The sequence below is a fragment of the Dasypus novemcinctus genome, chromosome 17, assembly GCF_030445035.2.
Source record: "Dasypus novemcinctus isolate mDasNov1 chromosome 17, mDasNov1.1.hap2, whole genome shotgun sequence".
Lineage (NCBI taxonomy): Eukaryota > Metazoa > Chordata > Mammalia > Cingulata > Dasypodidae > Dasypus > Dasypus novemcinctus.
Window position 1 is genome coordinate 91626421 of NC_080689.1, and position 72089 is coordinate 91698509.

The window sequence follows — 72089 nt, forward strand, 5'->3', positions numbered from 1 at the left end:
CCCACCGCACCCCTCCCCCCCCCCCCAGCAACACTCACTCCCATCATCATGACACATCCATTGCATTTGGTAAGTACATCTCTGGGTATCTCTGCACCTCATGGTCATTGGTCCACATCATGGCCCACACTCTCCCCCATTCCATCCAGTGAGCCCTGGGAGGATTAACAATGTCCGGTGAGTGCCCCTGAAGCACCATCCAGGGCAACTCCAAGTCCCAAAGGCGCCTCCACATCTCATCTCTTCCTGCCATTCCCCATACCCATCAGCCACCATGTCCACTTTTCCCACTCCAATGCCACCTTTTCTCTGAGGTCCTTGGATTGGTTGTGTCCGTTGCACCTCTATGTCAAGAGGAGGCTCAGATTCCACATGGTTACTGGATGCATTCCTCCTGCTTTCAGTTGTAGGCACTCTAGGCTCCATGGTGTGGTGGTCGTCCTTCTTCAACTCCATCTTAGCTGAGTGAGGTGAGTCCAATAAATCAGATTGTAGGTGCTGGAGTCTGTTGAGGCTCAGGACCTGGCTATCACATTGTCAGTCCAGAGATTCAGATCCCCTAAATATACCTTAAACCCCAACACCAACTACAACTCCAGCACAGTAGCATGAAAGTCTTATGAAGAGAGATCCCATCTGAGTCCAGATTCATCACGCATAAACACCAGCTCCAAAGAAGGGCCATCTGACATGGCAGTTAACCCCATCTGCCATGACCATAGCACTCATGGGCCTCTTTAGCCCTCAAAGGAACCAATACCTGGGGGTTGGATCTACTTTATCTGTCTCTTAGACTCTACTTAGGTGTGCATTAGGGCAATCCTTCTGACAGCCTCCAGACTCTTTTTTAGAGACTCGTAGCCATATAAACTCATTTCTCCTTTCCTTTTCCCCCTTACATTAGGTCAAACAGCATTTTAAAGTCATGTTATTATATGTAGACAGGGATATTCTGCTGATCTGCATCGAACCTTCAATTCAAGGTCATTTTCCAGATGCATCATCAGTTGGTAGTTGATAGTGATCCCTCGGTGCCAGGGAGGCTCATCCCCAGGTGTCATGTCCCACGCTGGGGGGAATGCATTGCATTTACATGCTGAGTTTGGCTTCGAGACTGGCCACATTTGAGTAACATGAAGGCTGTCAGGAGGAAATTCCCAGGCACAGTGCTGCTCTAGATCTTGTTCTTATTTCAGGCACATAGGCTCACAAGCATAGTCATTAGTATCAGGGGCTCAGTGTTGGACCCTCATTCCTTCCTGGTCCTTGCCGCTGCACCTGGGGGACTGCCGCTGCTCCCCTAGGGACCATGACAGAGCACCCCCAGCCAGGAACCCAGTACCCCCCCAGCTGTAGTTTTTAATAGTTGCCACTATGAGTATATCCAAACATTACCATGCACCCTGGACATATGCCCTGTCAGCCATATATCACCTGTCAGCCATATATCACCTGTATAGCTCCCTGTCAGCCGTATATCACCTGTCAATAGTATCCTATACCAGTATTCTTTCGCTGCCATTGTTGAACCACTCTGTGATCCAGAACTTCCTGAAAATTGAAGCCCAATATAATGTCAGGATCCCTTACTAGCAAAATGGCATATAGCGATGGGTTTAAAGGTTAGATATAGAATACTTGTTGACTTGGAAAAATTCTATATCCTATCTTTTTCTTTTCTTTTTATCCCTAATTATTGAACTTCTCTTCACAAGAGCCCTAGACCACAGCAATTCATGTATGCAATATACAGCACTCCCACACATCCACCACAAAACCTTTTCCCTTCCACAGCGATACTCTTACAACCTATTCACATCATATTTACTTAAAGTGATGTACAGAGTCTGAGACAATAGCTTTCAAACCAGGTGACATCTGTGCTTACATTGTGGTGCATACTTTAGGACACACAGTTTTCTAAATTTTTAGTTATCCTATGTTTTACATTATGGTTTACATTATCAGTCTGTCGTCCCCTATATGTTTATGGTGTAATATTACATGTTTTATATTCATACTTGTGTACTCTCACGAAACTCCTCTCTTACCCCATATTTACCTTGGTTCCACACATTTAACATCCATTTTCCCATCCCCTTGGTGCCCACAGTGACAGCCAACCTCTGTTTCCCGAGGAGCCCCGTCCAGAGATACTTGCAGCAGTGTTCAGGGCCTAACTTGCTCAACTGCCCCAATGCCCTGGGAGCCACCCTTTCTCTCGAGAGATACAGTTCCCTCTATTTGATGGCATTAGTCCTCCCCAGGATGTGGGTCCACCCCCACTCTCACTACTTGGGTCTCTACCCAATGGTACCACCCACTCTGGCAAAATGAGCATTCAGACATTCCCTAGGAGCCCGTCCCGCATCAGACCATCCCCTCCGAGCGTATTATGTTTTTTAACCACACAGTTCAATAAAAACATGCACACACAGGCACACAGATGGTTACTGAATAGGAACTAAGGCAATTCTGATACTGAATAAAAACAAAATAATCCATTCTATACCTTCTCTCTTTGCTGTGAATTATAAGTTAATTTTCAAAAATTTTGAGCCTTTTATGAAATATTTAAAGTAACTTAGGTTTCCTCTATTTTAATGAACATTTTGTAAAGAAATCTTGTAAAATTTTTACAAATTATATTCAAAATTAGTTGGGAAATTTTAATCCCATTATTCAAGGAAGGGGGAAAGCTTGAACTTATAGTATTTAATTTCTTGCAAATACTAAAAGCAAAGTATTCAACCAAGTTTTTATTAAAAACTTGAAGAGAGAAAAGTAAACAATGTGGACTCAATGTACGAATTTTGAAATTCCATAATTGCAAGTTGGAATATTTGGGTTGACAATTCAAGTAGATTTTCCTTCAGTTTGGTGAGTGTGAAATATTTGGCACCACAGGAGAGTTGCCAGTTTCTAGAGTCATTCACCCATGTGGGTCTGTGGAAGATCTCTTCATTTCTTGCTGCACAGGTTTTGGAACCCATGGAAATGCCAGCATAAAAGGGTGAGTGCTCACTTATCCTAGTAAAGCAGTTATGGGTGATTGTGCACATGAGGTGAGAAAGGAGAGTCAGCAGCACGACGTGACTATTCTTGGAAAGATCCAATTTAAGAAAGAATCTTAACAGAATACGTAGATCTAGAAATTCATTCCATTTAGAGAGTCTATTCTAAAGTAGGGTTTTTTGGAACAAATGATCCAATGAGGTGAGGAAAATCAAGAGTCAAAGAAACAGTTTTGCAAGTTGTGCAGCTCTTATTGCAAAATGACATGCTGACTCTCTGGAACAAGAGGTTTAATGTCACTCCTGATGGGGTCTGGATTTTGAGTAGGATTATCTCACATGACCTCACATTTTCAGACCTCACTTGTTCAATTAGAATGTTCACTCAGCTCTACTGAGGTATCACTCCATGTGTTTTATTTAATAATAATTTTATTAAATAATTTTAGATTAATGTAAAAGTTGCAAAGTTGAACTGAGAGTTCCTACACAACTTCCTCCATTTCCCCCTAATGTTAACATCCTACATAATCATGGTATATTTGTCACATAAGAGATTTACTTTAGTTCAATATTGATAAGTACACTCCAAACTGCATTCAGTTTAATTTGCTTTTCACTCCTATCATTTTCTTCCTCCGGAATCCAATCCAAGACACCACATGCATTTGGTTTCCATGATTTTCGTGCAAGAACATCGTGTGACCTCACAGAATAATGTCATGGTCATTCCTAATGCAATGCTTACATTTTAAGGGAATAGCATCAGATTTTATTTTGTACCCAATATTCTATGCATTTTGAAACAAATCTCATTATTTCAAGTTTAAAAGTTAATTTTGTCTCTATATTAAGATTTTTCTAACTCATTACATTCATTTATTCATGCCTGAAGTAATTGATCTCATTCATTGGTGCTCTGTAGCTATAATGGGTATAAGAATTCCATAGATTATGTAGAATTGTTTGACAACCCTGAAGCATGTTAGATCTGGTTGCATGGGAATCAGGCCTTATATATCTCTCAGCTTGATTTTATGTCTGTAACAGTAGCACTTGTGTTGACTGCCCCCCAGCAAGGGCATGGGGTTGTATGAGCTGTGCTGAGCCAATATACTTGCCAAATTGATTTAATCTATAATGTACTAATAGTTTTTGCTATTTAAACAATAGGAGCATACAATTAAATCAAACAGAATTATAAATTCTAAAATAAATGGAAGAATAAGGTGTTTTGCTTTTTTCATAGTTAATACAAAAATGCAAAATTGACATGTTGTACCATGTAGAAGGAATCATCTCCATTTAGGAGTCTGGAACAATCCAGGCTCTTAAGGAAATGTGCAGGCAGCAGTGAGGTTAGGGTCTAACTGGGATGTCCCCAGTTCACATCCCTCTCTTACCACAGTCCTGCCTAGACTTTCTCCAGTTGCAGAGAACATGGCCATGGAAACCAGAGGGGACAGATCCTGACCACCTTCAAAGCTAGTTCTGTTCTTTCTTGTATTTTCACAGCACAGTATTCAGGCCTGATCATGTGGCTGTGGTCACATGTCAGGAAATCATCTGTGGTTAAAGGGCCATAAAGCATGCCATGTTGCATGAGAAAAGAGCTAAATCAGATGTTAATTCTCCTACTTGGATTTATGATTTTCCTTTTAGCATGCAGTTCAATTTCATATGTGTATGTGTGTATATATATATGTGTGTGTGTGTGTGTGTGTGTTTATATTAGTTTTCTATCATTTAATAGTTAATTAGCAATTTATCAGGTTAGAGTTTTGTAGATCAGGAGTCTGGGTCCAGTGTGGAAGAGTTTTCTTCTCAGGTACTTACAAAGCTAAAATCACAGAATCAATTACGCTATCTTCTGTCCAGAGCATGGAGTTCTCTTCCAAGCTCATGGGTTTTGGCAAAATCAGTTCCTTAGATATTAGTGCTGAGATCCCATGTCCTTGCTGACTGTCAGCTCTCTCCTCCTAGAGCCTGCCCACATTCCTTGACACATGGTCCCCTCGATCTCCACAGCCAAATTCAAACATATTCTTCCATTTCAAACCCTACTTCTCTATGAATCTGAGTTCTTTTTCCCAGATCAGTACACCAAGATTTAAAAGACTCCCCTTTTTAAAGTCAACTGATTTAATGATATATGCAAAATAACCTCACAGGAGCATCTGAATTAGTGTTTTAACAATTGAGAGAAGGTGTGGTATTATCAAGGGGCAGGAGTCTTCAGAATTTTTAGAATTCTTTTTAGCACAATATGTTTTTCTAAATACTTTAGCAAAGATTGATTGAGTTTCAATCGAATCTTTGGCCTTGGAAGCATTTGAAAAATTTCACTTTTTAAAATCATTTTATGATTTCAGAGAAGAAGAAAATAGAAGAGTGATATTCCCAGCTGGCACAGAAATGAGAATGATTTTCAAACTTTCTGCATCTTCAGAGTGCTTTGCTTATAATATGACCTCGTAGCATCTGCTAAAAACAAAAGTTAATTCTAATTCTTGTTGCATGGATTCTCACAGTACTTATCCTAAACCTCTAACTTTCATCCAATTAATGTTCCCCTCTAATCGGGCCCTGTCCACTTTTGCACAGCGTTTTTATGTCTTAAATATCCAATTCTTCATCACTCAATTGCAATTCATTTTTGTTTTTTGTTTTTAACAAAGTGGAGATGCTGTTTATTTACTCCAGCAGCCGTGAGAGTAGGGGGAACACACAGCTTTTACAAGGTGAGCTACCTGTACAGGATGGATTACATGTGCATCTCAAGACCACGGGACACCATGAGCTCCACCCCTCCCCAGTGACCCCAGCATGTGAGTGGCCCCTGGGCATTGGGGAACAGGGGAATTGATGCATGGAAGGAAGAGTCACTGTCCATGAAAATTAGTACAGAATCTCCCCACACACTCAGACACATGATAGGCACAGGGTACACAACACCTAGGTGGGGTGGAAAGGATAGAAATTGAGACCCAAACAGTCTGTTCTTTGAGGGAGGGGAGTGGGAAACTCCTAGCCCCTGTTCAACTACTTGGTAGTGGGGGGGGGGCGTATCTCTCCCCAGAGGGAAAGTGGTTTGTTCCCTCAGGATCCCTGCTGGATCAAGCCCTCCTCTTACCCAGCTTGGGCAGGGGGTTCTGCCTTGAGGGTGGACCAAGGAACAATGGGGAAGTTCATGTGGACAAACAGTTCTCCAACTACTTCCCAGTTCTCCTCCTCTAATTAGAAAGAGGAAAGGAAGAGGACAGAGGGGAAAGGGTGAATTGGCATCTGAGCTGAGCCTGTCTCTCAGAGGAAAAGTGGCCACTGGCCCTCCTCCCTTCTTCTTCAAACTTCCACCAAGACCTCCTTTGGAAGCAGCTGGAGGGTGGCTGAGATCCTCCTTTCCCTCTGGCTTCCCTTAGAGAGGAAGGGTGTGGAGGGTCAAAGACAGAGGAGCCCAGGTCCAGGGTTTATTCTGAACACTACCCAAACTCTTTTGGCTTTTAAAAAAATAATCACAATACTTGGGTAAAACAATTTGTAATAAAACATTAGTCACCATCAGAACCACCTCAGGGGGACATTGGTGTCCCAGACAAGGTCTTGCAGCCCTATCTCTGTTGTTCCCTCAATCCTCTGGGGTCTATAACCAAATCAGTCCAACTAGTCCAACCAGTGCTGGGTATTTAGTATCCAAATATGGGTGGTCTCCTCATGGGAGGAGGCAGGGGCACATCCAGCAAGTGCCAGGGAACATGGCTCAGGGTCAGCTCCATCCCAATCACTCAGTTCTGCTCCCAGCCCTGGACTGCGGTGCTCCAGCTCGGCTCCTGAGAGGGTTGCCTGCGTGGAGGTTGTAGACCAGGAGGGTGGGCGCACTGGCATGACAGTACCACAGAGGGGTCATACCAAGGCATGACATCCCTTCCACTCCACTGACTCAGAACACATAGCCTACCCTCTTCACATCCCATCCTAGGAATTAGAGGGAAGCCCACTATTAGGATTTTCCTCAGAACCCCAAACCACAATTAGAGAATAAATAACATAAAAGCAGACAAGGAGGGCAAAACAGAGCAAGCTTCAGTGTCAGAGCCTTGAGAGAGGAACTAAAGCTGGTCATAATGAAAGAAAGGGTGTCAAGCAATAGCTGGGAGTTTGGGCTGCCCCAGTAGGGCAGTGAGAGAGGAAGGCAGAGGAGCAGAGAGCCACCCCAGGAGGATGAGGCTGGGCCCAGTCCTGGGGCAGGGAATGTGGGAAGAAAACATTTCAAATAAAGCAGTACCATCCCCCTCTCACCTTGGGGCCCCACCCTCACCAGCTCTGGTCAGGGAGGAGGGGTAGGCAGCAGTAATTTTGATGCACAGCTCCCTTTTCCCACCCTTCCCTTTCTCATTCCTTGAAGCTGCAGAGGCTGGTGTCCCTTTCAGGGCACCCAACAAAAGGACAGCTCCTGATGCCAAGAGGGCCCATGGGGACTGAGGAGAAGGGGCTGCCCCTGTGAGGGGCAGGGAAGGCGGTGGCAGTTCTGGATGCCCACCTCAGCACACAGTACATTGCACCTTCCTTCCCCTGGGAATGGGGGCAATTGACAAGATTCTGCACACAGACAGGGCCCTGCCCAGCCCTGTCCCTCAGCTCCAAGCACTGGACCCATTCACATGGCTGAGGGCAGCTGAGGGAGTCCCCCGCAAGACTCATCCTCCAGCCTACAGCCTCCCAGTTGGTCTCAATGCCCCTTGGCAGGGCTTAGTCCAGTGTCTGGGTTCTGGGTCAGGCACTGCCCAGCACAGTGCCCAGGACAGGCCCCTGACCTAGCAAGACATCCAGTAACTCACAGAATTAATAGGAAAACCAGCTCCCCACCACACTTATGACCAAGGCATAATATATCCTTGCCTGAGTCCTGCATACCAAGGGGTCACGCTCCATTCCAGAGGACCCTTCCACCCACCAGGGTGCATACTTGGATCTTTTGCCTGCCTGGTCCACCAGGCTTCTAAATCACAAAGCCACAGCAGCCATCCATTTGCCAGCCTATGTTGGGAGAGAGGGCTCTGCTCAGCCAAAGGCTAGACCTTGCTCCAAGTCAGTTGATGCCACCATCAATGCTGTACTTTGGGTGTGATGATGGCTTTGGCTTTTTTTTCCTTGTTGAGTCCAGGCTGGAGGAAGTCCCTACCAGGCTCAAATGGATTTCTTTTTCTTGGATTTCTGAGGCTCCAACCTTTTGGTACCTAGACCCCATTCCTGATTCTCACTAGTCCTGGAGGGGCCTGAATCAGTTGGTGAGAGCTCAGAGGAGCCGTCCCTCTGAAGCCACCTGATAGGGCCTGGCTGCCAGTCCTGTCTGAGCTGTCATTGTCCAGGGAGCTCTCACCTCTGGAAGGACAGCTGAGGGCCCAGGAAATAAATCTGCAGAGCTTGTTGCTGCCGATCTGTGTGCTGGAGGGAGTGCAGGGACCTTGTGCTCATCTTTATGGTGTGTGCAGAAATCAGCCCACATTGTGTGGTAGGCGGGCTATACAGCTCTTCCATCCCAGGGTCCCATAGCTTAGTCTAGAGGAGTTGTTATGCTTGAAAGGATCTGGATTGCTAAGCTCCCCAATTTTGTGTTTTGAAGACTTGAATCTTCAAGGGGAATTGGGGTTCTTATCAACTGGGGTTCTATTCTTGGCTTTCTTTTCAAGCCATAGGACAAGTCATTTTCATTGATGTCATCATCGTCCTCTTGGTCATTTTCAGACTTGTTCATATTGTTGCTATTGGCAACCCAGAGGCTGCAATGTGGCTGCTGTTCCACACATTCCTAGGACTTTTCCAGATGGGGAACAAAGCTGGAGGCAGCAAAACTGTGGCTGCATTTGGGCAAACACATTCCTTGGCTGGTTGAAAACCTATTCAAAGATATCCAACCCCATCCTGTCCACAACCTGAAAATCTTCCTGCGTCAGGGTCCCTGGGGTCTAGGAAGAAGGAGCCACACTGGATCTCAAATCAGAACCCAAACGAGAATCCTCAACCAGGTGCATGTGTGCCTCCAGAGCATGGCCTCCAGTTTGCTGTTATTAAGGCCAGACAAAGCCATTTCTTCCATCTTCATTTGCGGCCTTGTGGAGATGTTGCTCTCACTGCTCACAGCACAGCGGGCGGCAACAGGGCCTGCCCAAGGGTTGCCTGGGCTTGGGATCCTCTTAGGGCCATGTCCTATCTCTGGTGGCTGTGGCTGCTCTGGTGCCCCAGGTCCCTCTGTGCATGCTCATGCCTCACCAGGGCCTGGGGTCCAGCTGCCCCCCCTCTGAAGTGTGCTTCCCTGAGCTCTGAAGGCCAGGCCCCTCCTCTATTCATGAATGAGGCCAAATGTCTCCTACTCAGAGAATACATTTTCTTATCCCACATTTAGGCAGACGGTTCTGGGCCAGTTACTCTGCTGAAACATCCTGCTTTATCATGTCATCCATGATGAATGGTGTAAGCCTGGAAGGCTATTTTATTGTACTGAAGAAGGAAACCTATCAATTAAGTAGTAAAATTGAAGTCAAAGGTATACTTATATATGTATATGAAAAGTAACTTCTTGAAAGAGCAGGAAAAGAACATGGGTATAGAGAGCACACCTGAAGAAATGATTAGCATCTTCCAAACCCAAGTACCATATGGACCAAGAGTAGGATTGTTTGTTGATGAGAAGGGATGCCTTCCCTGGCGATGTGGGTCTGTGCAGAACCATTCCTGAATGCTGGAAGGGACCCTCTCCAAGGTAATGGGCGCTTGAGGAGAAACAGTATAGAAAATGAACTTACTTTAAATTAGAATTGGAGCGATACATGCCTTGGGACACTCCACTTGAAGGGAAATATCTTGGGGACATTAAGGAAATTACTTTGCAGGAAAAGTTAAACTCATTAGAGAGTAAGAATTTTTTATCTGTGAAATTGTTAAACTGTCCCAAATGTTCTCCTTCCCTCTGACTGTTCATGCAGCGTTTTGACCATGAAATCGACCTGGGTTCACATTGCCCTACATGTCCTGAATAAAAGCATTGCTACAGGGAAGGAAACCTAGAGAAGCCGTTTAGCAGTGGCTTCAGAATTTTACTTATTTATCATGTGCTCCTCCCAGTAAAATGAAGTTTTTCAAGTCAGGGGTTCTGCTTTACTTGTTCATAACTTAATGTTCTATGCAAATATCATTCATGATATTGTTATTTGCATAATTCTGTACATATCATTAATTTTGCATGGGAATAAATGAAGCACCTGCTCTATCAGACCTTGGGAGCTAAAGCCATTTTACATATAACCACTAAGTGGAGGTGTACATTTCAGGTCAGCTAATCTCTTTATTGTGATTTTAGAAATTGATCGACTTACAAGACAGTGCTAAGAGTGATTTGAAAGTATCTGGTGACTCATTTCTGAAGATAGTATTTGTGTTGAGGGGGATACAGAGGTCTGGTTGAGGGGGATGCAGAGGTCTGGTTTTGGATATAAGGGGGTGACCTTGGGATGTCCAAGAGTTTAAAATATTTATTTGAAATTAAGAATAGATGAAATAGACATACAATTAGTGTACTATATCTTCATCTATTGTATGATATGAGTATATTTCACAGGTTTTTGCTCCATATTTAATAGATTCATTTGTGTTCTGAAATTGTACACTTACAGATGCATATATTCTGCTACGAAATCAATTTATGATTTGAAGATGGTTACTGCTGAATTGAAAGAGTACAATTGGTAGTAAAATATTTTAAATTTGTCAATTTTGCTGAAATTTGTTTAAAATTGGGGTATTAAATTGATTTATGGATCTTTTGCAAGTGTACGACTGCTTTTCCTGTGGTCATGATATTTTTAACTCCTTCCGTTATTTGTCTTCACAACTCACTGCACAGGAACTTTTGCCTTTATACTCTCTAATAATTTGCATAGGCTCCTCAGAGACTTCATTGTCTGCTAAGAGCTCTATTAATGCTGTTTCCCTGGAGATGGGTCCTGAGTGCATCACACAGGAGAGCAAGATGATGTCACTGTCGCACCTCCTCATCCTCATGGTGCTCTGGGTCTCAAGTGAGAAGTTTAGAAGAGAAAAATCTTTATAAATTTGGAGAATAATTTTACTATGCAGAGTGAGCAAACCATTTCATCTATTGAACATCTAATTATATATGATAAATAAGAAAACCTACATTTAGATAAATATTTTATACATTTGTGATTCAATGTATGTTCTTGTTCTTTTCTGGTTGCAGGTGCCAGTAGGGACACTGTGATGACCCAGTCTCCAGGCTCTGTGGCTGCATCTTCAGGAAAGACCGTCACCCTCAAGTGCAAGTCCAGTCAGAGTGTTAGCAGCAACTTACACTGGTTCCAGAAGAAACCAGGACAGGCTCCTAAACTGCTCATCTACGATGCATCCAACCGGGCCTCTGGGGTCCCTGATCGATTCAGTGGCAGTGGGTCTGGCACAGATTTCACTCTCACCATCAGCAGATTCCAGGATGAAGATTCAGGAAATTATTATTGTCAGCAAAGTAACAACCTTCCTCCCACAGTGATTCAACCTCGAACACAAATCTCCTCCTAGGACTGTAGGAGAGCTAGTCCTGCAGCACCAGCTGCTTCCTCCTCACATAGACCTGAAATTACTTCCTCCATCTGGCAGAGAAAGTGTATCTTTTAGGGGTTTGTTCCATAGAAACCTTCACATTTTTCATGAGCAGATCAAATTATAAGGGCAGTAAATTTCTATTGCTTAAATTCTAATAAAGTTTCCAGTAAACTTTACAACCTATTGGATTGATTTGCCTTCAGATTGGTTACTAATGCTGAATATGTGCCATCTTGATTTCTTATTCCATCAATATCCTTCCTTGTCCTCCCTCATCCTCCAACTCTGGACCTCCCAAGATTATATCCTTGATCCCTTATATTCAAAACTTCCCCCATGAGAGGTCATTTTCCTCCCTTACTCTTTCCTTCCATGGATTCTCTTTTCCATCCTAACTTCTCTTTACAGTATCAAATAAGGTAATTTGTTTTGCTACTCTACCATTCCTTTTTCTTTAGATAACTACTTTCATTACTTATTGGCAATAAATAGTAATTATGAATGCATGTAATATACAGGCTCATTGAAGAATGCTTATGTTACAGGGGATGATGCTGATTGAATGAAATATTTTTTATAGATTATTTATTTATTCATCTCTTTATCTCCCCTCCCCCCACCCCTACCCTAGTTGTCTGGTCTCTGTGTCTTCTTTGTCCGCTTCTGTTGTTGCAGCTGCACGGGAACCTGTATTTCTTCTTGTTGCGTCATCTTGTTTTGTCAGCTCTCCGTGTGTGCAGCACCATTCCTGGGCAGGCTGCACTTTCTTTCGCGCTGGGCGACTCTCCTTATGGGGTGCACTCCTTGCATGTGGGGCTCCCCTATGCGGGGGACACCCCTGTGTGGTACAGCACTCCTTGCACACATCAGCACTGCACATGGGCCAGCTCCACATGGGTCAAGGAAGCCCGGGGTTTGAACAGCAGACTTCCCATGTTGTAGAAAGACGTCCTAACCACTGGGCCAAGTCCGCCGCCCTGAATGAAATATATTTATCTTAGTTTGGATATAAAGTCCTCCACCATGCTTCCTAATACTGTGATTTTCAAGCTGTTTCTATAAAACTCACCAAAATTAAATATTTTCCGGATGTTATGAGATCTTTGTTTGCTTCTTCGTATACTCACACATTTGAAATGACAAATTTACAAATTTAGTCTTTACAAAATTGCCAAAGATTGTATGTTCCATCTTGAAAAAAAAAATGGTACAAAAAGGAATAAATGTTTATTTGATTTTATGAGGCAATATGGACTTCGGTAAAGCATACTCTTAAAGTTAATCCATTCTGTGGGTGTAACCTATTGTAGGTGGAACTCTTGAGTTGGTTACTTCGGTTAATGCCTGGCCAACTCTTGGTCTCAATACCTCTACCGGAGTTTTTTATAAGGGAATGAGATTCAAAGAAAGCAAAAGCTATGGCAACAGGAATGTGAAAACGACAAAACCTGAAGGAGAAGGAAGTGACAAGCAGATGATGCTAAGTGCCTTGCCATGTGACAGAGGAGTCCAGGATCACTGGCAGCTATTCTTCAGGAAGAAAGCATTGCCTGTTGATGCACCGATACAGACATTTTTCTCAGTCTCAAAATCGTAAGCTTGTAAGTTAATACCTATTGTGAAAGCGGGCCCATTTCAATAGCCTTGCAAACTGTAAGAGTCTGTATTCAAATATTCAAAGCATAACTGAAAGTCTGCCTCTTTTTCTATAGCCCTTTTCATTTCTCCATCTCTTTCAGTTATTCTCATTCTTTCAAGGAAACATTTTAACTCTTCAGCTTTATTCCTCTAGAAATATGAGACAATTTTCCTCCCAAACTTTTTCATCAATTGTGAACTTTCTCTCTAATCACCATTGGGCATTGAAGGTATTCGTGTTTCTTATGTCTACTGTAACCTGAACACTTTGGGTAATTTTTAATTAACACATTAATCTTAGTGTAAAAGTGGAAATACTCCAGAAATTCCAGTATTATTTCTGAAATTGATTAAAAATACAACGGCTTTACCAAATTTCTAACCTACCCTGAGGAGAATTCTCCAAACACTCTCACAAACATAACCACTCTTTACTGGTCATGATGATGAGCATTTTAAAATCATTGAATCCATGTCATTCATTGACTCGAGCAATATTTATTGAGCTTTGAGCAATTAATCTGTCAGTTGCAAAGAGCACACCTATAGGCATAGTTAATAGAAAAAAAAAGCATGCATAGGTAAAATAAACACTGCCATTTTTAAGCAATAGGAAGAAAAATAAATCAAGACATGGGAGAAGATTATAACATACAATTGAAAGCAATTCAAAAGGAGATAATATTAATATATCAAATAGCTACTGCCATGTAATATATCTGCTCCAAACCCAATAATATAACCCTTAAGCTGTTGAGGTTTTTGTTAGCTGTGCAAAATGTTAATATGAGCATACTACACTAAAGAACCTGACCTTATTACTCTTTTACAGTTATCTGGCAGATACCCTGTCGACTGGCTGATCTAGGCTCTATGATCTTTAGTTTTCTTCTCAGGTCCGTTAGCTGGCCACGAGCCTGGCTTTGGGTTCCCTGGACCACATGTCTTTGAGCACCTGGCAGACTAATTCTAGCTTCTTCTGATGGCATACTCATGCTCCAAAAGAGGAAATGAAAGCCCATATCAGAGAATTTTATCCCCTGATGGCTCGACTATCTCTTCCCTGTGCCTCTTTATTTAAACTTTCCTATTTTAACTCCTCATTCTCTCCTTCCCTCCCTTCCCTGCTATTATCCTCAAAATATAACAAAGATATAATCCTGACCACCACATGTTTGGACTCTCCTCTGGAGGTCTTATATGTCACTCTCCCTTCTTTCCTACTGGACCCTCCGTCCAAGAAGGCCCTTCTTTTCAGGGTCTCCTGAGTGTACTTTTGTAGGCCTCGCCCAATGACTTTTCTGCTTTCTACCTTTACTTTGGAAAACAAAAGATAATTTTAAAAAGATGGAATATTATCTCTTTCTATTGTTCTCTTCCATTTAAAGTTCATTCCACTATATTCTAATACACTTAAAAATATGTGCAAAGTTCCCCATGACTTTTTCCCCTTAAGTATTAATTTAGTTACTTTTTTGTACATCTCTGCCACATTCTACCCATGTGTCCTTGAGTAAATTACTTAACCTCTCAAGGGCAAGATTTTCTCTGATATAAAATGGATATAATAATTTTAACCTATTTTGTAGGGACGGTGTAAAGCACAATGAGTCAACACACATAAAATGCTATGAGCTGAACCTGATGCATAGGAAATAACTTTCCTCCAATTCATATTATTATCATGTTTTTCAAACATGCCTCAATTATTTATCAATTAGTAGTGATTAAATTAGTTTTCCGTGGCTGCTTTAACAAATTAAATGAACCTTGATAACTGACAAGGATAGAATTCAATTCTGTCACAGTTTGGAAACCAGAAAATTGAAATTGCACCAGAAGGCTGAAATCAAGGTGTCTGTAAGACTGCACTTTTGGGGGCTCTTCAAGAGCGTGTATTCCTCACCTCTACCAGCCTGTGGATGCTGTCAGAATTCTTTGATTTGAGACTTCATTACTCCACTTTCAAATCCAGCATTTACAAATATGTCTATGCTCTACCCTCACTTTCCTTCTCCTCTGCTTGTCTGTCAAATTACGCCACCTCCCTTTTATTGGGAAACATGTGATTGCAATAATGTCCAACCTGAAAACCCAGGATATCTCCATCTCCAATTAAACAAAGTATAAAATATGTCTCCTCTAAGGAAGCCCACATGGGTATTAACGTTTAAAACCATGTAATTTAAGGTTATTATTCAGTCTATAGTGTATTCTCTTCAAACCCAATGATACTCATTTTTCACACATACAAAACACATTCTCCTAATCACAACATACATAAATGTCTAAACAAATTGCAGCTTCAATTCAATTCCCAAACCTCATCTAAATATCATTTGCTCAGAAGTCCCAATTCATCATGTAATTTAACTAAATCAGGTATATATAACATTCTAGGTAGGATCCATTCTGGGACAAAATTCATTTCCCTCTGTGGTCCAATAATTAGAAAACAAGTTTACTGATTCCAAATACTCTGGTGGGGCTAGCATACTATAAATGTTTTAGTCATCCCTATTCTAAAAGGGAGAGAAAAGAAGGAAGAATAGAACCTCTGTTCCCAAGCAATTTTGAAATCCTGAAATTCTGTTAGGTTTCATTGCCTGGAGTCATCTCTGTGGCCTATGGATTTCTCCTTTTGCTCTTTTTTTTTTTTTTATTGATTTTGTAATAATATTACATTAAAAATATATATGTGAGGTCCCATTCAACCCCATCCCCCCACCCCACCTCTCCCCCCCCCCCCCCCCAGCAACACTCGTTCCCATCATCATGACACATCCATTGGATTTGGTAAGTACATCTTTGGTCACCTCTGCACCTCATAGTCAATGGTCCACATCATGGCCCATACTCTCCTCCATTCCATCCAGTGGGCCCTGTGAGGATTTACAATGTCCGGTGATTGCCTCTGAAGCACCATCCAGGGCAGCTCCATGTCCCAGCCCTCTGGCTCTGGCCTCTGCACCCAGGTCTCTGGTCTCTGTGGTATCTCCACCTGCAGAGCTAGTCTCTGTCTTCTTCTGGGATAGATTGAATTATATGCAGATTCTTAATAATTGTCAGAATCCAGTGGGTGTGGGCACAATTTCAAAAGGAACTCTTGAATATGTTATTTTAGTTAAGATGTGGCCCACCTTAATGAAAGAGGGCCTTTATCCAGATTACTGGAGTCTGTTATAAACATGAGAAAATCATTCATGGAGATACAGGCTACTGGCAGAGGCCAGAAGATGGAAGTCAACAGACCCAGGTAAGAAAGGAGAGGACATTTCTGTGAATGCAAATCAGGAATACAAGACAAGGAACCTCAAGGATCTCTGGCAGCCAGTGTCTGAATGACATAGGCTTTGGGAAGAAATTGATAACTTACTGATGACTCAATAGTGGAAATCTCCTAACCTCAAAATTATAAGCATATAATTCCCATTGTTCAAGTCATATGATTCTGTAGTATTTCGCAAAGCAGCCTGATAAACTAAGGCATCACTCTCTCCTTTTCTTCAATGGTTTTTTGAATCTTCATACTTTTACCAGCATACCTAATTTTGGAATTCCATCAGCCTTCTTTAATTTGGTCCTTTTTGTCCCTTTCAGCTCAGTTGGCTGAGTTTCTGAAAATAAAAAAATTCTGAGAAATCTTGGGGTTTAGGAGAGTGTAAACAAAAATGGTAGGGAGGGAGTATGGATAAGGAGTCTGAAATTTCATAAATCCTGTGGATCTCTAATAGAACGTTCAACTAATTTTAAAAGTTTGGTTACAACTGGATTCTATGAGAGGAACATGGTATTGTACAAGACAAAAACACATTAGGATCAAATAAATGGAAACTTTGGAATATTTCCATTCCTCACAATATCCTCAAATATATTTCTATATATTTTCTTTTAAAAATGTGCATAACCTGAAAACAATTTCACACACTGAAATAACTCTTGACTTAATGTTGTCTGTTCATTTAACAGAAACCTTTAAATGACATCTCTCTGCTTGCCTCTGAGAGACTTTACTACAAAGCAGTATTTAAAGCCAGAATTTGAGATTTGTATGTTCCTAATAGAGCTACATGGAAACTTCTGGGAATTCTATAAGATACAACAAACTAGGATCAATTCATTCTGCACTTTGGCTAAAAAATGGGTTGAAATCTATATAGGTAGCTAAAGATATTCCTATTTATCATCAGTAAATAATGTTCATTAAACACCTATGATTTCTTTGATGCATGATATGAGTATGGCTGGTTAAATTATGTAACTACAGTGAATTATGCATCATTTTTTTGATGTTAGTAAAAAATCGATGAAGTATTATTAACAATTTAATATCTGATATCAAGGCAGAAAAAAACAGTAATCCTCTGTGCATGTCACAAAGTTTCATATCCTTAGATAAGAAAGTCCTCCACAGGTCTTTCTGGATATTCCTATCTCTGGGGCTCACTTCTGCTTTACGGTTGAAGGAATCCATGAAGCACTTTCCTAATCTCTTTACCCTTGCAAATTTGTCACACTTGATATTATGTCTAGTTCATTCATTGTTTACAGTTACTGTCTTAATTTTAGCATGTTTTGAAATCTGAAAAAGTGGAGAATTACACAATTCATAATACCAAGTTCTTTATTGCTCAACGATTTGTTTGTTTTGTTCAGTATAAATTTCCTCCTGTATTCTACATACATAGAAGGAAGAATGGGGAAAATACTTTCAACACTTTGCTTGGAAATCTCCTAGGCTATATACAAGTTCATTGATTTCAAGTTCTACTTTTCATACAAAAGAAATACTATCAAACAAAATTCAGTCAAATTTCTGCCTTTGTATACAAGGATTGTCATCCTTCCCATTTAAGGTAATGGTTCATCTTTTCCTTCTGAGCACTCAACAGAAGTAGCTTTAATGTCTATATTTATACTAATATTCTGCTTGAGAAAATCTAGACTGTATAATTGGTTGCTTCAAAATTCTACCTGTCTTTATCTATCATCCATTTCCAAAGTCAACAGCTTATATTCTCATATTTTTTTATAACATTACCCTATACTTGGTACTAAAATCAGTCAAGATTCTACCAGAGAAATAGAACTTAGAACACCTAAAAGTGACTTATTGCAAGGAATTATTATTTGATTGTTGTGACTGACTAGATTTAGTATTCAAGTCTCCTAATTCCTTTCTTCACTGGTCTTATTCCCACCTTATTTTCTACTGGTGTTCAAAAGTTCCTACTCTAAGGATATATGTGATGGTACTGAAGGTCCAGTCTGTGGAACCAGGAGATCCTACCATCTGAAAATCCTAAACTTAATAACACCTGCTAAAATTTTGCCATGTGAGGTAATAGACAAATTCCCAGGATTAGCCAACTGATTGTTTTGTAGGGTCTACTTTGGATTACAATAAACATAAAAAAAATATGTCTTCAGACATCAACTGTTCGATATTGTTTATGAATTCCAAAAATAGATATTGGATTATGTTTGTAAACTGGCCTGTCCCTCTGCTCATATTAGATTATATTGGATTCAGACATTTTACTTTTACTTGATTAAATAATGGTTAAAGCTTTGATTGGTTCATGTCAGTAGGATGCTGCATCCCCGGCCTCATGGTAGGCAGGCACTCACAGAGTAACCATACTACAGAAGGGTGGTTGGAGTTTTGAGCTGAAGCCCAGGAAGTAAGAACACAGAGCAGCAGGGCAGCTGAACCTGAAGAGAAACAGCTCCCAGGAAGAGAGGAACACAGGAAGGCTGGTCCCTCACAGACATTGCCCACCATCTTGTTCCAACACATGGCCAATGACTTTGAGTTAGAAAGAACCTTTTATGTTATGTTGAGTTGGACTCTTTAGGGCCTTGTGACTATAAGCTTGTACCCTAAATAAACACCCTTTATAAAAACCAACAGTTTTCTGGTATTAATACCCTATTTCTTCCTTTTCTATCATTTCCTCAGTGAAAGATGGCCACGATTCTTATTTTCTAAATCAAATTCACACTTATCGTTTCTTAACAAGATTACCATTATAATGATCATAGTGTTTATAATTCATGATATGCTTTACATATTTTGTTACATTTAAAAAAATAATGTGAAATAGATCTGAGGATCATTTCAAATGCTACTGCTGCTGCTTACTTGATGAAATGTTGGTTCCAAACCCAAGACTACTCAAATAGTCTACCAAAAAAAAAAAATCTGGGATCATGATAAAATATAGGTTCCAAACTTTGGGAATTCTGACCAAATTGGCTAGAATGTATTCCAAGATTCATATTTTTAGCAAGTTTCCCAGCTGATTCTATACGCATATAATCTGGCAAAGTGTGACCATCTTTGATGATTATGAGACCTTGTGTCATTCCCTTTCTGTGGTTGAATTCATTTCTGGTTACTGTTACATTAGTAACCCAAAAGTGTCCTGGTTACTATTAATCATCCATTTGTCTTCTCTAGCAAAGCATTTTTCTAAGACGTTTTATTTCCTTATAAAATATCATGGCTTTTGCCATGGTATTGGCTTTTGCTATGGTATTTGTTCATAACATATGTGTAGCAGAGTGTCGTCTAATTTTAACAAGTTAAATTTGATACATACCAGCAGTTATTTGCCTCACTTTCTTGGCCCTTGTCAATTTCTCCTTTTTTGTTTTTACCTTTCCCCTTCTTCCCCTGCCCTGCTGTTTTTGCTGTCTAAGTGCATTCACTGTGTGATCTTCTGTATCTATTTCTCTTTTTGTCTTCTCTTCTCATTTTTCTCCTCTATGAGTCACTGGGATTCAATCCTGGGGTCCTCTGATGTGGAGAGAGGTTCCCTGTCACGTGCCCCACCTCAAGTTCCTGATTTCTGCTCTGCTTCACACTGACTGTCCCTTTTGTCTCACTTTTGTTGCTTCATCATCTTGCTTTGTGACTCCCTCGTGTGGGCACTTACAATGCAGGCACTCGGTTTATTGCATGGGCAGTGCCTCACCTTGTTGGCACTCGTGCAGGCAATCGGCTCACCATGTGGGCACTCTGCTCACCATGCAGCCACTAAGCACACCATGGGGACACTCGGCTCACTACTGTACACACGGCTCGCTGCTCGGGCAATCACATGGGCACTCAGCTTGCAGCATGTGCACTGGCTCAACTCACAGCCATTTTTTATCAGGAATCCTCCCATTTTTAGAAGGCTCCTCCCATATGGCAGGCAGAAACCCCATCACTTGAGCCACAGCCACTTACTTCCATTTCACCTTTGCACAACTAAGTCTTCCTGATCTCAGGCAGTGATGTGTGAAGTATGACATGTGTCACACTGCCTCTTCCTATTTTATCCAATTGCACCTCATTCTGTGTTTTAGTTTTCTACATGTAGTAAGTGACCATGTGGCTAGTCAGAGTGTGTCATAAATTCCTAGGAGAGCTCCATCAAAGTATCACGGAGTGTCATAAGCCAATCACTTTATTATCTCACATTCCTGGAAGTTAGGGTTCTGAAATTGAGGTCTTAGATAGTGGTCCTCTCTCTTTCTTTTGGATGTGGCTATTCACTTCTTTCATCACCATTTGGTAGATTTTTCATATATGCACTTTTCTGTATTGAGAAAGCTTCCTTATATTCCTATCTTTTGGACTGCTTTTATCAAGATATGGTGCTGTATTTGTCAAATGCCTTTTTTTGCATCAATCAAACGGATTATGTGATTTTTCTTCTTGAATTTATTTATGTGGTTTTTACATTAATTGATTTTCTTGTGTTGTACCACCCTGGCATAATCAGGATAAAACCCAATTGATTGTGGCATAATATCATTTTAATATATTTTTTCAATAATTTTGCTGAGGATTTTTGCATCTACATTCATCAGAGATAATGGCCTGTAATTTTCTTTTATGTAATATTTTCATCTTGTTTTGCTATTAGAGTGATTTTTGCATCATAAAATGAGCTTGGTAGCATTCTTTTCAATTTTTTGGAAGATCTCCAACAAGATCAGTATTAGTTCATCACTGAATGATTGCTAGAATTCACCTGTGAAGCCAATTTCATCTTTTGAAGGTTTTTACTTATTGATTCAATCTCTATATTCATGATTGTTTTGTTGAGGTCTTCTATTTGTCCAAAAATCAGTTTAGGTGGTTCATGTGTTTCTAGGAATTTGTCCTTTTCATCAAAATTTTCTTGTTTTTTGGCATACAGTTGTTCATAGGCTTCTTTTAAGGTCTCTCTTATTTCTATGGTAGGTAGTAGAGTCCCACCTCTCTTTTCTGATTTTATTAAGTCTTCTCTCTGTTTTCTTTGTTAGTATACCTAAGGGTGTGTCAATTTTGTTGATCACAAAGGACCAAATTTTCCTTTTTTTGATTCTATTGTTGTTTTTTAAAATTTCATTTATTTCAGCTTTGAGCTTTACTGTTTCTTTCCTTCAGCTTGGTTGGGGTTTAATTTGCTGTTGTTGTTTTTTTTTTCATTTCTTCCAGGTGTGATGGTAGATCATCAAATTTACCTCTTTCTTCTTTTTTAAAATTAAGAATTGAGGGCTCTCTAAATGTCTTCTCTGCACTTCCTTTGAGTTTTCCCATACGTTTTTACATTGTTTTTAATTTTTAAATTTTAGTTTCTAATTGTATTTTTTAAATGGTACATACATCAAAAAAAATTATATTAAAATTTTTAAAAGGTTCCCATATACTCCACCCCCCATCCCTCTACTCCTCCCCCATCAACAACCTCTTTCATCACTGTGGCACATTCATTGCATTTGGTGAATACATTGTGGAGCACTGCTGCACCACATGGATAATGGTTTACATTGTAGTTTACACTCTCCCCCAGTCCACCCAGTGGGTTATGGCAGGATATATAATGTCCAGCATCTTACCCTGCAATATCATTTAGGACAATTCTAAGTCCCAAAAATGCCCCCACATCACACCTCTTCTTTCCTCTCCCACTCTCAGCAACTACTGTGGCCACTGTCTCCATATCAATGATACAATTTCTTACATTGCTAGAATCGCAATCATTCTATATTAGAATACCATTAAGCTCAAACTAATCCATATTTTATTCGTCCATCCTATGAACACTGGGATGCTGATGTCAATTTATTAATTGCCTTAAAGAAGTAGTTTTTTGATTTATTAAAATTTTCTAATGTTTTTTATTTATTTTTTATTCATGTTATTATTTTTGCTTTAAACATTTTTATTTTCTGCTCATTTGAGGATTAGTTTTTGCTTCTATCTCTAGTTCCTTCATGTGTTCAATAAGGTTTTTGATCTCTTTGCTTTTTCATATATATATATATATACACACACACACACACACATGCATATATGGCTATAAATTTCTCTTTCGTAACTGCTTTTGCTGCATCCCATATGATTTGATATGTTGTGTTTTCATTTTCATTTACTTCAAGGTAGTTACTGATTTCTTTTGCCATTTCCTCCTTGACCCACTGTGTATCTAAGAATGTGTTGTTTAACTTTCATTTCTTTGTGCCTGTTCAAATTCTCTGCTCCTTATTAATTTTCAGCTTTATTCTTTTGTGACCAGAGAAATTACTTTGTACATTTCAATCTTTCCAAATTTGTTGAGATTTGTTCTGTTACCAAGCATGTAGTCTACCCTGGAGAATGATCCATGTGTGCTCGAGAAGAACCTTCACCAGATTTATCATCTATTTCAAGACGTCAATTTTTCTGCGCATTTGTAAGGAGGAACTCCACATCTATTAAAGTTTTATCATGAGATTCACAAGTTCAGTCCAATCTTCAGGTGCATTAGTCAGCCAAAGTTGTGCTGATGCAAAATACCAGAAATTGGTTGTTTTTTATAAAGGGTATTTATTTGGGGTAGGAGCTTACAGATACCAGGCCATAAAGCATAAGTTACTTCTCTCACCAAAGTCTATTTTCACATGTTGGTGCAAGATAGCTGCCAATGTCTGCAAGGGCTCAGGCTTCCTGGGTTCCTCTTTTCCATGGTCTTGCTTCTCTCTGGGTTCTGGATTCCTTTCTTCCCAGGGAAAGCTTCTTCCTGTGCTCAGAGTTCCTCTCTTCTGGGACTTGCTTCTGTTTCCTCTGTGAGCTTACTTCCTGGGGCTCCAGCTTAAGGCTTCAGGATTAAACCCCAACATCAAAACTCCAAAATAAAGAATCCTCAACTCTGTCTTTTTCCATACCTTTTATCTGTGAGCCCCTACCCATCAACATTCTAAAATTATGGCCCAATTAAAGCCCTAATCATAACTTAATCATGCCCAGGTTCAGACCAGATTTCAAACATTATCCAATATCTATTTTTGGAGTTGATAACTATATCAAACTGCTACACCAGCCTCCACTTCTAAGTTTAGTTCTCTTTTTATATCCACACCTTCTGAAGTTATTTTCCATCAACATCTTCCATATGAGTTGGAATAAACTACTTTCAAAGTCCTGTTAATTTTGATAGTTTGAACTCTTTCCATGAATCCCAAATGTACTTAATGTCATCTATAATGGTGAGTCGTTTTCACAATTTTTTGATTGACTTTGCTGAGATCCATAAGAAAAGCCAATGTCTATGGAAGCTGTAACTTATAAAATGTATATTTAAATAATAAGGCCTGAATTCAAAATGACTTCTCAATCCATGAGCTGCACAATGTTTGTTGGGTTATCAGATATGGAAATGATGTGAATTTCACTGTACAACTCCATCAGAGATCTTGGGTGACCAAATGCATTGTCAGTGTGCAGAAATACTTTGAAAGGAATCTTGTTCTGATCAGTAGGTCTCAAGAGTGGGCTTCAATTATTCAGCTAACCATGTTGTAAACAGATGGACTGTCATTCAGGATTTCTTATTCAATTTATAGAGCATAGGAAGAATAAATTTTGCATATTTTTTAATGGTCCTGGGATTTTCCAAATGGTAAATAAGCATAGGCTTCAATTAAAATTCCCCGCAACATTAGCCCCTAACAAGAGAGTCCACCCTGTCCTAACAAGAAAGGACAATAGAGAAAGTAGGAAGGAAAACATCAAACAGAAAGTGACTTTTATTTTTACATTTCCTCTTCCAATTTTCCTCTTCCAATTTTCATAATCTTACCTTCAAGTCTTTGACAAGATTTTCTCCTTTCCTCTAAAATGATGTACATTATATACATCCCATTAATTTATTTGCTTGATATGAGGACTAAGATACCAACAAGTACATTAATTTATCCAAATCTGAGGAATTATTGTCAGGCAACATCAGTACTGTTTTCCCAATATAACAGAGAAAAAGTAGACATTTAGGAGCAATACTAGCAGAGAAATTTCTGGCTTCCAAATTAGCTAACCATATGTTGTTTCTCATGGGATTATGAAGCCCATATTTCCCAGACTTTTTCAATAGTGTGTTTTATCTTCTTAGTATTCCAAACAATAAAGATTTAGAAAGGAGACTTTATAATTCAGGGTCCTTTACCTGACTGCTACATGCCAACAATTCCTGTAAATTTTCTGCTTAATTCAAGACAATTCCAGTGAATTCAATCCATGTCATCAGACTTGGGGAAAATATAATTCAAAACAAAACATCCTGCTGATCATGAAGCTACTCCAAAATGGTAGAAGAGATAGGAAACAGTTTGATTAATGAATTAAAATAAGAAAGTGATGCACATCCAGACAATACTCTAAAGAGTTTGCAGAAACAGAACAAAATATTACTTTTTTAGACATCCAGGAGGAAAACAAATCATTACACACATGTTCTCAAGGTAAATGATAACTGCTTCTCCAGTAAGAAGACTTGACAGCTCCATTCATCACAAATAGTTTATCTGAATCTCATCTGGCAATGAAGGTGAGCCTCTGGCTTAGTTAATTGCCTTTTCCCAAGGAAACATAAAAAGAAATACAGCATTCTCATGTTTTTATGGCATGAGATAGATTTTCAACTTGGAGCCAGCTGTCAATTTAAGTTTTGCACCTACTCTTCCACAGAAAATTGGAGAGGAGGGCATTGTCTTCCTGATGTTTCCATTTCCAAGAGATGGTTCCCAGGTGATTGAGAAAGATATTCCTTAAATTTGTATAGAATTTTTATATTTCATAAATCTACATTAAAAAAATGAGGGAGGGAAGCAGCCATGGCTCAATCAGTTGGGCTCCCATCTACCATATGGAAGGCCCTGGGTTCACGTCCCAGGGCCTCCTTGTGAAGGCAACCTGGCCCCTGTACCATGGAAAGCTGATGGCCCTTGCGCTGTGTAGAGATGATGGCCCATGCACTGCAGAGAGCTGATGGCCTGTGCACCGCAGGGAGCAGCAAGATGACAAAACAAAGGGAGACAAGCAGATACAGGAATAAAAAAAAAATGCACAGCAAATGGGCAAAGAGAAGAGACAGTAAAGAATGGAACAAAATGCAAGGGCAGGAATAAATAAATAAATATTTTTTAAAAATGAGGGATTCCTATATACCCCATCCCTCAAACCTCCCCCCTTTAACATCCTTTTTGTTAGTGTGGTACATTTGTTGCAAATGATGATGAAATATTGAAACATTGATATTAACCATTGTCTATAACTTACATTACGGTTTACACTTTGACCACACAATTTGTCCCAAGCAATAATTGCACCAGCTATTCTTCCCTGCAATAGTTGCATCTTTTATGTATCCAAAATCTCCTAAAAACAAAACCAATTTTTTTTGGCATTGCATCTTTCATCACTGTAAACTCAATCTTTTATTTATATTGAAAATTTCTCCTGTATGTTTCCTCAGTGTCTTTTTTGTTTCATTCAAAAGAAGCTTTAAACCACAGAAGAGTCACATAGGAAATATTGGGGATTCTTATACCTCACACTGCCCTCCTCTCACATTGTAACCTATTAATAATATCTGACATGAGTATGGTCCATTTGTTACAATTGATGAACAAATATTGAAGCATTGCTAATCTTGTGGACAATGGTCTCCATTCATGGTTTGCACTTCACACTGCACTGTTTTATGGGTTTTGACATAATGTATCCATAATGCATCCATCATTGAAAAGTAATGCAGGTAGGCGCTTCACCTGCAGCCCCAGAATGTCCCAATATAGGAAATATTTATAAAGAGGCCTAGGGAGGAGGGCCGGAGAGGCCAGTGGACCCTCCACGGGGAGTTTTCTCACCGTGAAGTACCACCTCAGGCCGGGTGACTGGACAGAACTTGTTTTCTGGGGGGCGGAAGCAAGATGGTCGCTGAGTGAACTTGCCTTGCAATCTCTCCTGGGAAGAAACGGCTGCACGCAGCTGGAGGTTCTCTGAGGCGGGGCTTTTTCGGGATTTTTGCAGGGCAGGAAGTGACTGGACATAGATTTGGTGGAAAGGTAACAGAGAGGATTGGTCTATAAGATATAATTTGGGTTCTATTGCCCGGAGTTGAGACCCGCACACGGGTTCCTCCCTCTTGGGGGTGGGTGGAGCCGCGGTGCCACGCAGCGGCTCAGCTTTTTGGTGGCTCTGCGGTGCTGGGGAGTTCGTGAGTTCTGGGTGGGCTATTGGCGGGTTGATGCGACGGGTTGCCTTTGTGGATCGATTTGAGGAGATAGACGGCGTTTTGTTGTGAAGCGGGGGAAATTTTTGACGGCGGACACAAATAATAGCGCTTCCGCCTGAAGCCCCGCCCCCACAAGCCCAGCTGCTGATCTGCAACCGAATTAGGCTATAGGCAATAAAGGGACGTAATTAGGAAGTTATTTCAGAGTGCGGTGAGGGAGGGGGACACATCTGGAAGCCGATTAGGGAATATTTTGCGAAGCTTGGGAATTCCGGTTTTGGAATCTGTTTTCGGCATCATGGGCAAGGCTTCGGATCTGTGCCAGTAAAGTGGCTACAGTGTAAAGGCGCCCTCAAGTGGCAGTGTTCTGGAAGCACAGGGCGGGAGCTGTCCAAAAGCTGAAGTGACGATATACCCACATTAATGAGCCCTACTAAGTAAGTGAATTGCAGGGTTCAGACATAATATAGAGTTTGCGAATCTGACTTCCTCCATAGGGCTGGCGCCCAGCTGTGGGGATCCCTGAGGGCTGTGTTACACTATGGGGCTCCTAGGCTTCCTGTTGACCAGATAGGAGGTTGCCTGGTCTGAATCCCCTAAACTCTGGTGGCCCACACCTCAGAGAATCACACCTCTTGAGTCTTTAATATCTCAGACTTTCCACCCCTGAATCCATAACGCCCTGAGGTCCATCTGAGGTCCTTGAATGCCCTAGCCTTCAACGTTGGAGTTTTTTCTTTATCGTTTCATTTTGTTTTGTTTTTATTTTAATTTTGTCTTATTTTTTACTTTTTTTAATGTCCTGATTGCTAACACTGCATTATCCTCTAGTCTTTTCTCACAGCATATCCCCCAAAGTCTTTTTTTTATTCAGTTATTTAGGGGTTTTTTGTGGTTGTTGTTGTGTAGTTGGTGTTTTAATTGTGGTTCATGTATATCTGTTTTTTTTCTTTCCCCTACCTGTTCCCGACCTTTTGCCCACCCCCTTTTCCTTTCTTCCTTTCTTCTCTTCCCCCGCTTTCTTTAAATTTTTTTATTTTTTTAATTTTTTTTATTTGTTTTCTTTTTCTGTTTTCTCTCCCCTCGTGTCCCTCATCTTCTACTTATTTTATTTTAACTCAATTATACAATAGGTGCGGCAGGAAACATCTCACATTTGCTGGGGTTTTCTCATCCTCCACTGCCTCATTTCTATGTGAACTAATTTAGGCTACCTACACTATCCTCTTTCCCCTACATCTTGATATCTGCCATCATCTACTGTCTCTCCTATATTCCACCTCCCACCTCCCTTTCTTTGATCCATGAAGTGTCTAAGTCTTAATTTTTATACCTTTGTTTTGTTTTCCTTCTGTTATCCACTCTTGAAACTATTACCTTTCTTTTCTTTTTCCCTCTCTCACGAAAACAATAGCTTTTTAGCTCATACCATATTCCTCCCATATTCAATCATCTACCTCACAATAGGTACTCTACCTACTGCTATAAATCTACACAATTTACATGAATCTAACCTCCATCCTCCCAGACCTCATATTCTTGCTTTGTTAAACATTTATCACCAATACTACTTTAAACTTTTCCCTTGCTTACACAATTGCTTTTCCCCGGCACTAATATTTTCCTTTAAAGTGAACTTAACCAACAACAAGAAATTAGAATAAGAAGAACAAAGTGATAAAGAGAAGATATAACACTTACGCAAAAACAACAGCTAATTAATCTCCAAGAGTAGACAAAGAAGCTAAGGAACTGATTAAATCCATCAAGATTAAATAATGACCAGAAAGCAACAAAAATCTACAAACCAAACCAGTAATCAGGAAAACATGGCTGAATCCAATCAACAAACTATAAATCAGGAAGGGGAGCAGAACTTTGCACAAGCAATGAAAGATCTCAGAACATTTGTCACCGACAAATTTGATGAAGTAATGAAAGGGGTTAACAACATGAAGACATCACTTGGAGGGGAAATTGCAGACATATGCAAAAAGATCACAGATATGATGGGAATGAACACCACAGTTCAAGAAATCAAAAATACACTTGCAGCAAATATCAGCAGACTAGAAGAGGCAGAGCAGAGAATTAGTGATGTGGAAGACAGTACATCAGAAATCAAACAGAGAGTAGAAGGGGTCGATAAAAAGATAGAAAAAATCCAGCTAGGACTTAGGGACCAGAATGACAATGCAAAACGCTCAAACATAAGTATTATAGGCATTCCAGAAGGAGAAGAGAAGGGAAAGGGGTCAGAAGGAGTGTTGCAGGAAATAATGGCTGAAAACTTCCCAAATCTACTGAAAGAGACAGATGTACATATCTAAGAAGCACAGTACACTCCACTAGTCATAAACCCCAACAAACCCACCCAAGACATATACTTGTCAAATTATCCAATGCTCAAGACAAAGAGAAAATCCTAAAAGCAGCAAGAGAAAAGAAAACCATAACATACAAGGGAAGCTCCATTAGATTAAGTGCTGATTTCTCATCTGAAACCATGGAGGCAAGAAGGCAGTGGGATGATATAGTCATGGTACTAAAGGAAAAAAATTTCCAACCAAGAATACTCTATCCAGCTAAACTTGCATTCAAACATGATGGAGAGTTCAAAATATTCGCAGACAAACAGAAACTGAAAGAGTATACCAACAAGACACCTCCCTTCAAGAAATTCTAAAGGGAGTTCTGCAGGAAGAAAGGAAAAAACAGGACAGGCAAAGTTGGAGGACAGTATGAGAGCAACAACAACAACAAAAAAAGACAAAAAAAGAAGGAAAAAAATACAAACAAAATATGACAAACACAAATTCAATCAAAATATGGCTAACACAAATAACTCCTTGAAAGTAATAACACTGAATGTCAACGGATTAAACTCACCTATCAAAAGATTCAGACTGGGACATTGGATAAGGAAATATGACCCATCTATATGCTGTCTACAAGAGACACATCTTATACCCAGAGAATCAAGGAGGCTGAAAATAAATGGCTGAAAAACAATCATACAAGCAAACACTAACCAAAAAAAGGCAGAAGTAGCTATATTAATATCAGACAAAATAGACTTTAAGTGCGAAACAATTGTGAGAGACAAAGAAGGATACTACATTTTAGTGAAAGGGAAAATCTGTCAAGAAGATCGAACAATCATAAATATTTATGCTCCCAAGAAGGGCGCCTCTAAATACGTGAGGCAAACACTGGAAAAACTAAGTGAAACAATAGATGCATCTAAAATTATAGTGGGGGATTTTAATACACCACAATCAACTCTGGACAGAACATCTCAAAAGAGAATCACTAAAGAAACAAAACATTTGAACAGTGTATTAGAGGAGCTGGATCTAATAGACATATATAGATCATTACACCCAAACACTGCAGGATATACATTTTTCTCAAGCGCACATGGATCATTTTCCAAGATAGACCATATGCTAGGCCACAAAGAAAGGCTGAATGAATTCAGAAAGATTGAAATCATACAAAACAATATCTCTGACCACAGTGGAGTCAAGTTGGAAATTTGCAAGGGACAGAAGCCCAGGTTTCACACCACGATTTGGAAATTAAACAGCACACTCTTAGAAAAATAGTGGGTCAAAGAGGAAATCTCAAAAGAAATCAATGACTACCTTGAAACAAATGATAATGATAACACAACATACCAAAATTTATGGGATGCAGCAAAAGCAGTACTGAGAGGGAAATTTATAGCCATAAATTCATATATCAAAAGAGAAGAAAGAGGGAAAATTGAAGAACTAACAGCACATTTGAAGGAATTAGAAAAACAACAACAAAGTAACCCAATAGGAAGAAGAAGGAAGGAAATAACAAAGATAAGAGCAGAACTAAATGAAATAGAAAATAAGAAAGCACTTGAAAAGATAAACAAGACCAAGAGCTGGTTTTTTGAGAAGATCAACAAAATTGACAAACCTTTAGCGAGACTAACAAAAAAAAAAAAAGAGAGAATATGAAAATACATGAAATAAGAAATGAGAAAGGCAATATCACCACTGACCCCACAGAAATAAAGACTATCATAAGAGGATACTTTGAAAAACTATATTCCAACAAAAATGACAATTTAAAGGAAATGGACAAATTCCTAGAAAAACATAAGCAGCCCATATTGACAAAAGAAGAAATTGATGATCTTAACAAACCAATCACAAGCAGAGAGATAGAATCAATTATTAAAAACCTCCCAACTAAGAAGAGCCCAGGGCCAGACGGCTTCACAGGTGAATTTTACAGAACTTTCCGGAAAGAACTAACACCAATCCTGCTGAAACTATTCCAAAAAATCAAAACAGAAAGAACATTGCCCATCTCCTTCTATGATGCCAACATTACCCTAGTACCAAAGCCAAACAAAGACACCACAAGAAAGGAAAATTACAGACCAATTTCTCTAATGAACCTAGACGCAAAAATTCTTAAAAAAATACTTGCTAATAGTATTCAACAACACATTAAACAAATTATACACCACGACCAAGTGGGATTCATCCCAGGTATGCAAGGATGGTTCAACATAAGAAAATCAATCAAAGTAATACAGCATATAAACAGCTTGAAGGAAAAAAAATCACATGATTATATCTCTTGATGCAGAAAAAGCATTTGACAAAATACAGCACCCTTTCTTGATTAAAAACACTCCAAAAGATTGGAATACAGGGGAATTTTTTGAACATGATTAAGAGTATATACGAAAAACCTAAAGCCAACATTGTTTACAATGGAGAAATCCTAGAATCCTTCCCTCTAAACTCAGGAACAAAACAAGGATGCCCATTGTCTCTGCTCGTATTTAACATTGTCTTAGAATTACTTGTTCGAGCACTGAGGCAAGAACCAGATATAAAAGGCATTCAAATTGGAAAGGAAGAAGTAAAAATTTCATTATTTGCAGAAGACATGATCCTATACATAGAAAACCCTGAGAGATCTACAACAAAGCTTCTAGAACTCATAAATGAGTTTAGTAAAGTCGCAGGTTATAAGGTCAATGTGCAAAAATCAGTAGCATTTCTGTACACCAATAATGAGCAAGATCAGGAGGAAATCAAGAAACAAATACCATTCACAATAGTAAATAAAGAAATCAAATACTTAGGAATAAATTTAACTAAAGAGGTAAAAAACTTATACACCGAGAACTATACAAGACTGTTCAAGGAAATCAAAGAAGACCTAAATAAATGGAAGAATATTCTTTGTTCATGGATAGGAAGACTGAATATTATTAAGATGTCTATCCTACCAAAACTGATCTACACATTCAATGCAATCCCAATAAAAATCAACACAGCCTTCTTTAAGGAACTAGAAAAACTAACTATGAAATTTATTTGGAAAGGAAAAAGACCCCGAATAGCCAAAGACATACTGAAAAAGAAAAACGAAATTGGAGGAATCACACTACCGGACTTCAAAACATACTACAAAGCTATGGTGGTGATAACAGCATGGTATTGGCATAAGGAGAGACACACAGACCAATGGACTCAAATTGAAAGCTCTGATACAGAACCTCACATATATAGCCACATAATATTCGATAAAGCCACCAAACCCTCTCAACTGGGAGAGAGTGGCCTATTCAACAAATGGTGTCTGGAGAACTTGATAGCCATATATAGGAGAATGAAAGAGGATTACCATCTCACACCTTATACAAACATCAACTCAAGATGGATCAAAGACCTAAATATAAGAGCCAAGACCATAAAACCTTAGAAAGCAGTGTAGGGAAACATCTACAGGATCTTGTAATAGGAAATGGATTCATGAATATCACACCAAAAGCACGAGCAGCAAAAGAACTAATAGATAAATGGGACTTCCTCAAAATTAAAGCCTTCTGCACCTAAAAGGAGTTTGTGAAGAAAGTAAAAAGGGAGCCCACACAGTGGGAGAAAATATTTGGCAACCATATATCTGATAAGAAACTTATAACTTGCATATATAAAGAACTCCTATATCTTGAAAAAAGAAAGATAAACAACTCATTTAAAAAATGGGAAAAAGATTTAAACAGACACTTCTCCAAAGAAGAAATACAAATGGCTAAAAAGCACATGAAAAAATGCTCCAAATCTCTAGCTATCAGGGAAATGCAAATCAAAACTACAATGAGATACCATCTTACACCCACAAGATTGGCAGCTATGAAAAAAACAGAAGAATACAAATGCTGGAGAGGATGTGAAGAAAGGGGAACACTCATCCACTACTGGTGGGAATGAAGAAGGATCCATCCATTCTGGAGGACAGTATGGTGGTTTCTCAAAAAACTAGCCATAGATTTGCCATATGACCCAGCAATACCACTGCTGGGTATATACCCAGCAGAACTGAAAACAAGGACACAAACCGATATATGTACACCAATGTTCATAGCAGCATTGTTCACTATTGCCAAAAGTTGGAATCAACCCAAATGCCCATCAACAGACGAGTGGATCAATAAAATGTGGTATATACACACAATGGAATACTACTCGGCTGTAAGAACAAATACACTACAAACACACGTGATAACATGGATGAATCTTGAGAACCTTATGTTGAGTGAAGCAACCCAGGCATTGAAGGACAAATAGTACATGACCTCAATGATATGAAATAAGCAAGCTGCCTCAGAGAGCAAGAGACTAAACGATAGGCTTACAGGAAATCGGGGGGTGGAGGAAGGATGTGAGCTGACGTCTGCAGGTGTGGAATTTATGACGAGCTGGTGGTAAGTATGAACACAAAGAAGAGATAAAATGGGGCAAGGGGTTGCCTTTGGGAGGGTCTTTGTGGGTTTGAGGGTGGCTGGGGATGGGCGGATGGGTAATATTGCCCAAAAGTGGGGGGAGGGAGGGGTAGCATAAGAACATAGGAGAGTGTCAGGTGTTGGTGGAGAGTAAAATGCCGAGAAAATTGTATCAAAATATAATTAAGAGGGTTACCTGTTTAGAATGCTCGGAGGGGATGGTCCGATGTGGGACGGGCTCCTGGGGAATGTCTGAATGCTCATTTTACCAGAGTGGGTGGCACCATTGGGTAGAGACCCAAGTAGTGAGAGTGGGGGTGGACCCACATCCTGGGGAGGACTAATGCCATCAAATAGAGGGAACTGTATCTCTTGAGAGAAAGGGTGGCTCCCAGGGCATTGGGGCAGTTGAACAAGTTAGGCCCTGAACACTATTCCAAGTATCTCTGGACGTGGCTCCTCGGGAAACGGAGGTTGGCTGTCACTGTGGGCACCAAGGTGGATGGGAAAATGGATGTTAAATGTGTGGAACCAAGGTAAATGGGGGGTAAGAGAGGAGTTTCGCGAGAGTACACAAGGATGGATATAAAACATGTAATATTACACCATAACATATAGGAGACGACAGACTGATAATGTAAACCATAATGTAAAACATAGGATAACTAAAAAATTAGAAAACTGTGTATCCTAAAGTAAGCACCACAATGTAAGCACAGATGTCACCTTGTTTGAAAGCTATAGTCTCAGACTTTGTACATCACTTTAAGTAAATATGATGTGAATAGGGTGTAAGAGTATTGCTGTGGAAGGGAAAAGGTTTTGTGGTGGATGTGTGGGAGTGCTGTATATTATATATATGAATTGCTGTGGTCTAGGGCTCTTGTTAAGAGAAGTTCAATAATTAGGGGGAAAAAAAAAGAAAGAAAAAGATAGGATGTAGAATTTTTTCCAAGTCAACACGTATTCTATATCTAACATTTAAACCCATCGCTATATGCCATTTTGCTAGTAAGGGGCCCTGACATTATATTGGGCTTCAATTTTCAGTAAGTTCTGGATCACAGAGTGGTTCAAAATGGCAACAGAGGAATACTGGTATAGGATACTATTGAAAGGTGATATATGGCTGACAGGGAGCTATACAGGACATATGTCCAGGGTGCATGGTAATGTTTGGATATACTCATAGGGGCAACAATTAAAAATTACAGCTGTGGGGGTACTGGGTTCCTGGCCAGTGGTGCTCTGTCATGGTCCCTAGGGGAGCAGCGACAGTCTCCCAGGTGCAGCGGCAAGGACCAGGAAGGAATGAGGGTCCAACAGTGAGCCCCTGACCCTAATGACTATGCTTGTGAGCTGATATGCCTGAAATAAGAACAAGGCCTAGAGCAGCATTGTGCCTGGGAATTTCCTCCTGACAGCCTTCATGTTACTCAAATGTGGCCAGTCTCGAAGCCAAACTCAGCATGAAAATGCAATGCCTTCCCCTCAGCGTGGGACATGACACCCGGGGATGAGCCTCCCTGGCAACGAGGGACCACTATCAACTACCAACTGATGATGCAACTGGAAAATGACCTTATACGGAAGGTTCAATGCGGATCAGCAGAATATCCCTGTCTACATAAAATACCATGACTTTAAAATGCTGTTTGACCTAAAGTAAGGGGGAAAAGGAAAGGAGAAATGAGTTTATATGGCTACGAGTCTCTAAAAAAGAGTCTGGAGGCTGTCAGAAGGATTGCCCTTATGCACAACTGAGCAGAGTCTAAGAGACAGATAAAGTAGATACAACCCCCAGGTATTGGTTCCTTTGAGGGCTAAAGAGGCCCATGGGTGCTATGGTCATGGCAGATGGGGTTAACTGCCTTGTCAGATGGCCCTTCTTTGGAGCTGGTGTTTATGTGTGATGAATCTGGACTCAGATGGGATCTCTCTTCATAAGACTTTCATGCTACTGTGCTGGAGTTGTAGTTGGTGTTGGGGTTTAAGATATATTTAGGGGATCTGAATCTCTGGACTGACAATGTAATAGCCAGCCCCTGAGCCTCAACAGACTCCAGCACCTACAATCTGATTTATTGGACTCACCTCACTCAGCTAAGATGGAGTTGAAGGACGACCACCACACAATGGAGCCTAGAGAGCTTACAACTGAAAGCGAGAGGATTGCATCCGGTGTCCATGTGGATTCTGAGCCTCCTCTTGACATAGAGGTGCAATGGACACAACCAATCCAATGTCCACAGAGAAAAGGTGGCATTGGAGTGGGAAAAGTGGACATGGTGGCTAATGGGTATGGGGAATGGCAGGAAGAGATGAGATGTGGAGGCGTCTTAGGGACTTGGAGATGCCCTGGATGGTGCTTCAGGGGCAATCACCAGACATTGTAAATCCTCCCAGGGCCCACTGGATGGAATGGGGGAGAGTATGGGCCATGATGTGGACCTTTGACCATGAGGTGCTGAGGTGCCCAGAGATGTACTTACCAAATGCAATGGATGTGTCATGATGATGGGAATGAGTGTTGCTGGGGAGGGCGGAGTGGTGGGGTGGGGGTGGTGGGGTTGAAGGGGTCCTCATATATTTTTTTTAATGTAAGATTTTTATAAAATCAATTTTAAAAAATCCTTTAAAAAAAAGAAAAGTAATACAGAACAATTCCTGTGCTCTAAATATGTCCTATGTTCCACCTATTCTTCCCTCTCTGTCCCCTTGGAAACTTTGGTAGGCATTAAGTTTCAGGTTTTCAAGAATAATGTTGATAATTTCCCATTAATATTAAGAGTTTGGATGTGCTCATCTTGTCCTAGTGTGTCATCTTATTGGATGAAGACCCACAAAATAAAAAAGAATATATTAAACTCCCATCCTGATGAGTCCTGGTACATTCTCAAATGTTGTGTCAAGAATCTCATGACTACATAGATAGTACTTAATATTAGAAAACAGATCTGTATGTTAAGCACTTATTTATCTTTTAAAAAATGTACATACCTCTTAAAAGGACAAAGAATTCCTTTATAATCAAATGTTTTCTAAAGTAGGTGATCTAAGGAAAGAGAGGCGAGTAAAGTTTTCTACCTTCTTGTATTAGGGAATATTCAAATTTTCTTCCCTTTTAGATTTTTATTTACCTTTACAGGTGATCGCAACATTTATTTCATATCCTATTTAACATGTTGTATGTCATATCTGAATAGAAATATCACTTTGGAGGAAAAATACCATGTTTAAATTTATACATTTCTGTCATCTGAAATACACTGGAGTAGGGGTCTGATGTTCTGGGATGGTGTTATCATCTTACATCTCTTCTTTTTTTCTTGAAAACCTAAAATTTGAGCAATTTTCAATGGTTAAATTGTATGAATAAATGGAACTTACAGGACAAACTCACATTCAAGATGAAAAAAACATGGCCTGTATTTTTCTGCAGAAAAAACTGCAAAGGCAAATATGATCAATCACATGGAGCATGGAGGAATTAAAAAAATAAGGACATGGAACATCAGGGAAGGCTCTACCGAAAAGGAATGATTTGAGGAAAGTCTTAATGTTCTGCGGAAATGACAGAAGACTGATCCAGAGATTTGTACAATTTATGTGTAGGAAAAATATTCAAGCAAAAATACAGTCTCTAACAGTGTTAGGTAGAGAATCTTGTGTTGCTGGTAGCATTTGTGTTATACTCCATTTAATATCTTGGATCTACTGGAATAGAATGATCATGTACTATGAAAAGTTCGAGTTTGTGAAAAATCTGTCATAAGAAAATAGTAGAACAAGAGTCTGCATATTTTTCAGCTTCTCATTAATGGATATTTTTCTGGCCACAAACCTAGACAAAAGGGCATATTGGTGAGGCTAACGTCAGCAGTGCTGCTTCAGAGTGTTGGGTGTGAAATGTTCCTGCAATGAACCAGTGAAGACGAAGGTAAAATTTTTAAATCACAATGTTAGGGTTGAAGATCTTGTAAGCTGGTCTTTCCTTACTTATATTTTTAATATGCAGGAAGAGGTCACCACTTATCTTGGATTTGCTAACAACACTTGGATTTGCTAACAGCACCTCTAATGTCTCATGACTGGCATCCAGCACTGATGGTGCCATAAGGAGAGTCCATCATCCATGTGTGGTTGGACAAGGATCACATCTTTTCTGTTTATTATGTCCCAGTCTGTGTTAATGCCATCTAACTTCCAACACATTTTCAACACTCCCCCAAATTCTGATCAAATCTGTACACCAATGATATTAATTTTGTCATTTCATTTTCACTTGCTTAAACCCAGTGCATTTCTGTTGTTTGCACCTAAGAGCACTGATCCTCAAAATATTTGTCATATTTGGAAGTATTACTCTTTATAGAATTTCTTTCCCCAGAATATTTAAGGTTATCCTAATCTCTTTTCATTTTGGCTAATAAATGAAATTGCCAAAAAATTCCAAAATGGCTCAGTTTTTTGCTTTGAATTGTTATACTTGTAAATAAACTTGACAGATGTAATGCCGTTATTTATTTGTCTTTTCGTTCATATATTTATTAAACAAATGCTAATTGAAAACTCCTACCAGACTGGTACTCTTCACTGTAATAAGTTACAATAATTGCCTGTTAAAGTATTACCTGACTTTTCTATGAGAGAGGATGGGAGATAAACCCAAAAAAATACAGGGCTCTTCCACTTTTGTGAATGGTCTTCTGAGGACTCAATTACATAAGCAATAATGTGATAATACCTTGCAAAGCTGGGGCAATATTTTCCAGGAAGCTTTTTATGCTCGAAATCAACATTTACCTTATGATGCAATTTCTCTCATAGCCAGGATTCACAATACAGGAATCAAGGTATGGAAATTGGAGTGGCACCACTTACTGTTATCCTAGTGATCCATCAGGAAAGTTTTGAATTCCTGTCCCTGAAAACTTATTATGCTCTGTGTTTCTCCAAATCTTAGTTCCAAAACGAGGAGTGCTTCCACCAGGAAACACAACAACAATTGAATTGATCTGGAAGTTAAGATTGCCTCCCACCAACTTTGGTCTTTTCATGCCTCTGAATCAAAAGCGAAAGAAGGGAATTACTGTACTGGCTGCGGTGATTGTTCCTGACTATCAAGAGGAAATAGGACTGCTCATACACAATGGAGGTAAAGAAGAGTTTGCCTGGAATACAGGAGATCATCTAGGGTGTCTCCTAGTATGACCATGCCCTGTGATTAAAATCAATGGAAAACTGCAACAACTCAAAATAGGCAGGACTATCGATGGTGCAGAAGCTACAGGAATGAAGGCTTGAGTCATCTCATCAGGAAAGAACCATGGCCAGCTGTGGTGCTTGCTAAGGGTGAAGGGAGCATGGAATGGGTAGTGGAAGAAGGTGGTGATGAAAATGAACTTCATCCATTGACTAGTTACAGAAAGGAGGAATATAATGGTCATGAATATTTCTTCCTTGTAGATCTAATAAACAATTTCAGTAGAGTGTCAGGATACAAGATCAATATGCAAAAATCTGACTAAATATCATTTTTACCAAATACCTTTGATTGTACACATAGGGTGGATATATGCTTTATTGATGTGTATCCATAAACTTGATTTATTAAAAAAAGAAAACAATACATGGAAAAGGGCAGTTTTCTCTCTCTTTCATACTCCTACTAAAAACCATTCTATTTTGTGGGATTGTTGTGAGGCTCAATGAATCTATCCATGTAAATATCTGAGCAGTGATTGGCACCTAGGCCACATTTGGGCACTGCCTTCATTTTCAAGCTTCACAACAGGCTGTTTCTTCTCAGTCTATGTCCTGAGTCTTTATCATATTAAAAATATATCCTCACACCTCAGAATCCACTAGAATCTGATGTAACTTATTTTCTCATGTTCTTCTCTTTAATACTGTGGTCAATCTTGCTTTTTACCAAGATCACAATAAAATCAGAGATAGAGATATAATTTCAAAATCACATAGTTATATTGTGAATCCTTAGGTTGTCATTAATTTACTATTTAGATAATTAATAATTATCATGTTATGCTTTATTTATCTCAATGCTAGTTTCTAAATGCCCATTGAAGGGCTTGTGCAGACAGGGCATAAATTCTGGTGGCTTTGCTCAGAACAGACTCCTAAAGTCCAATTCTGGGAGTTGTGACCATTTTGTCCAGATGTGTCACAAGAATTCACATTTTCAACAAGTTTTCCACCTGATTCTGACATGCAGTTAATTTGGGATACCGAGATGAACTTTGTTGATTGTGTGACCTTGGTAAACTTTCAGAGTTTGTCTTTTTCTCATACTTGTCCACATTATTTCTTCTAATTTGTCTGAAAAAGTCTGGCTTTATATAAATTGTTGTCATGTACTTTCCATTTGAACAATTGTTCCAGATTTTTTATTTATCTCAGAAAATGTTATTCATAGCTACCATTAATGCTATCTTGATGTTTTAGTGATCTTTTGCTTATTTATTTTTTGCTTCTAGCTTCTGCTATAATCTTAGTGAATGAAATCCCTGTGTAGAGAACAAAGCTTTCTCTCTACCTTGTGGTTAAATCTGTGAGATATTTGCTATACACATTCTTGCTTTCATGGCCCTTTTTCTTTTCATCTTGGGAAAGCTAACTCTATCTAGTCTCAGAAGATTATGGGTGAAATATTTGATGCATCTGTCCCTCCATTCTCTCAGGTACACTGGACTTGGTTCTGTGCTGTGTTCAGTTTGAGGCACAAAGTTGCCAGGTTGAACTTGGTGTAAATATTGGAAAACATTGAAAATAACAAATTAGGCAAAATGTAAATTATTTGCTGGAGAAGAGATTCAGGAGTCCTGCCATGGAAGTAATAGAGGGCAATGTAAATTCTCTTGCTAAACTGACTCTCTCATTTACTGTAGGATAGGTAAATTGTGTCTATTTTATAGTTTCATATCAGTGTTTTATTTCAAAAGCAATTTTTTTGGCGGCAGTGAAAACATGAAATAAAAATGAATGCTAAAGGAAAAATTAACTACTGACTTTCTGTATGACAATTTGTAGATTGTAATAATTATGTACCCTGCACTAAAGTCTTTTTGAAATTTACTGTATGACATGAGGACTGTTCACATTGAAGCCAGAAAACACATTAGTGACAGATTACTAGCATCTGTTTCTCAGGGTAACTTTTAATTTTATAGCACTAGTCTTAACATCAATTTACCACAAGTATTTCCTTAAGGTTTATTTAGGCATATCTGAAATATGACATTTCATTTAGATCAAATGGGAGTTCTTCTAAATTAATTTTGCTTATCTTTAATTCCATGTTTGTTTGTTTTTGTGCACGTATGAAATGTAAAGTGACTTTTATTTCTCCATTAGTACAATAACGATTTTGCAAACAGTTCAATGATGTCTATTTTATATCAATAACCTCAGATGCTTTCATTAGGAAAGAGTTTAATTCAATAATGATTTCATTTTTCATCATATTTTTAGTACCTTTCTAGATGGACCTGCTCGCATTGGTCGTCCTTGAGTTTGGACCGGCCATTGGGCTGAGTTACATCATGGCCCACAGTCCATCCTGAGGCACCACCAGCAGCCCCAGGGGGCTCCCCTGCGCTCCGGGCTGCCCAGGAGGATGAAGTGCTCACCTGGAAGCTGCAGGGAGTGCGGGAGTCCGTGTCCCCTGCTGCGCCACCGCAGGACGCTCCCCTCTGTGGAACCCCAGACACTATCCAGCATCCTGCCCTTAGGACGTGCGCTCAGGTGTGATGGTGACTATGAAGCAGTGGCCTGACCCGGGGGAGCCTTCTTCAAAGGCAGGTACTTCTGCAGTTGACCCTGGCTGGCACCTGGGATCTCCGTGGCCAGCACATGTGTACAGTCTCTGGTCGGCCTGTGCCGCCCCTGGACAGCGTGGAAATCTGCATGAGCGCACCAGTGACCCACCATGTGTGGCAGGGCACCTGCCTCTCTGCCTGTCTTCATGCCGCCCTCCTCCGTGGCTCCGAGTCTCCACATCTCCTCCTTAGAAAGACACCAGCCCCTGGATCAGATCCCCAATTCCAGGATGGCCTCATCTTCATCTAACTAATTCCATCTGCAGGCACCGGATTTCACATTCTGAGGTTCTGGGTGGGTATGAATTTTGGGGGTAAGTGGGAAAGACAATAAAGAAAACTTCAGAAAAGTGTTTTTTTCTGAGGTCAAATATCTCCTATTATTAAGACTGCTATTGAAAATTAAATTAAAATTTCGGTATTGAAAACACTGATCAAAGTGAGTGGTAATGATAGAAAAAAATTCAGCAATTAAAAATGTAGAGGCAGATTGGGGCAAGATGGTGGCTGAGTGAACTTGCCTGATAGTATCTCCTGCAGGGAAGCAGCTGGGCGGTGTTGGAGCCTCTTTGGGGCCAGGCTGTTTCAGGATTTTTGCAGGTCAGGAGGTATCTGGACATCGATTTGGTGGGAAGGTAACAGCGAAAATACGTCTATAAAATATACACAGAGGTCCAGGATGGAAGCGGAAAGTTCCCTCCTTGGGTGGGTGGAGCCCCAGCAGGGGGCGCTGCTGCAGCATTTTTTTTTTTTGGAGGTTCTGCAGTACTAGGGAATTCATAAGCCCTGAGCAGCCTATTGGGGGGTTAATAGGACAGGAGGTGCTTGCAGACCGATTTGGGGAGACAAACGGGAGTTTTATGGCAAAACGGGGGGAATTTTTGATTGCAGACACAAACAATAGCGCTTCCGCCTAGAGCCACACCCGCCCCCCCCAAACCAGCTGCTGATCTCCAGTGGACCTAAAGTGATAGCAATAAAGAGACACCACCAGGGTCTGTCAGGGTGGGAGACGTTTGCAAGCTGATTAGGGGAATATTTTGCGCAGCGTGGGAATTTTGGGTTTGGACTCTGTTATTAGCATTTCGGGCTGCAGCCCCTCCCCCGGACCTGGCTATTGATCTGAGTCATTAAATTGGCTGCAGCCTAGAGGCACCCCCCAGGTGGCTGTTCCGGGGGATCACAGGGTGGGAGGGGTCCTGAAGTCAACTGGTGATATATCCACAGAATAGAATCCAGTGAGTGAGTGAATTGTGGGGTACAGAACATGGGATAGAGCTTGTGGATGTGACCTACCCATAGGACTGGCATCCAGCTGCGGGGATCCCTGAAGGCTGTGATGCACTGTGGTGCTCCCAGGCTTCCTGTTAACTGGACTTGAGGTTGCCAGGTCTGAGTTCCCTGGACTCTGGTGGCCCACACCCAGAGACTCACACCTCTTGAGTCATCAATATCTCAGACTTTCCATCCCTGAATCCATCACACCCTGAGGTCCATCTGAGGTCCTTGAATGTCCTAGCCCTCAACATTTGCGTTTTTTTCTTTTTTGTTTTGTTTTGTTTTTATTTTTATTATATTTTTATTTTTTATTTTATTTTTTAAATGCTCTGATTGCTAACATTGCATTATCCCCTAGTCTTTTCTCTCAGCGTATCCCCCAAAGTCTTTTTTTTTTTCCTCTCTCTCTCTTGCCCCCATCTTCTTCTTATTTTATTTTATTTTAACTATACAATAGGTGCTGCAGGAAACACCTCACATTTGCTGGGTTTCCTCATCCTCCACTGCCTCATTTCTGTGTGAATAGTTTTGGCTATCAACACTATCCCCTTTCCCCTACAACTTGATATCCACTATCATCTACTATCTCTCCTATATTCCACCTCGCTTTCTTTGATCCACAAAGTGTCTAACTCTTAATTTCTAATACCTTTGTTTTGTTTTCTGTCTGTTATCCACTCTTGAAATTATTACCTTTCTTTTCTCTTTCCCTCTCTCACGAAAACAATAGCTTTTTAGTTCGTACAATATTCCTCCCATATTCAGTCGTCTACCTCATTATAGGTACTCTACCTACTGCTATAACTCTACACAATTTACATGAATCTAACCTCCATCATCCCAGATCTCATATTGTTGCTTTGTTAACATATATCACCAATACTACTTTACACTTTTTCCTTGCTTACACAATTGCCTTTCCCCAGCACTAATATTTTCCTGTAAAGTGAACTTAACCAGCAATAAGAAATTAGAATAAGAAGAACAAAGTGACAAAGAGAAGATATAACACTTACACAAAAACAACAACTAATTAATCTCAAGACTAGACAAAGAAGCTAAGGAACTGAGTAAAACCGTCAAGAAAAAATGATGACCAGACAGCAATAAAAATCTACAAACCAAACCAATAATCAGGAAAACATGGCTGAATCCAATCAACAAACTATAAATCAGGAAGGGGAGCAGAACTTGGCACAAGCAATGAAAGATCTCAGAACATTTATCACCGACAAATCTGGTGAAGTAAAGGAAGAGGTTAAAAACATGAAGACAACACTTGGAGGGGAAATTGCAGACATACGAAAAAAGATAATAGATAGGATGGAAATGAACACCACAGTTCAAGAAATCAAAAATACACTTGCAGCAAATATCAGCAGACTAGAAGAGGCAGAGCAGAGAATTAGTGATGTGGAAGACAGTACATCAGAAATCAAACAGATAGTAGAAGTGATCGATAAAAAGATAGAAAAAATCCAGCTAGGACTTAGGGACCTGAATGACAATGCAAAACGCTCAAACATACGTATTATAGGCATTCCAGAAGGAGAAGAGAAGGGAAAGGGGTCAGAAGGAGTGTTGCAGGAAATAATGGCTGAAAACTTCCCAAATCTACTGAAAGAGACAGATGTACATATCCAAGAAGCACAGCACACTCCACTGGTCATAAACCCCAACAGACCGACCCCAAGACATATACCTGTCAAACTATCCAATGCTCAAGACAAAGAGAAAATTCTAAAAGCAGCAAGAGAAAAGAAAACCATCACATGCAAGGGAAGCTCCATAAGATAGTGCTGATTTCTCATATGAAACCATGGAGGCAAGAAGGCAGTGGTATGATATAGTCAAGGTACTAAAGCAAAAAAAATTTCCAACCAAGAATACTCTATCCAGCTAAACTAGCATTCAAAAATGATGGAGAGTTCAAAATATTCACAGATAAACAGAAACTGAAAGAGTATACCAAAAAGAAACCTCCCCTTCAAGAAATTCTAAAGGCAGTTCTGAGGAAGAAAGGAAAAAACAGGACAGGCAGAGTTGGAGGAGAGTGTAAGAGCAACAAAAAAGAAAAAAATAGAAGGAAAAAATACAAACAAAATATGACAAACACAAATCCAATCAAAATATGGCTAACACAAATAATTCCTTGAAAGTAATAACACTGAATGTCAACGGATTAAACTCACCTATCAAAAGATTCAGACTGGGACATTGGATAAGGAAATATGACCCATCTATATGCTGTCTACAAGAGACACATCTTATACCCAGAGAATCAAGGAGGCTGAAAATAAATGGCTGGGAAACAATCATACAAGCAAACACTAACCAAAAAAAGGCAGAAGTAGCTATATTAATATCAGACAAAATAGACTTTAAGTGCGAAACAATTGTGAGAGACAAAGAAGGATACTACATTTTAGTGAAAGGGACAATCTGTCAAGAAGATCGGACAATCATAAATATTTATGCTCCTAACAAGGGTGCCTCTAAATACGTGAGGCAAACGCTGGAAAAACTAAGTGAAACAATAGATGCATCTACAATTATAATGGAGGATTTTAATACCACCACTATCAACTCTGGACAGAACATCTCAAAAGAGAATCACTAAAGAAACAAAACATTTGAACAGTATATTAGAGGAGCTGGATCTAATAGACATATATAGATCATTACACCCAAACACAGCAGGATATACATTTTTCTCAAGTGCACATGGATTATTCTCCAAGATAGACCATATGCTAGACCACAAAGAAAGGCTTAATGAATTCAGAAAGATCAAAATCATACAAAACAATATCTCTGACCACAGTGGAGTGAAGCTGGAAATCTGCAAGGGACAGAGGCCCAGATTTCACACCACAATTTGGAAATTAAACAGCACACTCTTAGAAAAACAGTAGGTCAAAGAGGAAATCTCAAAAGAAATCAATGAATACCTTGAAACAAATGATAATGATAACACAACATACCAAAATTTATGGGATGCAGCAAAAGCAGTACTGAGAGGGAAATTGATAGCCATAAATTCATATATCAAAAAAGAAGAAAGAGCAAAAATTGAAGAACTAACTGCACATTTGAAGGAATTAGAACAACAACAACAAAGTAACCCAACAGGAAGAAGAAGGAAGGATATAACAAAGATAAGAGCAGAACTAAATGAAATAGAAAATAAGAAAGCACTTGAAAAGATAAACAAGACCAAGAGCTGTTTTTTTGAGAAGATCAACAAAATTGACAAACCTTTAGCAAGACTAACAAAGAAAAAAAGAGAGAAGATGCAAATACACAAAATAAGAAATGAGAAAGGTGATATCACCACTTACCCCACAGAAATAAAGACTATCATAAGAGGATACTTTGAAAAACTATATTCCAACAAAAACGACAATTTAGAGGAAATGGACAAATTCCTAGAAACACATAAGCAGCTCATATTGATGAAAGAAGAAATTGATGATCTTAACAAGCCAATCACAAGTAAAGAGATAGAACCAGTCATTAAAAATCTCCCAACTAAGAAGAGCCCAGGGCCAGACAGCTTCAGAGGTGAATTCTACAAAACATTCCGGAAAGAGCTAACACCAATTCTGCTGAAACTATTCCAAAAAATCGAAACAGAAGGAACATTGCTGAACTCCTTCTATGATGCCAACATTACCCTAGTACCAAAGCCAAACAAAGATACCGTAAGAAAGGAAAATTACAGACCAATTTCTCTAATGAACCTAGACGCAAAAATACTTAACAAAATACTTGCTAATCATATTCAACAACACATTAAATGAATTATACATCACGACCAAGTGGGATTTATTCCAGGTATGCAAGGATGGTTCAACATAAGAAAATCAATCAATATAATACACCATATAAACAGATTGAAGGAAAAAAATCACATGATTATATCTATAGATGCAGAAAAAGCATCTGACAAAATACAGCACCCTTTCTTGATACAAACACACCAAAAGATTGGAATACAAGGAAATTTTTTGAACATGATAAAGAGTATATATGAAAAACCTACAGCCAACATTGTTTACAATGGAGAAATCCTAAAATCCTTCCCTCTAAACTCAGGAACAAGACAAGGATGCCCATTGTCTCCGCTCCTATTTAACATTGTCTTACAATTACTTGCTCGAGCACTGAGGCAAGAACCAGATATAAAAGGCATTCAAATTGGAAAGGAAGAATTCAAAATTTCATTATTTGCAGATGACATGATCCTATACATAGAAAACCCTGAGAGGTCTACAACAAAGCTTCTAGAACTCATAAACGAGTTTAGTATAGTCGGAGGTTATAAGATCAATGCGCAAAAATCAGTAGCATTTCTGTACACCAATAATGAGCAAGATCAGGAGGAAATCAAGAAACAAATACCATTCACAATAGTAAATAAAAAAATCAAATACTTAGGAATAAATTTAACTAAAGAGGTAAAAAACTTATACACCGAGAACTATACAAGTCTGTTCATGGAAATCAAAGAAGACCTAAATAAATGGAAGAATATTCCTTGTTCATGAATAGGAAGACTGAATATTATTAAGATGTCTATCCTACCAAAACTGATCTACACATTCAATGCAATCCCAATAAAAATCAACACAGCCTTCTTTAAGGAACTAGAAAAACTAACTATGAAATTTATTTGGAAAGGAAAGAGACCCCGAATAGCCAAAGACATATTGAAAAAGAAAAACGAAATTGGAGGAATCACACTTCCTGACTTCAAAACATACTACAAAGCTACAGTAGTGAAAACAGCATGGTATTGGCATAAGGAGAGACTCATAGACCAATGGAATCGAATTGAAAGTTCTGATATAGCACCTCACATATATAGCCATATAATATTCGATAAAGTCACCAAACCCTTTCAACTGGGAGAGAATGACCTATTCAACAAATGGGGCCTGGAGAACTGGATAGCCATATGTAGGAGAATGAAAGAGGATTACCATCTCACACCTTATACAAAGATCAACTCAAGATGGATCAAAGGCCTAAATATAAGAGCCAAGACCATAAAGATCTTGGAAAGCAGTGTAGGGATACATCTACAGGACCTTGTAATAGGAAATGGCTTCATTAATACCACACCAAAAGCACGAGCAGCAAAAGAACTAATAGATAAATGGGACTTCCTCAAAATTAAAGCCTTCTGCATCTCAAAGGAGTTTGTCAAGAAAGTAAAAAGGGAACCAAAACAATGGGAGAAAATATATGGCAACCATATATCTGATAAGAGACTTATAACTTGCATATATAAAGAACTCCTATATCTTGAAAATAAAAAGATAAACAATCCATTTAAAAAATGGGAAAAAGATTTAAACAGACACTTCTCCAAAGAAGAAATACAAATGGCTAAAAAGCACATGAAAAAGTCCTCCAAATCTCTAGCTATCCGGGAAATGCAAATCAAAACTACAGTGAGATACCATCTTACTCCCATAAGATTGGCAGCTATGAAAAAAACAGAAGAATACAAATGCTGGACAGGATGTGAAGAAAGGGGAACACTCATCCACCACTGGTGGGAATGCAGAAGGATCCATCCATTCTGGAGGACACTTTGGCGGTTTCTCAAAAAACTAACCATAGATTTGCTATATGACCCAGCAATACCACTGCTGGGTATATACCCAGCAGAACTGAAAACAAGGTCACAAACCGATATTTGTACACCAATGTTCATAGCAGCATTGTTCACTATCACCAAAAGTTGGAATCAACCCAAATGCCCATCAACAGACGAGTGGATCAATAAAATGTATTATATACACACAATGGAATACTACTCGGCTGTAAGAACAAATACACTACAAACACACGTGATAACATGGATGAATCTTGAGAACCTTATGTTGAGGGAAGCAACCCAGGCATTGAAGGACAAATACTGCATGACCTCAATGATATGAAATAAGCAAGCTGCCTCAGAGAGCTAGAGACTAGAAAATAGGCTTCCAGGAAATCGGGGGGTGAGGAAGGATGTGAGCTGACGTCTGCAGGGGTGGAATCTATGATGAGCTGGTGGTAAATATGAGCACAATGAAGAGATAAAATGGGGGCAAGGGGTTGCCTTTGGGTGGGGCTTTGTGGGTTTGAGGGGGGCTGGGGATGGTTGGATGGGTAATATTGCCCACAAAATTGGGGGGAGGGAGGGGCAACATACGAACATAGGAGAGTGTCAAGTGTTGGTTGAGAGTAAAATGCTGAGAAAATCGTATCAAAATATAATTAGGAGGGTTACCTGTTTAGAATGCTCGGAGGGGATGGTCTGATGCAGGACAGACTCCTGGGGAATGTCTGAAGGCTCATTTTCCCAGGGTGGTTTGTACCATTGGGTAGAGACCCAAGAAGTGAGAGTTGGGGTGGACTCACATCCTGGGGAGGACTAATGCCATCAAATAGAGAGAACTGTATCTCTCGAGAGAAAGGGTGGCTCCCAGGGCATTAGGGCAGTTGAGAAAGTCAGGCCTGAACACTGTTGCAAGTATCTCTGGACATGGCTCCTCGGGAAATGGAGATTGGCTGTCTCTGTGGGCCCCAAGGGGAGGGAAAACTGGATGTTGAATGGATGGAACCAAGGTAAATGTGGGGGCAAGAGAGGAGTTTCGTGAGAGTACACAAGGATGAATATAAAACATGTAATATTACATCAAAAACATATAGGAGATGATAGACTAATAATGTAAACCATAATGTAAAACATAGGATAACTAAAAAATTTAGAGAACTCTATATCCTAAAGTATGGACCACAATGTAAGCACAGATATCACCTTGTTTGAAAGCTATTGTCTCAGAGTCTGTACATCAGTTTCAGTAAATATGATACGAATAAGTTAAAAGATAATCGCTGTGGAAGGGAAAAGGTTTTATCGTGGATGTGTGGGAGTACTGTATATTGTATATATGAATTACTGTGATCTAGGGCTCCTGTGAAGAGAAGCTCAATAATTAGGAAAAAAGAAAAGAAAAAGATAGGATGTAGAATTTTTCCAAATCAATATGTACTCTAGATCTAACCTTTAAACTCATTGCTATATTCCATTTTACTAGTAAGGGAACCTGACATTATATTGGGATTCACTTTACAGGAAGTTTTGGATCACAGAGTGGTTCAACAATAGTGGTGGAGGAATACTGGTATAGGATGTTATTGACAGGCTATATATGGTTGACAGGGAGTTATACAGGGCATATGTCCAGGGTGCATGGTAATGTTTAGATATACTCATAGTGGAAACAATTAAAAACAACAGGTGGGGGGTACTGGGTTCCTGGCCGGGGGTGCTCTGTTGTGGTCCCTAGGGGAGCAGCGGCAGTCCCCCAGTTGCAAAAGTAAGAACCAGGAAGGAATGAGGATCCAACAGTGGGCTCCTGATACTAATGACTATGCTTGTGAGCCTATATGCCTGCAATAAGAACAAGGCCTAGAGCAGCATTGTGCCTGGGAGTTTCCTCCTGACAGCCTTCATGTTACTCAAATGTAGCCAGTCTCGAAACCAAGCTCAGCATGTAGATGTAGTGCATTCCCACCAGCGTGGGACATAACACCCAGGGATGAGCCTCCTGGCACTAAGCTCCCTGTTTTTGTGTTTTGGAGACTTAGATCTTCAAGGGGAATTGGGGTTCTTATCAACTTCCTCTTCCAGGCTTTCTTCTCGAGCCACAGGAGCAGTCGTTGCCATTGATGTCATCATCATCCTCTCGATCACTTTCAGAGTCACTCATACTGTTGCTGCTGGCAACATGGAGGCTGCAATGAGGCTGCTGTTCCACCCATTCCCAGCATTTCTCCAGAAGGGGAGCAAAGCTGAAGGCAGTGATGCTATGGTTACAATTAGGGAAACACACTCTTTGCTTGTGTATTGGTTGAATCCCTGTCCAAAGATACCCATCCCCATTTGGTCCACGATCTCAAAATCTTCCAGCATCTTGGTTCCTGCAGTCCAGGAAGAAGTAGCCACACTTGGCAGCTTGGTGGACCTCAAATTAGAATCCAAACAAGAATCCTCAACCGTGTCCACATGTGTCTCCTGAGCATGGCCTCTGGTTCGCTGTTATCCAGGCCAGACAAAGCCATCTCCTGCATCTTCATGTGTAACCACGTGGAGATGGTGCTCTGACTGCTCACAGCACAGTTGGCTGCCACACGGCCCCACCGGTGGGCGCCTGGGCTCTGGGTCCCCTCAGTACAGCGTCCTGCCGAGGACCGTGTCGGCTGCTCCAGAGCCCCAGTTCCTCGGTGCGACCTCGTGCCATCCTCCGGCCCAGAGCCTGGGTCTGGGATGTGGTCCCCTCCCCTCTGAAGTGCTTTTCCCTGAGCTCTGAAGGCCAGTCCCCTCCTCTATTCTTGAATGAGGCCAAATGTCTCCTACTCAGAGAATACGTTTTCTTATCCCACATTTAGGCAGACGGTTCTGGGCCAGTTACTCTGCTTGAAACATCCTGCTTTATCATCATGTCATCCATGATGAATGGTGTACGCCTGGAAGGTGACTATATTATATGAAGCAGGAAACCTATCAATTAAGTAGTAAAACTGAAGTCAAATAAGCATATTTATATATGTACATTAGAAGTAAGTTCATAAAAGAGCAGGAAAAGAACATGGGTGTAGAAAGCAAACCTGAAGAAATGGTTACCATCTTCCAAACACAAATACGATGTGGACCAAGAGCAGGGTGGATTGCTGATGAGAAGGAATGCCTTCCCATATTGTGTGGGTCTGTGCAGCACCACTCACGAATGCTGGAGGGGACCCTTTCCTAAGACAGTGGGCTCTTGAGATAAACTACAGAAAATGAACTTATTTTTCATTAGAATTGGAACAATACGTGCCTTGGGACACTCCACTTAAAGGGAAATATCTTGGGGCCATTAAGGAAGTTACTTTGCAGGAAAAGTTAAACTAATTAGCAAGTAAGAATTATTTATCTATAAAATTGTTATACTGTCCACATTTTCTCTTTTCCTCTGACTGTTCATGCAGTGTGTTGACCATGAAATCGACCTAGGTTCACATTGCCCTACCTTCCCTGAGTAACGTCATTACTACAGGAAAGGAAATCTCACAGAAGCTGTTCAGTAGTGGCTGCAGAATGTTACTTATTTATCGTGTGCTCCTCCCTGTAAAACGAATTTTTTTGAAGTCAGGGGTTCTGTTTTATTTGTTCATAATTTAGTGTTCTATGCTTAGTAGTGTACATGATTTTGTTATTTGTATAATTCTATACATATCATTGATTTTGCATAGGAATAAATGAAGTACCTGCTCTATTCAGACCTTGGGAGCTGAGGCCGTTTTAGGTATACCACTAGGTGGAGGTATTACTTTTCAGGTTCGCTAATCTCTTCAATGTGATTTTAGAAATTGGTTAATTTACAGGACTGTGCTAAGGGTGACTTGTAAGCATCTGGTGACTCATTTCTGGAGACAGTATTTGTGTTGAGGGGAATACAGGAGTCTGGCTGAGGGGGATACAAGGGTCCGGTTTGGATATATACAGGGATAACTTTGGGATGTCCAAGAGGGATTCAAATTTTTAAAGTTCAGAATAGACTGAAATAGATATACAATTAGTGTAATACATCTTCATCTATCATATGATATGAGTATATTTCACAGGTTTTGGCTTCATATTTAATAGATTTAATTAAGTTCTGAAACTGTACATTTACAGATGCATGTATTCTACTACAGTATCAATTTATGTTTTCAAGATGGTTACTGTTGATTTGGAAGAATACAATTGGTAATAAAATATTTTAAATTTGTCAGTTTTGCTGAACTTTGTTCAAAATTGGAGTCTTAAATTAATTTCTCAGCCTTTTGCAGGCATACAATTGCTTTTCCTGCGTTCATGATATTTTTAACTCCTTCCATTATTTGTCCTCACAACTCACTGCACAGGAACCTTTGACTTTATACTTTCTAATAATTTGCATAGGCTCCTCAGGGATTTCACTGTCTGCTTAGAGCTCTATTAATGCAGTTTCCCTGGAGATGGGTACTGAGTGCATCACACAGGAGAGCAAGATGATGTCATAGTGCCAACTGCTCATCCTCTTGTTGCTCTGGGTCTCAGGTGAGAGGTTTAGAAGAGAAAAATCCTTATAAATTTGGAGAATAGTTTTACTATGCACCGTGAGCAAACCATTTCATCTATAGCAGATCTAATTATATATGATAAATTTAAAAATCTGCATTTAGATAAATATTTTATACACTTGTGATTTAATGGATGATCTATGTTCTTTTCTGGTTGCAGGTGCCAGGGGGGACATCATGCTTACCGAGTCTCCAGGTTCTGCGGCTGCATCTGCAGGTGAGACAGTCACCCTAAAGTGCAAGTCTAGCCAGAGTGTTAGCCACTGCTTAAACTGGTACCAGCAGAAACCAGGACAGGCTCCTAAACTGCTCATCTATTATGGATCCAATCGGGCCTCTGGGGTCCCCGATCGATTCAGTGGCAGTGGAACTGGGACAGATTTCACTCTCACCATCAGCAGATTCCAGGATGAAGATTCAGGAAATTATTATTGTCAGCAAAGTAACTACCTTCCTCCCACAGTGATTCAGCCTCGAACACAAACCTCCTCCCATGGTTGTAGGACAGTGAGTCCTGCAGCACCAGCTGCTTCCTCCCCACATAGACCTGAGCTTACTTCCTCCATCTGTCAGAGAAGGCGCATATTATAGGGGTTTTCCCAAAGAAATCTGCATGTTTTTCATGGGCAGATCAAATTATGAGGACAGTAATTTTCTAACTCTCACCCTCTAGGCAAGGTTCCAGTTAACTTTACACCCTGATGGATTGATTCTTTTTTAGATTGACTCCTTAATGCTGAATATTTGCTATCTTGATTTCTTATTCTATCAATATATTATTTGGGGAAACGGACTTGGCCCAGTGGTTAGGGCATCTGTCTACCACATGGGAGGTCCGTGGTTCAAAGCCCAGGCCTCCTTGACCCGTGTGGAGCTGGCCCATGCGCAGTGCTGATGCGCGGGAGGAGTGCCCTGCCACGCAAGGGTGTCCCCCGCATAGGGGAGCCCCATGCACAAGGAGTGTGCCCCTTAAGGAGAGCCGCCCAGCGCGAAAGAAAGTGCAGCCTGCCCAGGAATGGCGCCGCCCACACTTCCCGTGCTGCAGACGACAACAGAAGCAGACAAAGAAACAAGACGCAGCAAATGGACACAGAGAACAGACAACCGGGGAAGGGGGGGAATTAAATAAATAAATGAATCTTTAAAAAATATATATATATATTATTTGACCCCCATCATTCTCCAACTCTGGACCTCCCAAGATTATATCCTTGATCCCTTATATTTAAAACTTCCCCCATGGGAAGTCATTTTCCTCCCTTAATCTTTCCTTCAATGGATTCTCTTTTCCATCAAAACCTCTGTTTACAGTATCAAATAAGGTGATTTGATATGCTACTCTACAATTCTTTTTTTTTCTTTAAATAACATTTTCCATTTCTTATTGGCAATAAATAATAATTATAAATACATATAATATATAGGCTCATTGAAGAATGCTTATGTTATAGGGGATGCTGCTGTTTAAATGAAATATATTGATCTTAGTTTGGACATAAAGTTTTCCACCATGCTTAATAATATCGTGCTTATCACCCTGTTTCTATAAAACTCACAAAAAGTTAAATATTATCCATATGTTATGACATCTGTGTTTGTTTCATCATATTTCCATATGTTTGAAATGACATATTTACAAATGTATTCTTTTTTTTCTTTTTCTCTTAATTTTTTTAAATATTACATTTAAAAAATATGAGGTACCCATATACCCCCCACCCTCCCACTCCTCCCACATCAACAACCTCTTTCATCATCGTGGGACATTCATTGTATTTAGTGAATACATTTTGGAGCACTGCTGCACCACATGGATAGTGGTTTACATTGTAGTTTACACTCTCCCCCAGTTCACCCAGTGGACCATGGCAAGACATACAATGTCCAGCATTTTCCAAATATTATATGTTCCATCTTGTAAACAAGAAAAATGGTAAAAAAAAGAATAAATGCTTATTTGATTGCCTGAGGCTACATGCACCTCAGTAAAGCATGATCTTAAAGTTGATCAATTATGTGGGTATACCTATTTTATGTGGAAAAATTTGAATAGGTTACTTCAATTAAACCTGGTGCATTCTGGGTCTCAATATCTTTACTGGAGCTTTTTAAATAAGAGAATGAGATTCAGACAAAGAAAGAGAAAGCCATGGCAGTAGAAACGTGAAATCCATGAACACTGGAAGACAAGGAAGAGACAAGCAGGTGACACCAAGTGCCTTGCCATGTGACAGAGGAGTCCAGAATCACTGGCGGCCATTATTCAGGAAGAAACAATTGACTGACGAGGTCTCGAGATAGGAATTTTTCTCAGCCTCAAAAGTGTACGCTTGTAAGTTAATAAATACCAATCGTGAAAGTCAGCCCATTTCAATAGCCTTGCAACCTAGAAAAGTCTATATTCAAGTATTCACAGCACAACTGAATGTCTGCCTCCTTTTGTATAGCCCTTTTCATTTCTCCATCTCTTTCAGTTACGCTCATTCTTTCAAGGCAAGACTCTAATTCTTCAGCTTTATTCCTCTAGAAATATACGACAATTTTTCTCCTGAACTTTTTCACCAATTGTCAATTTCTCTCTAATCACCATTGGGCTCCGAATGTTTCTTAACATTAATGTTTCTTAAGTCTGCTATAAGGTGACCACTTTGGATAACCTTTAATTAACACATTAATCTCAGTGTAAACGTGGAAATAATCCAGAAATTCCAGTATTATTTCTGAAATTGCTTCATAAATACAATTGTTTTACCAAATTTCTCATCCAACTGAGGAGAATTCTCCAAACACTCACATACATAACTACTCTTTACTGGTTATAATGATGGGCATTTTAAAATCAGTGAATCCATGTCACTCATTGACTTAAGCAATATTTATTGAGCATTGAGAAATTAATATGTCAATTGCAAGGATCACACTTATCAGCATAGTTAATAGAAGAAAAAACTATTTTACGTATGTAAAATAAATGCTATGTCATTTTTAAGTGAAAGGAAAAAAATCCAAATCAAAGTATGGGAGAAGATTATGATATACAAATGGAAAGCAATTTAAAACAAGATAATATTAATATATCAGATAGCTACTGCCATGTAATATATCATGCCCCAAATCCAATAACATAACACTTAAGCCGTTGAGGTTTTTTTTAAACTGTGCAAAATGTTAATATGAGCAGACTACACAGATGTGGCTGGACTTACTCTTGATTTACAGTTATCTGGCAGGTCCCTTGAAGACTGGCTGATCTAGGCTCTATGATCTTTAGTTTCCTTCTCATGTCTATTACCTGGCCACCAGCATGGCTTTGTGTTGCCTGAACCACAGGTCTTCGACCACCTGGCAGACTAATTCTAGCTTCTTCTGATGACATATTCATGCTCCAAAAAAGTCCATATCAGAGAGTTTTGTACCCAGATGCATCAACTATCTCTTCCCTATGCCTCCTTTATTTAAACTTTCCTATTTTGATTCCTTCTCATTCTCTTTCCCTCCCTTCATACCCTGTTATTATCCTCCAAATATAATACAAAGATATCATCCTGGCCATCACACGTTCAGACTCTCCTCTGAAGGTCTTGTCTGTCACTCTCCCTCCTTACCTACTGATCCCTCTGCCTAGGCAGGCCCTTCTGCTCAGGGTCTCCTGAGTGTACTTTTACAGGCCTAGTGCAATGCCTTTGCTGCAATCTACCTTTGCTTTGGAAAAGAAAAGAACATTAACATAGGTAGAATATTACCTCTTTCTGTTGTTCTCTTCCTATTAAAGTCCGGTCCACTCTTGTCTAATTGACTTATAAATATGTGCAAATTTCCCCATGACCATTTCCCCTCAAGTATCAATTTAGTTACCCTTTTTGTACATCTCTCAAACATTCTACCCATGTATTCTTGAGTAAATTACTTAACCTCTGAGTGGCAAGATTTTCTCAGATATAATGTGGATATAATAATTGCACCTATTATGTAGAGGTGTTGTCAAGTAAAAAAGAATCAACACACATAAAATGCTATGAGCTGGGGATAGTGTAAACTGTAATGTGGACCATTGACCATGTGGGGCAGCAGTGCTCAGAGATGTATTCACCAAGTGAAATGAAAGTCCCATGATGATAGAGGAGGTTGTTGTTATGGGAGGAATGGGGTGAGGGGGCTGGGGAAGTATATGTGGACCTCATATTTTTTTAATGTAACATTAAAAATAAATAAAGACAAAAATTTAAAAAAAGAAAAAAAGATTAATCAGTCCATTCCAAGAATGTCCAACAGAAATTCCTTCAACACTGCAGCAAAAGATATAAAAGAATGTTCAAATCAGCATGATTTTAAGATTCCCAAATTGGAAATGACCCAAGTATCCAACATTAGGATAAATAAAAAAATGATGGTCTCTTCATTTACTCAATTACTGCACAGCAATGAACATCAGGTTTTTACACAACCTCACATGGAACATACTCCCAAAAATATTGCTGAGCAAAGAAGTCAGTCAAGAGGAGACAATCATGATGGTCCTATTCAGAGAAAACTCAATACAGGGAAATCCAATCTGTGGGAAATAGTCAAGATAGTGGTTGATCTTGGAAAGTAATCAGTGAAGGGAGTGCCAACGGGAATGTGGGATTTGATCTGTTCATTTTCCTTGACCTGGATGGTGGTGAACTCCCTGATTGTGGATTTGTGATTTGGGTCTGTTTCTGTAAATTAATAAAAATTCAAATATAAACATAAAAAAATGCTATGAGCTGAACCTGATTCATAGGAAATACATGCTTCTTACGATTGATAATATTATCATATGTCTTTCAAAAATGCCTCAATTATTTATCAATTATAAATGATTAAATTAGTTTACTGTGGCTGCTTTAACAAATTAAATGAAACTTGATAAGACATAATAATAGAATTCAATTCTCACAGTGTGGAAGCCAAAAAATTGAAATTGCACCACATGCCTGAAATCAAGGTGTCTGAAAGACCACAGTTTTGAATGCTCTTCAGGAGAGTATATTCCTTGCCTCTACCAGTCTGTGGAGGCTGCCGGAATTCGTTGCTTTGAGACTCCATTACTCCACCTTCAGATCCAAAATCTTCAAATGTCTCTATGCTCTACCCTCACTTTTCTTCTCCTCTGTTTGTCTGTCAAATTATCCCACCTCCCTTCTATTAGGAAACATGTGATTGCAATTATGTCAAACCTAAAAACTTAGGAAAATCACTCCATTTCAAATTAAACAAGGTATAAAATATGTCTTGGGAGGTGGGGCAAGATGGCGTCTGAGTGAGTGCACCTCATAATCTCTCCTGCAAAGAAGAGGCTGAGTAGGTTGGAATCCTGCTGGACTGGGCTGTTTCAGGTGCTTGCAGGGCAGGAGGTGTCTGGACATTGATTTGGTGAGACAGTGACAGAAGAGGTTCTTGTGAGAGGTGGAATTTTGGGTTTCTGACACGGAGGTCAGAGGTTGTGGGTGGGAACCCTCCCCCTAGGGCTGGAGACCTGGCTGTGGGGATCCCTGAAGGCTGTGTTGTGCTGCAGTGTTCCCAGGCCCCCTGTTAACCAGATGCGTGGTTCCCAGGTCTGTGTCGCCTAAACCCTGGTGGCCCACACTCCAGAGACTCACAAACCTTGAGTCTGCAATATCACAGACTTCCCATCACTGAATCCACCATGCCCTGAGTTCTGTCTGAGGTCTTTGATTACCCTAACCCTTGGCATTTGGGTTGTTTTTTTTTTTCTCTCTCCATGAACTTAGAGGAGTGTACCAGCTGACTTAGGGAGAATATAGGAAGAAAGGAGAGGTGAATCTGATGAGAAATCCCAATTTAACTAAATGTCCTGGGATAGGAAACTTGGTCTGAGAGAAGGTGGAGTCAGAAAATCAACACACCTAACACACCTAAGGGGAAGGGACTGTAGGAGGTGTGATCCAAGCTTCCAGTAGTATATTTGGGGTTTCTGGTGAGGTGTAGGTTATCTCACGCTTGAAATAAAGAGTCATAGTCTGCTGTGTTGAGTTGGTTCAACAAGGACCTACTTGAATCTCCTACTGGACCTCTCAGGCAGCTTTCCTGCTGCCTTGGGAGAGAGAGAAATGAGGAAAGGAGAAAGGGAGAAGGTCAGATCCCTGAGTGTATTATTTAACTGCAAAGAGGATTCCCAGCTTAAAACGTTGGTTTTTTTTGTTTTTTGTTTTGTTTTGTTTTTTGTCTTGGTTGCTAATAATGCATTGTCTCCTGGTCTTTTCTCCCGTTTTGTCCCCCAAGGTCCTTTTTCATTAACTTAGTTTTTTTTTTCTTCTCTTTTACTTTTCTTGCTTGTTCCCCCCCCCCCCACTTTTCTTTGCCCACTGTTTTTCTCTTCTCTCCTTTTTCTTTTCTCTCTTTTTCTTCTTATTTTATTTTCTTTATATAATAGGTGCTGCAGGGAGCCTTCACACTTGCTGTGTTTCCTCATCCTCCATTTCCTCTTTTCTCTGTGCATTGATTTTGACCACCTACACTATCCCCTTTCCCCCACATCTTTCTATCCCTCATCATCTACTGTTTCTCTTACATTCCACATCCCTTTCTTTGGCCCCCAAATTGTCTGACTTTTAATTTCTAATACCTTTGTTCTGTTTTCTGTCTTTTATCCACTCTTGATAATATTGTCTTTCTTTTCTCTTTCACTCTCTCATGAAAACACTGGGTTTTTAATTCATACTATATTCCTCCCCATATTCAGTTGACTGTCTCATTATAGGTACTCTACTTACTGCTATAACTCTACACAACTTACATGAGTCTAATGTCCATTCTCCCAGATCTCACATTGTTGTTCTGTTAACACTTATTACCAATACTACTTTATACATTTTCTTTCATTACTCATTTTGCTTTCCTTGGCCCTAATATTTTCCTTCACTGTGAACTTAGCCAGCAACAAGAAAATAGAGTAAGAAGAACAAAGTGACAAAGAGAAGACATAACACTTACACATGAACAGCAACTAATTAATCCCCAAGACTAGACAAAGAAGCTAAGGAACTGATTAAACCCGTCAAGGTAAAATGATGACCAGACAGCAACAAAAAGCTATAAACCAAACCAATAATCAGGAAAACATGGCTGAATCCAGTGAACAAATTAAAAACCAGGAAGGGGAGCAGAACATCAGACAAGTAATTAAAGATCTCAAAACATATATTAGAGACAAATTTAATGAAGTAAAGGAAGAGATTAACAATATGAAGAAAACACTTGGAGAGGAAATTGCAGACATACACAAAAAGAAAACAGATATGATGGTGATGAACAACACAGTTCAAGAAATAAAAAATACACTCAGCAAATAGCAGCAAATTAGAAGAGGCAGAAGAGAGAATTAGCGACATGGAATACAGTATATCTGAAATCAAACAGATAGTAGAACTGTTCAATAAAAAGATAGAAAAAATCCAGCTAGGACGTAGGGACCTGAATGACATTGCAAAATACACAAACATACGTATTATAGGCATCACAGAAGGAGAAGAGATGGGAAAGGGGACAGAAGGGGTGTTGCAGGAAATAATGCCTGAAAACTTCCCAAATCTACTGAGAGAGAGGGATGTATAAGCCCAGGAAGTACAATGCACCCCAAACACCATAAATCCCAACAAGCTCTCCCCAAGACATATATTTGTCAAATTATTGAATGCTCAAGACAAAGAGAAAATTCTAAAAGCAGCAAGAGAAAAGAGAACCATAACATACAAGGGAGGCTCCATAAGATAAGTGCTGATTTCTCATCTAAAACCATGGAAGCAAGAAGGCAGTGGTATGATATAGTTAATGTACTAAAAGAAAAAAATTTCCAACCAAGAATACTCTACCCAGCAAAACTAACATTCAGAAATGATGGAGAGTTCAAAATATTCACAAATAAACAGAAATTAAAAGAGCATGCCAACAAGAACCCTGCCCTTCAAGAAATACTAAAGGGAGTTCTGCAGGAAGAAAGAAAAGAACAGGAGAGGCAGAGTTGGAGGAGAGTGTAAAAGCAACAAAAAAGACAAAAAGAGAAGGAAACAAACAAACAAAATATGACAAACACAAGTCTAAACAAAATATGGCTAACATAAATAATTATTTGAAAGTAATAACACTGAATGTCAATGGATTAAACTCACCTGTCAAAAGATTCAAACTGGAAGATTGGATAAGGAAATATGACCCATCTATATGCTGTCTACAAGAAATGCATCTTAGACCCAGGGATTCATTGAAGTTGAAAGTGAATGGCTGGAAAACAATCTTACAAGCAAACAATAACCAAATAAAGGCAGGAGTAGCTATTTTAATATCAGAAAAAACAGACTTTAAATGTGAAAAAATTGTGAGAGACAAAGAACGCTACTACATATTAGTGAAAGGGATAATCTTTCAAGAAGAATGAACAATCATAAATAATTATGCTCCTAACAAAGGTGCCTCCAAATACCTGAGGCAAACACTGGAAAAACTAAATGGAAGAAGAGATGCCTCTACAATTATAGTGGGAGACTTTAATACACCACTTCAACTTTGGACACAACATCTCAAAAGAGAATCACTAAAGAAACAAAAACTTTGAACAGTATATTAGTGGAGCTGGATTTAATATACATATACAGATCATTAAACCCCAACACAGCAGGATATACATTTTTCTCAAGTGCACATGGATCATTCTCCAAGATAGACCATATGCTAGGCCACATAGAAAGGCTCAATAAATTCAGAAAGATTGAAATCATACAAAATAATATCTCTGACCACAGTGGAGTGAAGCTGGAAATCTGCAAGGGCCAGAGGCCCAGATTTCACACCAAGATATGGAAATTAAGCATCACACTCCTAGAAAAACAGTTAGTCAAAGAGGAACTCTCAAAAGAAATTAATAACTACCTTGAAACTAATGAAAATGATAACACAAAATAATAAAACTTATGGGATGCAGCAAAAGTAGTACTGACAGTGAAATGTATAGCCATAAATTCATATATCAAAAAAGAAGAAAGAGCAAAAATTGAAGAACTAACTGCACATTTGGAGGAATTAGTAAAAAAAACAACAAAGTAACCCTACAGGAAGAAGAAAGAAAGAAAGAACAAAGATAAGAGCAGAACTAAATGAAATAGGAAATAAGAAAGCACTTGAAAAGATGCGGTATTAATTTCTAAATGGGCCTTCATGAACTTGTGCAGAAAGACTATATATTTGGTGACTTTGCATAGAACAGATTCCCAAATTCAAATCCTGGGAGTTCTGACAAGTTTGTCAAGAAGTGTCTCAAGATTCACATTTTTAAATAGTTTGCCACCTGATTCTGATATTCAGTTAATCTTGAATACAAAGATGTTCTTAGTTGTTTATGTGATTGGTAAAATTTCAGGGATTGAGTTCTCTCATGAATTCCTCAATGTTCTTTCTTCAAGAATGTCTAAAAAGTCTGGTTTTTACACAAACTATTGTAGTATAACTTCCAGTTTAGCATTTTTTCAAGATTTTTATCTCAGAAAGTGCCAATAATAGGTAATTTAAAAAAATCATTGTGGTTTTAGTAAGATTTTACGTTTTTGCTTCTGTCTTCTGCTGTGGTCCTAGTTAATGAGATCTAAATATAGAGAACAGATCTCTCTCTACCTTGTAGTATATCTGAGGGAACTATAATAACACTTCAAGTTTTCCTGGTACTTTTCATTATCATTTTGGGAAAGTTAACTTCGTCTAGTCTCAGAAGATTATGGGTAAAATATGTGATGCATCTATCACTCCATTTTTTGGGTACATTGACTTTGTCTGTGCTTTGCCCACCTTTATGCACAAAGAGTCCTGGTTGAACTTGGTATAAATATTGGGAAATGTTGCAAATAATACATTAGGCAAATGTAAAATATTTGCTTGTTGAAGATACTCAGGAGTCTTGCCCTGGAAACAATAGAGGACAATGTAAATTCTCTTGCTAAAGTGGTTCTGTCATTTAGTGTATGATGTAAATGACAATTTATAGTTTTGTACCAGGGTTTTACTTCACAGGCAACATTGGGCAAAAATAAAAACAGAAAATAAAAGTGCATGCTAAAGGAAAATTCAACTAGTGATTTTCTTTTTTGGAAAGGGTCTATCTCTTTTTTAATACTTGAAAATAAATTTTAAAAGATATTTACAGTACAGAAATGTTACTTAAACTATAGGGGATTCCCGTATGTCCTCCTCTCTACCCCTGGCACATTTTCCCACATTAACAACATCCTTCATTAGTGTTGGACATTTTTTACAATTGATAAACACATTTTGAAACATTTCCACTAATGGTAGATGATAGTTTTCCTTGTAGTCTATACTCTCTCATGCACTACTTTGGTAAATTAGGACAAGATAAACAATATCCTGTATCTGTCTTTGCAATTTCATTCAGGACAACTCCCAAATCCTGAAAATGCCCACATATAATACCTGTTTTTCCCTCTCCATCCCCTCAGAACCTCCATGGCCAATGTCTCCACGTCAGTGGCAAAAGCTTTCCATTGCTAGATTCACAATAAGTTTATAGTAGAATAACATTAAGTCTAATGTAGTCCATCATTCAGTCTCCAATGTTGAGCATTCTGAAATGGTGATACCAACTCCACCTCTACCTTAGAGGAGACTTAGACCTGATGGGGCAGATGGATGGGACTTTCTTGCTTAGATTTGTAACCTCTCTCTGCTCCTGGAACGGTCATTGTCCATCACCATTTCCTTGTTTGTTGTCCTGGATTAATCCAACAAAGTGGAGCATTGGTTTTGCAACTCATTTGAGATTCAAGGCCCAACTGGCACATGGACAGCTCAGATATTTAAGTCTTTTACATATAAACCTATGAACTCTAATACTAACTATTGATTCAAATAGAACGGGCAGAAGAGTCATGTGCAGGGAAATCACAACTCAGTCCAACTCTGTCACACTGGGGAGCTTAAATTGCTAAGTAGGGTCCACTGACAGGGCACCAAACTTCTGAGCAGTCTGCCCTGACTGAAGTGTCTAGATATCTCCAGAGTCCTCAGGACCCTGTTATTAGAGGCAATATTAATTTGGAAGTGAATGAGATCCTGCTGAGATGTGCATAAATATAACCTTTGGAATGAAATTTCAACTCACTTTGAAGTCTCTCAGCCATACAAACTCATTTGTCTTTAACTTTTCCCCCTTTTGGTCAAGGTCTTTTTCCAGTTGCATTGTTAATTGGCTCTTGGTACTAATCCCTCAGTGCCAGGAACGTTAATCCCTGGGAGTCATGTCCTTATTGGGAGGAAGTTAGTGTGTTTATATGTTGAATTTGACTTAAAGAGAGACTGCATTTGAGCAACAAGAAAACTCTCAATTATTTTCTCATTGAGAAGTAGTAGAGGATAACAAATGTATAATTTGTACTAAAGATTTGTTGACATTTACTTTATGACATGAGGACTGATCACATTGAAAGCAGAACACCCAACAGTTACAGAATACTAGCATCTCTTTCTCACAGAAACTTTTAAATTAAGAGCACTAATCCTAACACCAACTTACCACATGTATCTGTTGAAGATTTATTTGAGCATCTCTGGCACATGAGATTTCATTTAGATCAAATGAGGATTCTTCTAAATTAATTTTACTTATCTTTAATCCATATTGTTTTATGCAAGTATGAAATGTAAAGTGACATTTTATTTGTGTCTGTCTCCATTAGCAGGAGAAGAGATTGCAAACAGTTAAATGGTATCTATTTTTCATCAATTACCTCAGATGCTACCATTAGAAAATTGTTTAATTCTAATACTGATTTCATCTTTTATCTTTGTTTTAGTATCTTTCTAGATGGACCTGCTCATTATGGCCATCCATAAGTGTGGTCATGCCTTTGGGCTGGGCCTCACTGTTGCCCATAGTCCATCATGTGGCCATGCCACCAGGTGCTGTAGGTACCCTCTGTACTTCAGACTCCCCAGGAGGATGAAGTGTGAATATGGCAGCTGCACAGAGTGCGGGAGTCCATGTCCCCAACTGTGCCACCTGAGGACCCTTCCCTCCTGTGGAACCCCAGACAATAGATCCAGCATCCAGTCCTTAGGGTGTGCTACTCAGGTGTGATGCTGACTCTGACACAATGGCCCAACCCGGGTACTGAGTCTTCTACAAAGGCATGGACTTCTTGGACTGACCCTGGTCCCCACCTGGGGTCGCTGCAGCCAGTACACATGCACTGCCATTGGTAGGACTGGGCCACCCCTGGAAAATGTGCACACCTGCATGAAAGCACCAGAAACACCAAGGGGCCTTCTTTCAAGTTCTGGAGGCCGGAGTGCAAAATCCAGGTGTCCACAGGACAAGGCAATTCCAGGCTGCGAGGAGAAACCTTCTGTGCCTGGGGGCTCCTAGTTCTGAGCGGTGCCTGGTGTGGGGGCACCTGTCTCTCTGTCCATCTTCCCACAGCCCTCTTCTGTGGGTCCGAGTCTCCTTGCCTCCCCTCCTTAGAAAGACACCAGCCCCTATTCTAGGACAGTCTCATCTTAATTTAACTAATTCTATCTGCAGTGACTGGATTTCATATTCTGAGGTTCTGGGTGGACATGAATTCTGGGGGAATGGAAGGAGAAAAGAATGCTTCTGAAAATTCGCTCTGCTGGAGGCCAGCAGTTTCCTAGAATTATTACTACTATTGTAAATTCAGTGAAATAATTGAATAATCAATGTTTGTGGTAATGACAGGGCAAATATTCCCAAAGCAATATGTGGTGGCAAGATAAATTTTCTTTCCAATTTAAGATAGCAATGATGATATGATTTTTTAAAAATGATTTTGGTAGAAACTTTTTCATACTTTGATCCAAGCAGCCTGTGCTATTCTAGTAACTCAAAGAGAAACTGTGGTGATCAAAATTTGCAAATGTTTATATACATAAATATTACAATCCATGTATATTATATATATGTATGTAAACATATATATATATATATATATATATATGTTTAACCGCAAAGGTCTATACACACATGCATGCACATGAACACATAGAGTAACTGAATAGGGACTTAGGCAATTTTGATATTGAATAAAAACAAAATTATATATTCCATACCTTCTCTCTTTGCTACTAATTATAGGTTGATTTTTTTCTTCTTTATTTTCTTTTAAATGTTACATTCAAAAAATATGAGGTCCCCATATATCCCCCACACCACCCTTCCCACATCAACAACCTCTTCCATCATTGTGGCACTCCCACTGCACCTGGTGAATACATTCTGGAGCATCACTGCACCACATGGACAGTGGCCCACTTTTTAGTCCACACTTTCCACCAGTCCACCCAGTGGGCCATGACAGGACACACAACGTCCAGTATCCATCTCTGCAGCACCACCTAGGACAACTCCAAATCCTGAAAATGCCCCCACACCATATCTCTTCTTCACTCTCCTGACCATCAGCAGTCATCATGGCCACCCTTCTTCACATCACTACTACAGTTTCTTCCCTTACTAATCACAATAGTTCCCCAGTAGAACACCAGTAAGTCCACTAGAGACTTTGTTAGAAATACACAAAGTAACAAAGAAATCTACTTTTATGAACATTTTGTGTCTACAGGACACATCCTGTTTTACCATCACGATGATTTTATATTTTTGAATGTGTGTAAGCGTGGGGAGGGGAATATATTGCATTGAAGAAGGAAACCGATCTTTTAGGTAGTAGAAATTGAATTCAAATATGCAAACTTAAGAATGTATATTCAATGTACCTTGATGGAGGAGCAGGAAAAATACACGGGGGTAGAGAGGAAATGTGAAGAAAGTATTAGCACATTCTAAACTCAAATATGTAGTGGACCAAGAACACAGGGGTTGCTGATGAGAAGGAATGCCTTTCCTGATGATGTGTGTATGTGCAGCACCATTCCTGAATGCTGGGTGGGGACCCTCTCCTAAGTTAATGGGGTCTATGGAGACACACTGCAGGAAACTTCATTAGAATTGGAATAACACATGCCTTAGGACATGTAAAAAGGGAAACCTCTTAGGAGCATTATGAAAATATGCTTACAGGAAAAGATAAATTCATGAGAGAGGAAGAATTCTTTTTGATAAAACATTCCCAAATTTTCTCTTTTACTCTGGCTGTTCGTGCAGAAGGTTGACCATGAAACGGACCAGGTTCACATTGCCCTACCTTTCCTGAGTAACAGCATTGCTACAGGGAGGAAATCTCAGAGAAGCACTACTGTAGTCATTGCAGAAAGTTATTTATGTATTGTGTGCCCCTCCCAGTAAAATGAATCCCTTATGAAGTCTGTTTTACTTGTTCATAATTTAATGTCCTATGCTTAGAAGTGTTCATGATATTGTTATTTGCATAATTATATAAGTATCATTTATTTTGGGTAGGAATATAAGACCTTGGGAGCTGAAACCATTTTACTTATGATCACTTCAGTTCTGCTAATCACTACATTAGTGATTTCAGAAAGTGATGGACTTAAACGACAGTGCTAAGAGTGACTTGTAAGTGTTTGGTAACTCATTTCTGGAGATAGTGTTGAAAGGAACGTAGATCTCTTGTTTTGGGCATATTGAGGTGACTTTGGGATTCGAAGGGGAACTTCAAATATCCGTTTAAAATTCAGAGTAAACTGGGATAGATGCACAGTTGGTGCACCACCTCTTCATCTATCCAATGATATGAACATAATCCACATAGGTTTTGGCACAATATTTATAAGACTTAATTAACTTCTGAAATTATACACTTACATATGCAGGTATATTATTACAAAATCCATTTATCTTCAAGGTAGTTGCAGCTGATTTGAAGAAATATAATTAGTGACGAAATATTTAAATTTGTCTGTTTTGTTGAACTTTGTTGAAAATTGGGATGTAAAGTTGATCTCTGGCCTTTTACAGGTGTACAGTTGCTGTTCCTGTGGTCATGCTATTTTTATCTCCTTCCATTATTTATCTTTACAACTCACTGCACATGAATGTTTGCCTTAATACTCTCTACTAATTTGCATAGGCTCCTCAGGGACTTGGTTGTCTGCTCAGAGCTCTATTAATGCTTTTCCCTGGAGACAGGCCCTGAGTGCATCAGACTGGGGAGCACAATGATGTCACAGTCCCAACTCCTCAACCTCCTGGTGCTCTGGGTCTCTGGTGAAAGGTTTAGAAGAAAAAAAACCTTTATTTAGTTGGAGAATGGTTTTAATATGCAGGGCGAATAAATCATTTAATGAAAAACAGATGTGATTACATATGGTAAATAACAAAGCCTACATTTAGATACATATTTTATGTATTTGTGCTGACCCAGTCTCCAGGCTCTGTGCCTGCATCTCCCGGAGAGATGTTCATGCTCAAATGCAAGCTGAGTCACAGTGTTAGCAGCTACTTAAATGGGTGTCAGCATAAACCAGGAGAGGCTCCTAAACTGCTTATCTCTGGTGCATCCTACCGGCTACCTGGGGTCCTTGATTGATTCACTGGCAGTGGTTCTGGGACAGATTTCACTCTCACCATCAGCAGATCCCAACCTGAAGATTCAGGAAATTATTACTGTCAGCAATATAAGAGCTATCTTCCCACAGTGCTTCAGCCTTGAACAAAAACCCCCTCCTAGGGCTGTAGGGCATTGAGTCTTGCAGCACCAGCTGCTTCCTCCATCTGCTTGGAAAGTCACATCTTCTAGGTATTTGTACCATAGAAATCTGCATGTTTTTCATGAGCAGTTCAAATGATGGGGCCAATAAATCTCTCATCCTTGAGGCAAGATTCATAAAGTTTACATCCTGGTGGGCTGATTCTCTCTTCAAAATTGACTCCTTAATGCTGAATAATTTGCCGTCTTGATTTCTTATTCCTTCAATAGTCTTCCTTGTCCCCCATCGTACTCCAACTCTGGACCTCCCAAGAGTAAATCCTTGGTCCTTTATAATCAGAACATTCCCAGTAGAAAGTCATTTTCCTCCCTTACTCTTTCATTCCATGGATTCTGTTTTTTATCCAAGCCTCTCTGTAAAGCCTCTCATGTAAGGTGATTTGATTTGTTTCTCTACCTTGTTTTTTTCCTATACTTATGAATTTTCTTTTATTATTGTCATTTAATGCTGAATATATTTCATGAACAGGATTATTGAAGAATGCTTATATGATAGTTGACGTTGCTGATTAAATGAAATATGTTGCTCTTATATTGGATATACAGCTTTCCACAGTGCTGCCTATTCCTGTGATTGTCACCCTGTTTCTATTAAAAATGGTTGAACCATAAAACTCACCAAATGTTAAATGTTTTCCATATTGTTATAAGACCTGGGTTTACGACATCATACTACTACATTTCTGAAGTGATACATATACAAGTTTAGTTTTACAACATTTCCAAATATTGTATGTTCATCTGTATATAAAAGAAAAGTAATACAAAAAGAAATATATGTATACCTGATGGTATGAAGCAGTATAGATCTCAGTAAAGCAAGATATTAAAATTAATCCATTCCATGGGTGTAACCTATTGTAGGTGTAAAACTTTGATTAAGTTACTTCAGTTGATGCCTGGCCCACAGTGGGTCTCAGTTCTGTTACTAATTCTTTTATAAGAAAATGAAATTCAGGCAAAGATAGAGAAAGCCAAGAAATTGAGGAGCTGAAAACAATGAAACATGGAAGAAAAGGAAGAGGCAAGCAGATGCTACCAAGTGCCTTTTTCACGTGATAGAGTCCAGGATTCCTGGCAGCCAGTCTTCAGGAAAAAAGCACTGAATGATGATGCTTCAATTTAGACATTTCTCTCAACCTCAAAATGCAAGCTTGTACATTAATAAATACCTATTGTGAAAGCCGACCCACTTCATAAACTGACAAACCTGAACAGTCTATACTCAAATATTCACAGAATAATTGAAAGTCTGCATCCTTTTCTAAAGCCCTTTTTCTTTTCTCCATCTATTTCATCCATTCTCATTCTTTCAAAGGTAACTATCTAATTCATGAGCTTACCCTTCTAGAAATATGGGTCAACTTTTATCCTGAACTTTTCATCAACTGTCAACTTTCTTTCTAATCATCCCTTGGGCACTGAAAGTGTTTATGGCTCTTAAGTCTTCTGTAACCTGAAAACTTTGGGTAACCTTTAATTATCACATTACTCTCAGGGTAAAAGTAAAAATACTCCAGACAATACAGTGTTATTTCTGAAATTGCTTTGCAAATACATTGGTGGGTGAAATTTTGTTTCTCCAAATATCTCATTACAACTGAGGAGAAAACACCAAACACTCTGACATACATAACAGCTCTCTACTGCTAGTAATGAGAGGCATTTTAAAATCACTGAATCCATGTCTTTCATTCAGACAAGAAATAATCGTTGAGTGATTACTCTGTCAGTTGTAAAGATCCCTCCTATCATTGTAGCTGAGGAGAAAAATATATGCATATGTAATGGTAAAATATCTACCATGCCCTTTTTAAGTGATTAAAAGTAAAATAAATCAGGGCAGGGGGAGAAGCAATGGCAAAAACCAACAAAGATGAATGGTCCAACGATGAGCGGTTGATACTGATGGCTCTGATTATGAGCCTGTGTGCTTGAAATATTAACTAGGCCTAGAGCTGCAGGGTGCCTAAGACTTACCTCCTGAGAGCCTTCATATTGCTCAAATACAGCCAATCTTTAAGCCAAACTCAGCATGTAGATGCATTGCCTTCCCCCCAGCATGGGACACGACTCCCAGGGATGAGCCTCCTTTGTGCTAAGGGATTACTACCAAGCACCAGCTGATGATGTAACTAGAAAAAGTCCTTGAATTAAGAGGTCAACTCAGACCAGAAGAATATCTCAGCCTACATGTAATATCAGGTGTTAAAAACTGCTTTTTGACTTTTGAAAAAAGGGGGAAATGGAAAGGAAAAGTGAGTTTATATGGCTATGAGTCTCCAAAAAAGAGTCAGAAGGTCATCAGAGGGGTGATGCTTATGCACTCCTCAGCAGAGTACCAGGGACAACCAAGGTAGATGGAAACTCAGGTGCTGGTTCTCATGAGGGCTGCAGAGACCTACAGGTTCTATGGCCATGGAGATGGCTCTGGAGTTCAGGGCCATGTCAGTTAGCCTGATTTTGAAGATTGTGTTCCTGAGTGTGATGGAGTTGGACTCAGATATGATCTTTATACACATGCCTCTTCTGTTACTTTAACCGGACCTGTGGTTGGCATTTGGGTTAGTGTATACTCAGGATACCAGAATCTCTGAACTGTCCATGTGACAACCAGGCCCTGGGCCTCAGCAGACTTGTGGCTTCTACCCTCTGGTTTGTTGGATTTACGGCCAGCTGACAGGGAAGTGAAGAGGGTCAACCACCACACCAGGGAGCCAAGAGTGCCTAGAGCTGCAAGCAGAATTGTATCCATCATCCATGTGGAATCTAAGCCCCCTTTTGATGTAGAGGGGGAACTGGACATAACCATCCCAGGGTCAACAGAATGGAGGAATAGACTATGGATTAGAGTGGAATTACTGGTATTCTGCTGGGGAACTATTGTGACTAGTAAGGGAAGAAATTGTAGTAGTGATGTGGAGAAGGTGGCCAAGGTTACTGCTGATGGTAGGAAGATGCAAGTAGTGATATGATGTGGGGGCATTTTCAGGATTTGGAGTTATCCTAGGTGGTGCTGCTGGGACAGATGCTGGATGTTGTGTGTCCTGTTGTGGCCCACTGGGTGGACTGGGGGAGAGTGTGGGCTACAATGTGGACTACTGTCCATGTGGTGCAGTGGTGCTCCAGAATGTGTTTGCCAGGTGCAGTGGATGTGCTGCAATAATGGAAGAGGTCGTTGATATGGGAGGGGTGGGGTGGGAGGAGTAGGGGTATTTGAGGACCTCATATTTTTTTAATGTAACATTTAAAAGAAAATAAAGAAGGGGAAAAAAAGAACAGATAGTCATTTAAAAGAAAATAATACATCAGTTAACTACTGCGAGGTAATATACCATGGCCAATATCCAATACCCATAAACTTTAAGCTGTTGAGTTTTTTCATTAGCTGTTCAGTCTATTTATAATGGCAGGCTAGACTGATTGAGCTCGACTTCCTCTTGGTTTACAGTTATCAGGCAGTCCCCTGAGGACTGGTCCTCTGGCTCTATCCTCTGGTCTTTGAGCCCATGTCTCTTATAACTCTACCTGCAGAGTTAACCTCTGTC

The 72089-nt window shown here is 39.5% G+C and overlaps 1 pseudogene and 1 gene segment (V, D, J or C); one reads left to right on the forward strand and one right to left on the reverse strand.

The window, feature by feature from the left end:
• Positions 1 to 8100: 8100 nt before the first annotated feature.
• LOC101432633 (ataxin-7-like protein 3 pseudogene) lies at positions 8101 to 50836 on the reverse strand (annotated as a pseudogene).
• LOC139436805 (immunoglobulin kappa variable 3-15-like) lies at positions 11038 to 11603 on the forward strand. The segment is given in 2 exon segments: positions 11038 to 11086; positions 11269 to 11603. Coding segments are annotated over 2 exon segments (384 nt in total).
• Positions 50837 to 72089: the final 21253 nt, after the last annotated feature.